The sequence below is a fragment of the Coptis chinensis genome, chromosome 7, assembly GCF_015680905.1.
Source record: "Coptis chinensis isolate HL-2020 chromosome 7, ASM1568090v1, whole genome shotgun sequence".
Taxonomy (NCBI): domain Eukaryota; kingdom Viridiplantae; phylum Streptophyta; class Magnoliopsida; order Ranunculales; family Ranunculaceae; genus Coptis; species Coptis chinensis.
The window spans coordinates 84138625-84201835 of NC_141462.1; the positions used below are offsets into that span (position 1 = coordinate 84138625).

The window sequence follows — 63211 nt, forward strand, 5'->3', positions numbered from 1 at the left end:
TCTTGAAGGGATTCATGGAGAACTGGTTGAATTTCTTACTCAGAGTTTCAATGCTGGTGGCCAGGCTTGCCAATGTAAACTTCAGTTCTTGATCTGCTTGTTCATGTGCTTGGTAACCAAATTGTTTTGGCTCCCCCTTCATGCTAGCGACATCCTCGTTGCTAGTAGTCCATTGTTGTGTTTCTTCAGCTAAATTCTCGAGAAAGTTGTAAGCTTCCTCTCCATCCATCGATGTAAACTTGCTTTTGTGCATTGACTGTATCATCTGCTTGTTCATCATCGAGAGTTCTCGATAGAAAAAATGAGCCAGTGTGCTCTTGTCGTATCCATGATGTGGACATGAGACTAGCAGATTATTGAATTTCTCCCAGCTTTGATGATATTCTTCTTCATCCACCTTCCCTTTGAAATTGTTGATGGCTTGCTGCATGGCATCCGCTTCCTCGGGGGTGGGTAGAACTTGTTCATAAACTTTGTTCTCAACTTCTCCCAGTTGTCTATTGAATTGATCGGGTGCGCGGTTAACCATTCGAGGCTTTACCTTCGAGTGAGGCGGAAAAAAGATCAACTTGATACTCTCATCTTTGATATTCTGGTTCTGGAAAGTTCTGAGGACTAATAGAAATTTGTTCATGTGAACATATGGTTGAACATTGTCTAAACCATTGAACTTTGGAAGCATAGAGATTACTGATGCTCTAAGTTCAAACTCGTTAGCTTCTATCTCTAGAAAAACAATACTGCTGGGTGGGTCTCCAATGATTGGCGAATAGAAATCGTTTAGCTTCTTCCTCTGATGTGCTTGCATGGGTGGGATAGCTTCAGGATTATTGGTGTCCATAACACCTCCATCATTGCGTGTGGCCATTGTATCAATCTTGTCTGGTATTCTTGTTATGCGAAGATGATGAAAAACTATCCTACTATGCTTGAATGCAATTAAACTAATATGCAACTATTCTAAATTATACAAATATGCAAAACTACTTTTCTTCAACTGGGTTGGGCTTTGCAGCTAGTATCTCACCCGTTGTCTAAAGATGTCTCTTCTAGGGTTATGGTGAATCACTTGGATTGCTTAAGTACCACGACCCACAGATGATAATCCGTTTGTCAAGATTCAGACAAGAAACACTAGAGTTTGATGTTTCACTGTGTTGGCTTACAACTTCAATTGTTGAAAAGGTCCTAAATACAATTATACTAGAAAACAATAAAACTAAACTACGATGCAACTATACTAAGAAAGCAATAAAACTAAACTACGATGCAACTATACTAAGAATAAAATAAAAAGAATGAAGATTCGACTAACCTTGATGGTAGATCTTGTCTTCGAGATGTCCTTCAAGCTTCTCTCTTTCTCAAAAGAATGGATGATGCGGCTAAAATTACCTCAAGATCCAAAATTCTAATCTTGAAAGAAAACGTTAAACATAAACAACTTAAAACGGCAGTGACGCCATTTGACCTTGCCTCTTTTTATGTGTAGATGAGATGTGGGATATGGATAGATGATGGTCGTTGAACAAAATAGAAGAGTACCAAAACCTAATTATCCCTCAATAAGTAAAGGATGAGTAGGGTATCGTTCCACTTTTAAGTGTATGTTTATATGAATGACAGGACTGGAAAGGGGGTTTGAGGGATTAAAAGCTATTATTATATATTTTAGATTTTAATGCTAAACTAAACTAAACTATTGAGAATTTATAAGAAAGGGAATTCAAGAGATTAGAATCCACCAATACTTTTGATTTATGACCTTCTACTTCATTGTTGTTCTTACAAATAGACTACAATTAGGCAATCGAGCGAGTGTCGATGCCCTCTTGGACGAAACATCGTTAACGAATAACTCTACTTAAGGTTGTTCCTATGTTCATGTTACTAGTATCTTCTTTCCTTTTATGTGAGTTTGGGCAACTATTCAGTGAATCACCATCTAAGGCAAACACAAGGAATACTTCCCTTACTCTAAAACACTACACAACTAGAAGAAAAGTAGAGAATAATAGTATAATATTCAATTATAATAAATAAAACCTTATTCTAGCATTATATTCAATTGCAATAAATAAAAGCATGTCACTAGCAAATATTCAATTGCAATAAATAAAACCCTAAACTAGCATGATATTCGATTGCAATAAATAAAAATCTTAATCTATACTTCTATCCCCTGGTGTGGACAATGGAACTAATAACTAAAAACATAAAGAACTAACCTGATTGAAGAACACCATGAACCAGAAGAATCATTAAACCCTAAGCACCAGCTTCATCTTCTCCCTTGAAGGAGAAGATTAGCCTTCCATAAAGAAGGAAGAACACGAAGAACGAAAAGAAGAAAAGTCGAAGAACATAAGGCTAATTTATTAAGACTAATTTATTAAGACTCAGCTAGTTAAAACCAATCTTTTATTATTAATCTCTCTCTGCCTTAAGTTATGGAGACAAGAGTACAAGTGAATTGGCAAATTACATGAGGCACTTAGGTCCTCTATTTATAGAGGTTACAATGAGCTCTAGAAGCATTTCAAACTGTCATTTGTTTCCTAATACAAATAGACTTCTTTCAGAGTCCAACTTCGTCTCCAAAACTGAGAAGAAATTGGCTACAGTGTCGATCCATGCGTCTGGATGCACTATTCATGCATCTCAGACACGATCAATGCGTCTGGACGCTCGATCCATGCGTCCCAGACGCATAAGCCTATTTTGTCTCTTTTGCTCTATCCTTCTATCCTCTTTTGCAGGCTTTGGTCTAAGCAACGAATCTTTTAGCCTTGGGATTCCAAATAGGCTTTAAAATAGGTCCAAGTTGCATCTTTAATAGCTTCGATTCCTTGGCCTTCTCCATGATTGTCCACGGACTTCCCATGTGATCTTTAATGCTCCGAATTGCTCTGTTTTACCCCTTTTTCTCTAATATTCCACAAAACTCACTTTTTCTCCTGTAGAATCATAAAACATAACTTACAAATATTATTAGTCCACTAGGATGGCTAAACAAGAGGCATAATCGAGGGTTAAATTGCACTTTTTGAGCACTTATCACATACCTTAACATAATGTATGATTAGTAAGAACACCTATTGAAGTATGAACAATCATTATTTATACATCAACATGAACTATGAACAATAATTGTTCATACATCAATATATTGTATAAGGTACGTTCACCTATTTGGGTATGAACAATCTTTGTTCATACATCAGCATAAGGTATGAACACTCATTGTTCATAGCAAAACGACAGAAAGGGTAAAATCGAAAAATATTTATTTCAAATCCGGGTTATTTGTCCTTGAGGGTTATTTTCACTCGAAAATTGGTTTTCCGAGATATTTTCACTCGAAATTTGTCCTTGTGAGTGATTATAAAAAAAAACATGTCCTCTAGAGTTATTTTGAATCGAAATTGGGCCTTGGGACCAATTTCTTGATTGTATAAAGAAGCAAGATATATATGCATTTTGGAACATATATAGGGCATTACCATTTAGGGGTGAAAATGGGCCGACTCTTGCTAGTCATATTGGGATTTACCATGTTAGGATTTTCAAAGTGATTGTACCCTAAAGGATAAAGCCACATCCATACGACCTTACCAGTCCAGCTTGTACATATAAAAGAACTAAAATGTCTTTTTTAGTTAAGGTGACATGATTTATCATTTTTTAAAAGGCTTTAAGTTGAACACTAGCTTTCGAAACCATCCTACGGGTGGGTGCCTTTATATTAAATTATTCTAAAAAAATATTAGCAACTATGCATAGTTATTTATGCATAGCTATGAGATATGAAAATTATATTAATCACTCATTCAAATTTCTTGCACCACTCTCTATAAAAAGGAAGCACCAAACCTTGATAAAATTCATCGACTTCTTTTTGTTTTTAGGTTTAATAATTGAAGTTTGATTGAAGTTTTGTGAGAATGCCAAATGTGGCGAAAATAATATTGAAACTACTTGAATAACAAGACATTCCCAATCATAATTACCCCAATATTGAAGCTACTTGAAACACTATTTAAAATACAAAACTATATTTGTCGAGATATTTATTCCCCCTACATATAATACAAACATGTTTTAGGGTTATTAGTTCAATACATTTGCATCAAGTTTCTAATTTTCCATTAATTATTCTTTAAGGTTAGTTCAATGTAGTACGTTCTATCCAGTTTCCAATTATTTCTCATTAATTATTCTTTGATGTTAGTTCAATGTAATAATTGCATCAAGTTTTTGATTTCCTGTTAATTATTATTTGATGTTAGTTCAGTGCAATTGCATCTACTTTATGATTTCCCATTTGTTATTCATTAAGGTTAATTCAGTACAGTTGCATCCAATTTTTGATGTTTCGTTAATTAGTCTTTGAGATTAGTTCATTGCATTTGCATCCATGTTCCAATCTCCTTTTTTTTTTTGAAGCATTTAGAGGTTAGGCTGACCTCGACCTGCATTAAAGAAAAAGAAACTCATGTTCTCAAATACATTTTCCCTTGTGCGTCCTCCTTTACCATTTCTGATATTTCATAGTCTAAAGGAGGTAGGAAATACAAAATAGAATTCTCATGTTCCTTGCTTAGCTTTGAGAAGTAATTAACAACTCAGTTTGATTCCCTGAACACATGTTTAAAATCCACCCATTCAAAGTGTAACTTCAAACAGGCAATAGCAGCCACTATGTTGAGGCAGTACCAAGGCGGCTCCTCTGCTCCAGTAATAGATCCTACTGCTCCCTTCGAGTCTGAGCATACACAAATCCTCCTCGCTCCTATCTGGATTGCTCCCTTCATTCCATCTTCAACTGCTAGCAACTCTTGGGTGATAACCGATCTTTTAGTCGAGTTCCCTGTAAACACTAGTTTGACAAAGACCAATTCATCTCGAATAACACCACCATACCCATTCGCGTCAGCTGAAACTGACCCATCCGTGTTGACCAGTAAATCCCCTGGTTGCGGCTTAGACCATTTGCACCACACCGGAGCGCGAACTGTGTATTGCACTTGGATACCAATCTCCTTTTAATTACTCTTTGAGGTTAGTTCAATACATCTGCATCTAGTTTTTGATTTCCCGTTAACTATTCTTCTAGGTTAGTTCGATAGTTTATAATTTCTAGTTATTTATACTTTGAGATTAGTGTGATACAGTTACATCCGGCTTCCGATTTCCAATTAACTATTCTTTGAGGTTATTTCAATGCATTTGTATCCAATTTCTGATTTCCCGTTATCTTGTTTTAGTTTAATGCAGTTGCATCCAATTTCTGATTTTCAGTTAATTATTCTTTGAGGTTAGTTCAATGTAGTTGCATCCAATTTCCGTTTTTATATTAATTGTTCTTTGAGGTTAGTTCAATGTTTTTGCATCAAGTTTCTGATTTTCCATTAATTATTTTTTGAGGTTAGTTCAATACAATCACATCAAATTTATAATTTCTCGTTAATTATTCATTTAGGTTAGTTCAATGCAGTTCATCCATTTTTCAATGTTTCGTTAGTTAGTCTTTGAGATTAGTTCATTGCATTTGCATCCAGTTTTCGATTTCTAATTTCCCGTTAATAACTCTTTAAGGTTAGTTCAATGCATCTGCATCTAGTTTCTGATTATTTATGTTTTGAGGTTAGTTTACTGCAATTACATCCGGTTTCTGATTTCCCATTAACTATTCTTTGAGGTTATTTCAATGCATTTGCATTTAGTTTCTAATTTTCCACCAATTCTTCTATGAGGTTAATTTAATGCAGTTGTATTTGGTTTTTGATTTTTTGTTAATTATTTTTTGAGTTTAGTTCAATGCATTTGCATCCAGCTTCCAGTTTCTCATTAGTTATTATTCGAGGTTTGTTTGATGTATTTGCATACTATTTCCAATTTCCCGTTAAATATTTTTCAAGGATTTGCATCCAATTTCTAATTTCCCGTTAGTTATTCTCTGACGTTAGTTTAATGCAATTGCATCCAGTTTCCGATTTTTAATTAATTACTTTTTGAGTTTAGTTTATTGCATTTGCATAAAGTTTCTAATTTCACGTTAATTACTCTTTGAGCTCAGTTATGTATTTGAATCTAGTTTCTGATTTTCTTTTAATTATCCAATGTGGTGTGCAATACCAACTTCTACTAATCCATCTGTAGTGTCTTTGCAAACATGGCATAAAAAATAAATTATGTTTGATTTACTATGTGGGATCATCAAAGATTATCCAGTTCCCGATTTCCTGTCAATTATTCTTTAAATTATATGCATGACTCACTATGTGGAATCTTCAAAGATTATCTATGAATGGGTATTGTTATATTAATTATTATGAAAAATATTTGTAAATATGCAGAACTATTATATATTAATATTATATTCATCACTCATCCAAATTTCTTATAATGTGAAAATCTCACTCTCCATTAAAGGGAAAAAAAAACTCGCCTTTGATAAAAACCTTTCAATTCAACTTCATTTTGTTGTTTAATATTAGAAGTTTGATTGAAGTTTTGTGAGATTGCCTAATAAAGCGAATTTCATATATATTGAAGCTACTTGAATAGCAAGGAGCTCTCAATCATACGGAAAAAGATAAGATAAACATCATTTTAAATGCAAAACTGTACTTATCATCGAGACATTCCCACAACATATAACCCAATTATGTTTTGAGGTTAGTTCAATGCATTTGCATCAAGTTTCTGATTTTCCATTATTTATATTTTAAGGTTAGTTTAATGCAGTTGCATCCGATTTCCGATTCCCGTTATTTATTTTTTGAAGTTAGTTCAATGCAGTTGCATCTAGTTTCCGATTTCTCGTTAATTATTCTTTGCGGTTAGTTCAATACATTTGCATCCAATTCCCAATTTCCCGTTAATTATTTCTTTGAGGTCAGTTCAATGTATTTGCATCCAGTTTCTGATTTCTCGTTAATTATTATGTGACATTAGTTTAATGCATTTGCAACCAGTTTCCGATTTCCGATTTTCAATTTCTCGTTTATTATTTGATAAGGTTGCATTATCATATAGTTTACGATTTTCCGTTAACTATTGTTTAAGGTTAGTTCAATGAATTTGCATCCAGTTTCCAATTTTCCGTTAATTATTTATTGAGATAAGTTCAATGTATTTGCATCCAGTTTATTTTTTGAGATTAGTTCAGTGCAGTTGCATCCGGTTTCCGATTTTCCGTTAATTATTCTTTAAGATTAGTTCCTCACATTTGCATCATGTTTCTAATTTACAATTAATTTTTCTTTGAGGTTAGTTCAATGGAGTTGCATCCAATTTTCGATTTCCCATTAATTAAATCTTTGAGGGTTAGTTCAATGCATTTGCATCCAATTTCCGATTTCCCGACAATTATTTTTTTATGTTAGTTTGATGTATTTGCATCCAAGTTTTGATTTTTTGTTAATTATTCTTTGAGGTTAGTTTAATGCAGTTGTATCCATATTCTGATTTTCTATTAATTACTTTTTAAGATTAGTTTAATGCTTGTATTTGCATCCAGTTTTTTATTTCCTATTAAATATTATTTAAGGTTAGTTCGATGCATTTGTATCCAGTTTTCGGTTTCCCATTAATTGTTCTTTGACTTTAGTTTCATTCAGTATTATATATATTTTAAAATATTTGTCATTATTATTTTGCTGTTATTTTTTATTTTTATTTTTTTTAATATATTTTGTGATGTTATTTTTTGTATAATTTAATTTTTCACATGTAATTTGTTTTGGTTTGATATATAATTTATTTAAGTCCAATGTCCACTTTAACTGAATCTCATTATTCCGCTGAATATATAACATTATAGAGTTGAAAATTTATATTATAGTGTTGAAAAATTATAAATTCATAAATTTAATTGGAATATGTCATAATTATTGTGGCCAAAATTGTGATTTTTGGAATCATTAACTATTAATAAATGTCTAAATCCCACGGTAGATGGCGCATCAAATCGAAATGGTTTTAGGAAAATCGTTTTCAGTAGAAACTATTGTTTTTAGCAATTTAGTTTTTTGTCTCATATTTTTTTTCGTAATTAGCTATATTGTTTAAAAAAAGTTGGAGACTCTGTGAAACTATAGATGGGCCGGGATTGTTTTTTCGTATTTAGCTATAGTGTTTAGGAAAAATTAGAGACTCTGTGAAACTCTAAATGAGATTGTTTTCTTATTTATATCATACTTTTTTTATAATTAGTAATGGAGTTTAGAAAAAATTGGAGTCTCTCCGAGTGCTCCAAAAAATAGATTGGTGAGGGTATAGCTATAATATATATGTAAAGAATTGGAATATGTCGTAATTATTGTGGTCGGAATTGTGATTTTTGGAATCTTTAACTATGAATAAATGTCTAAATCCCACAAGTGGAAACTATTGTTTTTAGCAATTTAGTTTTTTGTCTCTTATTTTTTTTCCGTAATTAGCCATATTGTTTAGGAAAAATTGGAGACTCTTTGAAACTCTAGATAGGGTTGTTTTTTCGTAATTAGCTATAGTGTTTATGAAAAGTTAGAGACTCTGTGAAACTCTAGATGGGATTGTTTTCTTATTTATATCCTACTTTTTTATAATTAGTAATAGAGTTTAGAAAAAACTGGAGTCTCTGCGAGTGCTCCAAAAAAATAGATTGGTGAGGTATAGCTATAACTAGCTTGTAGGCCCGTGCATACGCACCGGCTATTTTGAAAACATTTAGATTTTTTTAAAAAAATTGGGACTACCATTTTAGTCACTAACCCATTTTAGTTTTATAACAAATTGTTTTAAATTAAGTTTTAATTAAATTTTAGGGTTATTTAGGCTTTAGTCCTACTTTTTATGGGGTATTTAGGCTTTAGTCTTAAAATTAACGATTATTAGGTTTTAGTCTGACTTCCATCTTTGATTTTCTTAAATGACCAGAATACCCTTAGAGCATGTTTATCACGTGACTTAAAATTGCATAAAAATAGGACCAAAACCTAATTTACCCAATTACAAGAGGAGTAAATCCTAAAAATGAGATTCGGACATGCACTAAATTCTAACATTTTCTTAACTTACATTAAAAAAAATGTATTTTGGGAAAAGTCATTGCATTATTTTTTTTGTGCATTCTCTCTCTCCATAAGTCTTAGTTTTAATTTGTTTGACTACGCAACACAATGTTGTGTTTATTGAGTCCTTTGAATTGGAGTGCTACATTCATAGGATAAAAATACAAATACAAATACAAATACAAATACAAATACAAATACAAATATTGACGAGTCGCGTGTTTAATACAAATATATAGTGAAGAATTTACCGCTCGAATTGAGGTTCTTCTCTAAAGAGAGTGCCACGTAGACAGAGAGACCTTCCAGCTCAGAAAAGCCCAAGCCCATAAATGGTTTTAGTGAGCCCAGAATCTACTACACATGGTTGGTTTTACAAGTATAGCCCCGCTTTTAAAATGTTTATGATTAAAACTAAATGGACATTATTGTATTAAACTAGTGCTCCAGTAGGGCTAAAAAAAAAATCTCCGCCCACTCGTCTTCTCTCACGCACTCGTAATCTGAACGAAATGGGGAGAGTGAGAAGAATTTTCCCTCATTATCTCACCTAATTCATCAAGATGAAAACTATCAATGATCGAATGGCAGATGTAATTTATGTAGGAAACTTATTATAAAATTATATTTATTGTTGAGTAAACAAAAAAATCAAATTGATACAACAAATATGTCATGAACAAACCTTTAGTTCAACAAACTAACTTAATTTACCAATTATTAAATTTGATCCTAGTGATAATCACTATGTCCTTATTAAGACAAATTTGCTCCCTCTCGCTACTCAAGGTTGATGAACAATTGTCTCCCAAGGCAGAACGGATTTCAATCCCATGAATGTAGCACTCCAATTCAAAGGACTCAATGAACGCAATATTGTGTTGCGTAGTCGAATCTCATTTTTAGGATTTACCCCTCCTGTAATTGGGTAAATTAGGTTTTGGTCCTACTTTTATGCAATTTCAAATCACGTGATAAACATGCTCTAAGGGTATTTTGGTCATTTAAGAAAATCGAAGATCGAAGTAGATCTAAAACCTAATAATCGATAATTTTAAGACTAAAGCCTAAGTACCCCATAAAAAGTAGGACTAAAGCCTAAATAACCCTAAATTTTAAAAACATGTTTTTTTCAATTGGGAGATAGATTCAGTTTTAATAGGAGAATGATTCCCGTTTTAATTAGATACGCTAGATTTTTTCTTAATTTTCAATAAGAGAGGAATTTCCATTTTAATAGGAGAAGGATTCCTGCTTTAATTAGAAGTGCAAAAATTAGTTTTAATACGAGAAGAATTCCCGTTATAAAAAAGGATTTCCTTTTTTCAAATAAGAGAGAAATTCCCATTTTAATAGGAGATGACGTGGAATTTTAATAGAGCTCAAAAAAGAGGCTGGATCTTCTCCGCCCGGGTGTAAATCCAACCCCACTCCACCTTACAGAGAAAACATGACATGTGCATACATACTTAACGTCCCAAAAAATAGGAAATAAACAGAGTCACTAAAATACAATAAAGTACTGAATCGTTCTTGTGGTGGTAGGATAAGGGGACCCTGGAAATTAGCAGATGACGGCACCCAGGTCAGCATAAGATACATAGCCGCGGTGCACAGGATCGAGATGGGACTTCTATCGCGGTACGGAAACCCTACACGTGGAAAGAAGAAGACCGCGAGATGGATGGACAGGTGGAAAGCTAGGATTGAAGGAGGGAAAGATATAAAGGAAAAGAGGTGGAGAGAGAAAAGGAGAGGAGGATATCAAAGAAAGAAGGAGGCGACCCAAAGAGAGGGAGAGGAATAGTGTTAGGAGTTGTAATAGTGTTTGAGAAATAGTGAACTTTAGTCTTAACAGTATTTGGGGGTGTAACATTTGGCGCCGTCTGTGGGGAAGAGAGTATAGAAATGGCTCCAAAGAAGGCAATGGTTAGACCAAGGAAAGTGAGGGTTCAAGAGCAGATGCCGGAGGCAGAGATGGAGGAAGGGGAAGAGAGAGAGGAGGAACGGGCAACGGAAGAAACACGGATGATGCGAGAGGAGATTGAGAGGCTGAGGGAGGAGAACGAGGAGTTGAGAAGAGAAAGAGAAAAGGTGGAGAAAGAGATTGGGGAAGAGATAAGTGAGGAGTCGGAGAGCGAGAAAGAGGAGGGACCAGGACCAACTCTGGTGGAGAACCCAGTGACCGGGTTAACAATGGAGCAAGTCCAGGAAATGATAAACAATGACCGGGAGGCAAATCTTCAGTAGACAAAGACTCAAATGGGCGCGGCCAGTCAGGTGGTGGCGAGGCTAAATCGCAACCCGCTGGCGGATGCGATATGGACTTCGGAGGTACCAAAACATTACAATCAGCCAAGGTTCGAGAGATACGATGGAACAGGAGACCCAGTAGATCACATTCATCACTTCAGGCAACAGATGCCTCTGTGGCAAGAGGCGAGGTACGATCGGCTGCGGTGTATGATGTTCCCGGCCAGCCTGAAGGGGGGAGCTTCAGACTGGTATTATCGGTTGCCTTCGAATAGCATAACTAATTTCCAAGAGTTGGAACAGGCGTTTGTAGATCACTTTATACATCAGAAGAGGCGGGTGGTGGACATCGCGACCTTGTTCAATGTTAGACAAAGGTCCGCGGAGTCTGTCAGGGAGTATCTGTGCCGATTCAAGGCCGAGACATTAAAGGTGGAGAATTTGGATGAAAGGACGGCAGTAATAGCGTTCGAAAGAGGTCTACGACCCGGAACGGGGGTCCATCAGTCCGTTGCAAAGAATGAGATTGTGACCTTGCACAAGTTATATCTGTGGGTAGAGAAGTATATTAGATATGAGGACACCATGCAGAAGGATTCTAAGAGGGGAGCCAAGGCAGTGTCATCGGTAGAGAAAGGCGGGGACCGTAGAAAGATAGAGGCAGGGGATAAAGGTAGCGAGCGGTACCGCGGACATTCATCGCGTCCGGAAAGGAGTATAGAAGTAGTGCGAAGAGAACAAAGGGAGAGGAAGCCATATCGCGAGCTGGAACACGCACCCTTAAAAAGGTCGTTGAGTGAGATACTACCGCTGATAAAAAAAATATGCAAGGGTACGAGGGTCCGTGAACCGTCATCCCTACCGAAATGTCAAATAAGTCGTACTGTAAGTATCACCAGGTATGTAATTATGAAACCAATGATTGTTATGCATTGAAATGGTTGGTCCAGAGGTTGATAGAGAAGGGAATGATGAGGGAATTTATAGCAGAACCACCAAATGGGGAGCCGGGGCCAGCTCCAGGGAGAATATTGGGAACCATAAATGTTATTTTCAGTGGAGAAGTTCTGAATCACAATGCCCACAGAGATAAGATAACGAGAACAGCGAGTATTCAGCAGGTCAACGAGTTGCCCAGAGGACAGCGATACAGTACAGAGTCAATGAGCGGGGAAGACAAGATTACATTCTCTAGGGCAGATCTCCGAGCCGTCGATACCCCACACGAAGATGCGTTGGTCATTACAGTGGCGATGGGTAATTACATGGTCAAAAGGGTACTGATTGATTGTGGCAGCGCAGTGGACTTGCTGTTTAGGGGAGCATTGGAGGAGATGAGGATTGATCCAGGGCAACTAAGGCCGCCGCGGTCCAGTTTGTATGGGTTTAATGGGAGCGTCACGGAGCCTATGGGAGAACTTCTATTACCGGTGACGACAGGGCCCGTGATGGTGTTCTCAAGATTTATGGTGGTTGATTCCAACTCTCAATGCAACGCAATCCTGGGGAGGAGATGGATACATGAAATGAAGGCGGTGCCTTCGACCTATTATCAAGTTATTCGATTCCCCACCCCAACAGGAATGTACAAGGTCCACGGCGATCAGGTGGAATTGAAGAAACGATCCATCGTGACCGCGATAAAAGGATGGTCCGCAGACACGGGCTAACCAAATAACCCCGAAAAAGGCGGGCTTAGCAATTACGGTCGCGGGCGGAAGGAGCGGAAGAAGCTGCGGTGGGCCCAAAGACTTTGGATGAACTGGAACTAGTAAATTTGGGAGAGGGCGAAGAAAAGAAGTTTACATCAGTTGGGTCTAATCTGACGGAGGAGTGGAAAAGTAAGTTGGTGCAGTGCTTGTCGGAGAATAGAGATGTGTTTGCATGGGGGATAGAGGAGATCACCGAGTTGGACCCTGAGTTCGGATGTCACCGGCTACATATGAGGGAGGATGCGAAACTAGTGAGACAGAAGATGAGGGTAGTGAGACCTAAGTACACGGAAGGAATTCGGGAGGAGGTTGCCAGGCTGAAGGGAGCAGGGATCATAAGGGAGGTGGAGTTCACGGACTGTGTCACACCCCGAATTTCGACAGTTTTCGGAAAAACATTATTTGTTCCCGACTCTTCGATCTTCGAGGTGTGACGCACTCTCAACTCCCAAAAACCTATAAACAGTTTAAAATATGCGGATAATAAAAACCAATAAAAATTTTAACTTAAACAAAAGTCTTCTTCATGACAAAGATTCACAAATAAGATTAGGTTACAACTCTCCTTTCAATAACTCTTTAATAAAATTTACAAATGAAAATACAAAAACATTGTCTAGACTGAAATTCTATATCACCTCAAGAGAAAACAAAACAAATCCTGAGATGCAACGCTAACGCAAACCACAAGCAGCAACCACTCTTCTTCAACACTAAACCTGTCAAAACTTATCAACTATGTTCATTGAATGAACACACCCGATAAGCAAACATGCAAATCGGTCAACATTATAAACAATGCTTTGGTGTGAGTAGTCCTAAAATACAACATATAATATACATATATATACACAATCCATAACGGCAGTTAGTTCCTCCACCGGCCTTTAACTTTCAAATCGACTAATACAACATCCTTAAGTACAATAATCTAGGCGGTGGTTCCTCCAATGAGGCCTTTAACTTCCCACTAACCACACAAAACTACTATAATGCATCATAAATAAGGCATTTAGTTCCTCCACGAAGCGCTTAGGTTATAACTAAACTACTAACCAACCAAACATATACAATCATCTATCTAGAGATATATTATTTACCAACATATTACCATAATTATATTAGTTTAGACTTTCTTTGTGTGTCCCTAAAATCACGTCAGATCTATGTCTTACCTAGTTTCCCCTGGCTACCACAATCGCAACCCAACGAACATGTACATCCACATGCCTCCCTTACATAATGAGCCACTCGTCGTGCGTACCTACCACCCCGGCGGGATGCCTCACACCAGGTAAATCCTCACACGGAAGCCAAATCTATGTAAGCACTGCCACTATTCGGCATAAAATATTGCGCATCATCATTCTATTTTGCGAACGGAATAATCAAGCCACTATTCGGCTACGCCAGAGAGCCATTCAAATTAATCGAACGCCGGAAGAAGGGCAAGGCCATTCAGATTAACTGAAACGCCAGAAGGGCCAATCACATGAGTTGTGGTAGTCGTTCTAGGATTTTCGTTTCGTAATTTATTCAAGTGTCATACATTAATGACTCATAATAAATCCACTATATCAATGTCTTGGTCAATTACCTTATTGCACTAAGCCATAATATTTAGAAATATCTCAATTATATCTCATAACCACTTTCATACTTTCACGTGCCAATATATTATTGCACTACACCACACTCCCCGTGGCAAATATTCACCAATACTATGCTACCTCATAGTAGCATCTCACATATATAATAATGGAGTATTTATACATTTATGTCTCTAAAACTGTTCCATTTAATATATATATCCCAACATATATATGCTTTACACACTACTCTCACGCCAAATCTTAATTAGATAATGACAACTAGATTTATATCGGCTTCCCACAAAGATTTTCACATTTAATTTGTCCATACCATTTACAACATAAAATATAGCACAATTATACAGTCTATAATCCACAATCAAAGCCCAATATATATATGCTTTACACACTACTCACGTCAAATCATAATTATATAATGAATATAAACAAACGTGTGAAAAACTAGAAAAGTCAACATTTCCTAGTCAACGGTCAAAGTCAACGGTCAAAGTCAAAGTCAACCGTCAATGGTCAAAGGTCAACAGGTCCTGGTCAAAGTCAACAGGTCTTGGTCAAAGTCAAACTGTCCTGGTCAAAGTCAACATGTCCTAGTCAAAGTCAACGTGTCCTAGTCAAAGGTCAACACATCATGGTCAAGGTCAAACTCAACATGTCATGGTCAAAGTCAAACTGTCGTTTCCATGTTCGACAGGTTCATGGTCATAGCCATGGTTCATGGCTAAGGTCAATGTGCATGGCTCGTGGGCTCATAGTGATGGTTCGGACCTAACCGCCAAGCCCAAACCTTAAAACCCGAAAAGTCTAAACATTGGAAAAACCCAAATAGATCTATTTTAAGTCCAATGGACTGGCCCCAAGCAATATTAGAAACTGGCCCAAAAACTTTAGACTAAATTGGCCCAAAACACAACTGAGTTCGGCCCAAAACAAACTCATAGAAACTGGCCCAAGAAAACTTAACCTAAACTGGGCCCAAACTAAACCAAATAAAATCGGGCCCAACAACTAAAATAGAATCGGGCCTAAACCAAAACAAAACAAACCGGCCCAAAATAACCAGCCAAGGCCCAAGGCCCAACTAAGATGAACAGTGTCATCTTCTTCACCAATTCTCTTCCACCACCGGCCACCAAATCGCGCCGCCACCATCTCACCTTTTCATCAAGGCGGTTTCACTACTCTTTGAAAACCAAGCAACATTAATTAAAGCAAAAACCACAACTCATACAATCCAAACCTCACCAAACTAGATCTGAAATTTCTTGCCGCCATTAATGGCTGGCCTCAAGCTTCCAACAGCCCACTCAACAGCCCTCACACAAACCTCAAACACACCCCCTCACAACCAAACATCCACCCATCACCACAAAACACAACAACCAATTAAACCAACAAAACAAATTTCAACCACCGGTTCGCCAATCGCCGTTAACGAGTTTTCTGAGCTTCAAAGAAATCGATGAAACCGGCGGCGCCCATCCATCCCAACAGTCAATCACCGATTTCAAACAACCCATAGCAATCACTTAGCCCCCCCACAATATCCCAGTAACACGCATACGGACAGGGGCTGCCATTGATGCTCTGTCGAAGCTTTGATAGTTTACCCAACTCACAAAGTTTGGACAGTTTAATACAAAATCCGAATTTAACAAAGTTTAATAATACAAATGGCACGAAGTCCCATACAACAGTATAATGAACCGTATCAATACACAGAAAACCATAAGTTTGGTGAAATAGCAAAATAGCTACTCACCTGACGTAACAGCTCGACGAATCCCTCGTCGTCCGAACCATCGCACTCCAACGCTCTAGAAATCCAACTTATATCTCTGCCTCCATTTTTAATATTTTATTTTTCTATGAACCCTATTTTCCAGAACAATGTGTTTATATACTTGGGTCCGAAACCCAAGCCCAACACAGACTCGGGCCCAAAACCAGGCCCACGTATCCCGAGTCCAATCCGACGAATTTTGAAAATAAATAAATAATTAATTAATAAATAGAAAAATACGTATTTAAAAAATACGGGCGTTACAGACTGGCTGTCCAATATAGTTGCGGTCCCAAAGAAAAACGGCAAGGTGCGAATGTGTGTCGACTTTACGGACGTAAACTTGGAGTGTCCCAAGGACAGTTATCCTATGCCACGAGTAGATGAGTTGGTGGACAGGACGGCGGGGTTCAAAATGTTCTCATTTATAGATGCATCCATGGGATACAACTAGGTTGCGATGTATGGACCTGATCAGGAAAAGACATCCTTCGTAGTGGAAGGGGGTACTTATTGCTATACAAGGATGTCGTTCGGGTTAAAGAACGCAGGAGCCACTTTTCAATGGTTGGGGGAGAAAATGTTCGAAAATAAAATTCGAAAGAGCATTGAGATATACATAGACGACATGGTGGAAAAAAATATGTCAGAGGCAGAGCATCTAGAGGGGTTGAGGGAAACATTCAGGATACTTCGAGCCCACAATTTGAAACTCAACCCAGAGAAGTGCACCTTTGGAGTCACCACGGGAAAATTTCTGGGGTATATAGTGACACAGCAGGGAATAGAGGCAAACCTCGAACAGATAAGGTCATTGGTGGAGATGTCGTCGCCGTAGACGGTGAAAAAGGTGCAGCGATTGGCGGGAAGAGTCGCGGCCCTTAACAAATTCATTTCAAAATCATCCGACAAATGCAGGCCGCTGTATAGGCTACTGAGGAACTCCATATATTTCACATGGACAGCGGAATGTGAAGGAGCATTTCAGGAGTTAAAAAGGTATCTGGGGGAAGCACCTCTGTTGTCGCGGCCCGAATTAAAAGAGAAGCTATATTTGTATCTGGGGGTCACGGATTATGCAATTAGCTCGGTCCTCATTCGCGTTGTGGAAAAACCAGTGTATTTCCAAAATAAGACTTTGTTGGATGCGGAGACTAGATACAGCCAAGTGGATAAGTATGCTCTTGCCTTGATATTCTCAACCTTGAAGCTGAAGCCGTATTTCGATGCCCACGCAGTGATCGTGGTGACGAATTTACCCCTTAAACAAGCTCTGAGGGCGGAGAAGTCAGGAAGAATGCTGAAGTGGGTCGTGATGTTGAGTTCATATGAGATCCAATATCAGATTAGAACGGCAGAGAAAGCTCAGGCTGTAGCAGAGTTTTTGGCAGAGTTCCCGACGGAGGATCCTACATGGGGGGGAGGAGATGGTTTTGGAGCCTGAGCAAGAAGAGGAACTGGACCGCCTGAACCCATAGGATGAGAGGAATGGTTGGAGAATATTCACGGACGGCTCAGCAACGGATGCAGACAGCGGAATAGGCGTGGTGTTAGTTACGCCAGAAAACAATAGACTCGAACATACAATGAAGTTGGGATTCGCAGCGTCAAATAATGAGGCGGAATATGAGGCAGTGATTGCGGGCATGAGGATGGCTGAGAGCTTAGGCATGAAGAAACTTACCGTTTACTCCGACTCAAATTTAGTGGTATGCCAAGCAAATGGAGGGTTCATGGCAAGATGCCCCATAATGGCAAAATATTTAGGAATCTTGCGCAGTTAGGCGACGAAATTCACACAGATCCGATTTGTTCATTTGAATCGCTGGGAGAATTGCTACACAGATGCTCTGGCCTATATGGCCGCAGCCATACCAGGATCCGAGGAGAGGACCATCAAAGTAAGGAAACTGGACAGACCGAGTACCGAGGAGTCTTTGGAGATACTGAATACCACGGGGGAGGACAAAGGTTGGATGGAGCCCTTCAAGCAGTTCTTGTCAGGGTGTAAGGTGATGGACCCTAGAGAGAAACGAAGACTGGAACAGGCATCCCGGAGGCACACGCTGATAGGAGGGGAATTGTACAGAAAGAATTTCAACGGGCTTTTATTGAAATGTTTGGGATCGAGGCTAGAGCAAGAGGTGCTTGGGGAGCTACATGGGGGAGATTGTAGGAGCCATTCAGCGGGTAGGACAACGGTACACCGGTTGTTAACGCAAGGATACTTCTGGCCCCACATGAAAAGAGACGCTGTGGAGTTTGCCAAAAAATGTGAGAAATGTCAGAGATTTTCTCAACTGATATTTGCCCCAGCAGAGCCACTACACAATGTGTCTAGTCCATGGCCGTTCGCGATGTGGGCCCTCGATATAGTAGGACCGCTGCCCATGGCCAAAGGTAAGAGGAGATTTATGTTGGCCGCAACCGACTACTTTACAAAGTGGATTGAGGTCGTGTCGCTGCAGCAGGTGAAGGAGGTACAAGTGGTCAAATTCTTGTGGGAGAACATTATATGTCAGTTTGGGCTGCCCTATGCTATTATCGCGGACAATGGAACCCAGTTCACGGGATCGAAAGTGAAGAAGTTTTTGCAAGTCTATCATGTTAAGCAGGGGTTCTCGACCCTATACAACCCCGAGGGCAATGGACAAGCTGAGTCTTCCAACAAAACCATACTTAACAATCTCAAAAGGAAACTGGAAGACAATAAGAGGTCATGGGCTGACGAATTAAACCATGTGTTGTGGGCCTATCGGACTACACCGCGGACACTACCAAGGAGACTCCCTTTTCGTTGGCATATGGCGTAGAGGCTGTGATACCATCAGAAATGGTGGCGGCGACCACTCGAAATCGAGCTCTTGAGGATGGATCAAACTGGGGAATCCTGTCTAGGGATATGAATTTAGGTGAAGAGAGAAAAGATACCGCGCGCATTAGACTGGAAGAGCATCATCGCCGCCTTCAAAGGTAGTACAACAAGAGGGTGAGACTAAGGAGATTCAAGGTAGGAGATCAGGTGCTCTGCCGAGTGACCCCCAGCACAAAGAAAATGAGCGAGGGGAAATTGGGTCCAACTTGGGAGGGACCCTATACTGTGGTTGACGTGGGAGGGATGGGCACCTACAAGTTACAGACCTTGGAAGGGAAAATGGTGGAGAGACCGTGGAACGTAAGGTTGTTGAAAAAGTTTCATGAATGAATGTAATGGGAGAAGCTATCAGCTGCATGAGCTATTTGTATATATATAAAACCATAGAACTTTTGAAGTGGATAATGTTACATGAACTTTGCTTGTCTTTCAGAGTGAAGGAAATGGAGGGGAGGAGCCCTTCACTGACGAGAGGTCCAAGCTCAACTGGGGCAAATAAATGAGTTGCCCCATGCTGGGTATGAAGTCTCATACGAGCCGGGGGAAAATGAGTTGCCCCATGGCGGACATGAGGTCATAGGCAAGTGGAGGCGAAGGGGTTTCCACCTGCCGCGGACAAGGGGTCCGACCTGAGTAAGGAGAAGGAGTGGTACCCCAGCATAGGCAGGGGCAACCAAATCACCGAATCAAGAGAGGGAAGGCAAATCGAGTTGCTCCCAGTAGGAGAGGCAAAAATATAAACATGAGTTTCACTACTAATTGAACCCATAAGCAGATAAAGCATAGATAACACCACCATCACATTCAGTTCTCCTCAACATCAGGAGGGGAATTAAAACAAAATGTAGCATAATCAGTATGGCAAAAACAGCAACAATTGAAACCAAGAAAAGGCATAACAAAACTACGCCCAACACAAGAGACACTTAAACATTCTCACGAATCACTCATCGATCGCTCCTCAATCAACCGCATCCACAAATCCACAAATGGCCCCAAACCAAGTCGATTACCTCGGCTACCTCGGGCGGCAGGTTCCATGGGAGCCACCGCAACCACAGACACAGGGGCAGCGACAAGTTCTTCAAGAAGGAGGCGGCCTTCTTTGATAAGCCTGTCATACTCCTCCTTGACCTTCTTGGCCACTCTCTTGTCAGCTTGGGCTCAGAAGTGATCCTGGAGCTCATCCATGTCAGATTCATATTGTTTGAGGAGGGCCGTTGTATCATCCTTGTGCTTCTGGGAGAGAGATGCGACGGCTGCATTGTGCTGCAATAAGAGGGTTTCGCGCTGATGACTCAAGCGGTCATTAACTTTATCCATATAAGCAAGGTGGGAAGCCTTAGCAGTCTTGAGCTCGTCCTGGGCTCTGAGCTTGTCTAGTTCTGCGACACTATTCTGCTGTTCAAGACGGGCGACTTCTTTATCCAGCTGTTCAATTCTGGATCTTGCGCCAAAGAGGTCGTGGATCATGTAGGAGACATCCAGGCTCATCTGAGAAAGGGAACAAGAGTCAGGTTACTTGAGAAAGAAGAGGGGAGATACATAGTGCGAGGAAAAGGGTACCTTCTCCCAGCCAGTGTAGAACGAAGTTCGGTGACTATCAAAGGAGCCCCCTTCAGCATACGCCATATCTTTGGGGAGGTGAGACCCATAGAACAGGGAGGAAGCCACTGCAGGGTTGTCCAAGGCCGAATCGTTGATGTTGATGGCGCGATTTCGGACCTTGAAAGCGGGGCAGAAAGCAGGGACAGGGTCAGCAGCCCCTTTGCCCAATCGGGGAGCCACCTCCTTCCCAAGCCGCTGTTCTGGGCAAGGGGGGGCAACAGGTAGGGAAGTAGGCAAATTGGTTGGGGTCTCATCAGACACAGAAGTTCGCGGTCGCTTAGAGGCCGGGCTAGGAGACGAGTGGGCGATGGGGGGGGGCTTACGGTGACAAAGATCCTCATCCGAAGTCATCACAAAAGAGCTTGCGCTTGTTAGCACCCATATCGGAGTGGGGGGAAGTTGAAGAGGGAGAATGAGGGGATAGGTATTGATCTTCCCAAGTGGTCAAGGATTGGTAAGAGGGGCGGGATGCAGAATGAGAAGGGGAGTTGTTAGAGGAAGGTAGGGGACAGCAGATAGGTACTGGGAGGTGTGGAGATTTCTTAGGGTGGTGTCTTTTCCGGGGAGGCGGGGAGTTCCACGGCTTTCTCTCCTTGGGGGGAGGGGGACGAAAAAAAGGGGCACTATACCCTCCAATAACCTTCAATTGGGGATCTGACAATAGTGGAGTGGCTGTGGTAGGATCAATTCCGAGAACCGCAGACTGAGAGGGTCCAAGATCGCGGAGCTTCTAGAAAATTGTGGAAGAGATGTGGTCGTAGGGTCGCGACTTCGAATCCAGTCGCCAACCTGTAGAAAAGAAGTGTAAGATTAGATGAGGAACCAAGGAACATACGCATGGAAGGATAAATAAAAGGGGTACTCACCACTGGGAAGGAAAGCCAGATGAGTAAGGTTCAGTTCGGAAGGAAGATCTGCGGATAGGAAGTTTCCGGAGATGTACAATGGATAGTGGTGCCACACCTTGTCTGATGAGGTGACACGGAGGACAAAATGTTGCTTCCTAGGGCAGACACAAAAAGAATGGTAGCCCACGCTGACATCCTTTGTGCTTTTTTAGATGTAAAAGTGGGCAGTCATGTCGCGAACCGTTATCTTGGGGATTCCAGATTTGTTGTAATGGTTTGCGGCATACATAACCCTCCAGAAATTGCCAATGCCTTGGCAAGGGGGGATGTTAAAATGGTTACACACCTCGACGTCAAGACGGGTGAGGGGTAAGCGGAGGCCGGCAACAATTTGCCCTACTGTGGCCACAAGACACCCCGGTTTGTAAGGAACTAAGTGAGGAAAGTAAGTTAGGTCAGGCACATGCTCTAAAATGATGTCAGCAGATATACCATAAGCCGCCTTAATAGCTTCTAGGTTAGGTCTACGGCTGCGTGGGGGAGGCGGCGGAAGGGCAAGGGCTTGCCCAGAAGTGGATGGAGCCTCGGTTGGATCTAGGGGAGGGGGAGGGGCAACACCGCGGGAAGGGGAGGAGGAAGAGGCGTCGGATCTGGAATCCGACATTGAAGAAAGGAGTTAAAGAAGAATACACACCGTCACGACAGGTTGGAGATGGGGAAATCTTTAGTTCAAAGGAGAAATGCACAAAACAGCAAGTAAAGGGAAATAATGGGAGAAGAAGACCAACCTGAGGAAGGGGGAAGAGCAGCTGGTACAAAAGCTTGGGCAGAAGAAACTCACAAAGCACAACCGCATGCTTGATCGGAGTAGACGAAAGGAAGAGAGGGTTGAGTGGTGGTGAGAGTGAATCTAGAGGAGAGTGAGAAACTAAATGAGAAAGAAAGATAATCGAGCGGGCTTTTATAAGAGGGAAGGATAGAAGCGTAATATGGGAGGAGCTGAAATTGAGGAGACACCAAAAAGAACCAACCATGGGATGACACGTGGATACACGAGAATCGAAGGGACGCAGGAGTTGGAGAGAGAGAAGGGGAGGAGGAGATCAAAGAAAGAGGGAGGCGACCTAAAGAGAGGGAGAGGAATAGTGTTAGGAGTTGTAATAGTGTTTGAGAAATAGTGAACTTTAATCTTAACAGTATTTGGGGGTGTAACAGTCTCTCCCCCCATAATCCGACTTTCTCTCTCTCCCTAAAATCTCCTCTTCTTTTTCTAGTTTCTAATGAAATAATATATTTCAATCTTGAACAAGGCATTGTAAAAAAAACTCATTTAATGGTCGGTGACTGCAATATGCCTTGCCTCCCATTGAAGTTAAGCACAAAAATCATATAGCTAATTCACTTAATCGTAGTCCAAAAACACTACAAGTTGTCTCATTCAAGATAATTAGTCTACTACATATGATCTTGATTTGTCGCACAGGTTTGCTGAGGATTGAAGGAAGTGTTGGTGACTTGAAAGCTGACGTGGGTATGAGTTTTTTTTTTGTATTGAATATAATGTGATTGTTTAGTAATGTTTAGCATGTGAACTGTTTTTCATTTGAATTAGTAGTATTGTCAATGTGTCGTTAATGGAAACGGAGTTGTTGTTTCTTTTTGAATTGCAGTTGTGCATATTAGATGACGGTTCGGGTGTTTGGATTTGAGTTGGCATGGTTTACTTATTAGCTAACTTTGGTTCATTTAGTAATATCAACCTTGCGATGTTTTCCTTTGAACGAGTAGTTCGTGCAGTCATGTTTGTCGTTGTTGTTTCGCTTGGTAGTAGTCATCTGCTTATTGGTTTGAGTTGGTATGGTTTATCATTGGTTGTGAAAATGTAACAGTGTTATGATCTGATTTATGTTGTGTATAGTTATTCACACTTGGTGTTGCGTTTAGTTATCCAGTGAAAGTAACTTGCATTTATTTTTGCAAATCACTGATTTCATGTTTTCCGTTCAAAGTTAGGTTCTTACCTTCTTGATAATGAAATGAAAGTGTTTTATTGGCATATCAAGTACTTATATGGAAGATGAATGGGGCTGCTCCGTGGCCCAAGAAGTAGAAGACTGTGAGGAAGAAGAATTTTTTGAAGGAGAAGAGTATTCCGAGGAAGAAGAAGAAAAGGTGGTAGAAGAGTTTTCTGAGGAAGAATTAGAACAAGAAAAGGTGGTAGAAGAACATTCTGAGGAAGAAGAAGAACAAGAAAAAGTGCTCGAAGAGTTTTCTGAAGAGGAAGAAGGAGAGTTTTCTAATAAAGTAGATACTGAGCCGGTGAAAAGCAGTGCAATTATCACCAAGGAAGACACTAAGAGACCAATAAAAGAACTAAGTTCTATTGAAAGATCGCAGGTTAGCATTGAGAGTTTTTCCCTTTTTTTTTCTCCATTAAGTTCCTACTTTTGGGGCTGTTAAATATGTGTCCACATGTCATGCTTTCGTTGTGAGGTGTAGGCAGGCCCGGCCCTGAGCAGGTGCCATGTGGGCGACCGCACAGGGCCCCCAATATATAAGGCCCAAAAAAATAGTTTTAGTATAAAAGGCTTATTTCGCAAATCAAAAGCCCAAACCGATGAAAAACCCAAAAAACTGAAAATTTCACAGTAAACAGCCGATTCTCTCATATTCTCTTTCCTTATTAATTATGTTCATAAAAAAAAAGAAAATAACAATAGATATAATGGATGAGGAGATCTTCTCAATGACTATATCTCTCTCTTCCTAATTAATAACATTTTCTTTTGGAAAATCACTCCAATTAATTGCTTGAGTTGTCCTCAATTACTCAAATACAAAAAGAATTAGTAAAAAAAAAAACCACCACATTCACCTTATGACCATCTAGTATCCTCTCATTATCAATAATTTCTTTCTTCACAATTGTGGATTTGTATTAATTTTCACTTCGATCAATCTCAATTACTTTTTTACCTAAATTTTGATTATTTTTCAAGTAAGTTAGAGATTAAATCAATTTTTCCTTTTCTTAAATATTATTTCAATAACTCAATTTAATTCCAAAGTAATCTAGTTTAATATTATTCACCTAACTTGATTTCTTGAATCTACATGATTGTTTTCCTAATGCATTCATAGCTTATAGAATTTTGTTGATTTTTTCCATTACTGTCGCGTATGCAGAAAGAAGCTTTTTAAAATTAAAATTATTGAAATCATACCTTAGATCGACTATGTCACAAGAAAGTCTAAATGGGCTAGCGTTAATATCTATTGAAAATATTTCGATGATCTAAGTGTTGATGGAAGACTGGAAGAGGGCCATATTTCTCCGTTTGCACAGGGCCATTGAAAACTCAGGGACGGCCCTGGGTGTAGGGGGCGGAATTTACACCCGGGTGAAGAAGATCTGGCCTCCTCAAAAAATACCCCTTGTAAGAGCTTTAATATTAAGATATAGATATATATCTAAAGATAAAGATAAATATTTGTTTCATATTTTATCTCATACTCTCTCTTAATTAGCCATGACACGTGGACACCCTATAAACGCTTCCGAAGAGGGTATATATATATATATATATACTAGATTTTGGACCCGGGCATACACCCGGGATCTATTAAATATTTTGTGTGCTAAAAAGGCTTTACAAAATGTGTCACACAAATTTTCGAATCAGAATATATTTTTATTGAAAATAAATCGAAATACGTTAATGAGCAGCGATTATAGTGCATAAGTACTTGGGAACTAAGGGATCAAATTGAGATAGCATCTTCACTTTGTGGTTTAGGATATTAATCTATAATTTTCAAATAAAATTATCTTAAACTCGATCTAGCTTATATAATAGTTTTCTTAGATTTATTGTGATTTAGCAGCAAATTTTCGAATTAGAATATATTTTTATTAAAAATAAACCAAAATACGTTAACGAGCAGCAATTATGGTGCATAAGTACTTGGAAACTAAGGGATCAAATTGAGATAGCATCTTCACTTTGTAGTTTAGGATATTAATCCGTAATTTTCAAATAGAATTATCTTAAACTCGATCTAGCTTATATAATAGTTTTTTTTTAGATTTATGGTGATTTAGAAGCAAATTTTCGAATCAGAATATATTTTTATTGAAAATAAATTAAAATACATTAATGAGCAGCGATTATGGTGCATGAGTACTTGGAAACTAAGGGATCAAATTGAAATAGCCTCTTCACTTTGTGATTTAGGATATTAATCCGTAATTTTCAAATGGAATTATCTTAAACTCGATCTAGCTTGTATAATAATTTTATTAGATTTATGATGATTTAGCAGTAAATCATCACTGCTCAGCTTACGTACTAATGTGTACAAATCACTAAAACAGATTGATTATTTCCATATCCTCAAAAAATACACTACTCCCACTTGAAAAGATTTATCACATGAACGTGTCCTACAAACGGGTGTCGTTATATTAAATTATTCTAAAAAATATTAGCAACTATGCATAGCTATGAGATATGAAAATTATATTAATTACTCATTTAAAGTTTTTGCACCACTCTATATAAAAAGGAAGCATCAAACTTTGATAAAACTCATCGACTTCTTTTTATTGTTAGGTTTAACAATAAAAGTTTGATTGAAATTTTGTGAGAATTCCCAATATGGCGAAGATAATATTGAAGTTACTTGAATAGCAAGGCATTCCCAATCACAATAAAATAATTGTGATAATCACTACTTAAAATGCAAAATTATATTTGTCGAGACATTTATTCCCCCTACATATAATACAAATATGTTTTAGGGTTATTAGTTCAATGCATTTGTATCAAGTTTCTAATTTTTCATTAATTATTCTTTGAGGTTAGTTTAATGTAGAACGTTGCATCCAGTTTCCAAATTCTCATTAATTATTCTTTGAGGTTAGTTTAATGCAATTGCATCAAGTTTCCAATTTTCCGTTAATTATTATTTGAGGTTAGTTCAGTGCAATTCCATCCACTTTACGATTTCCCATTAGTTATTCATTAAGGTTAATTCAGTACAGTTGTATCCAATTTTCGATGTTTAGTTAATTAGTATTTGAGATTAGTTCATTGCATTTGCATCCAGGTTCCAATCTATTGTCAATTACTCTTTGAGGTTAGTTCAATACATCTGCATCCAGTTTATGATTTCCCATTAGTTATTTTTCTAGGTTAGTTCGATAGTTTATAATTTCTATACAGTTTGCATACATGCATGTAAGAGTATGTTTTTATAAACTCACTTTCGTTTTGGGTTCCTAATTACTTGTAATTACTCATGTGAGAAGGCTAAAAAAATGGACATTTATGTTTTAAGGTCAGTGCGATGCAGTTACATCAGACTTTCGATTTCCAATTAACTATTTTTTTAGATTATTTCAATGCATTATATTTGCATCCAATTTCTGATTTACCGTTAGTTAATCTCTTATTTTAGTCTAATGCAGTTGCATCCAATTTTTGGTTTTCCGTTAATTATTCTTTGAGGTTAGTTCAATACAGTTGCATCCAATTCCCGATTTTATGTTAATTGTTCTTTGAGGTTAGTTCAATGCATTTGCATCAAGTTTTCGATTTCCCATTAATTATTTTTTTAGGTTAGTTCAATGCAGTTACATCAAATTTATAATTTTCCATTAATTATTCATTTAGGTTAGTTCAGTGCAGTTTCATTCATTTTTCAATGTTTCGTTAATTAGTATTTGAGATTAGTTCATTGCATTTGGATCCAGTTTCTGATTTTCCGTTAATAACTATTTAAGGTTAGTTCAATACATCTGCATCTAGTTTCTGATTATGTATGCTTTTCGATGCAATTATATCCGGTTTCTGATTTTCTGTTAATTATTCTTTGAGATTATTTCAATGCATTTGCATTTAGTTTCCGATTTCTCACCAATTATTCTATGAGGTTAGTTTAATGCAGTTGCATTCGGGTTTTGATTTTCTGTTAATTATTTTTTAAGTTTAGTTCAATCATTTACATTCAGTTTTCGGTTTCCCATTAATTATTATCTGAGGTTTGTTTGATGTATTTGCATACCGTTTCCGATTTCCCGTTAAATATTTTTCAAGGATTTGCATCCAATTTCTAATTTCCTGTTATTTATTATCTGACATTAGTTTAATGCAATTGCACCCAGTTTCCGATTTCTAGTTAATTCTTTTTGAGTTTAGTTTATTGCATTTGCATAAAGTTTCCGATTTCCCATTAATTACTTTTTGAGCTCAGTTATGTATTTGAATCCAGTTTCTAATTTTCTTTTAATTATATTATCCAATGTGGTGTGTAATACCAACTTCTACTGATCCATCTATAGTGTCCTTGCAAACATGACATAAAAAGTAAATTATACTTGATTTACTATGTGGGATCATCGAAGATTATCCAATTCCCGATTTTCCATTAATTATTCTTTAAATTATGCATGACTCACTATGTAGAATCTTAAAAGATTATCTACGAACAGGTGTTGTTATATTAATTATTCTGAAAAATATTTGCAAATTAATATGCAAAACTATTATATATTAATATTATATTGACCACTCAACCAAATTTCTTATAACGTGAAAACCTCACTCTCTATTTAAAAAAAAAAAACTCACTATTGATAAAACCCTTCAACTTCATTTTGTTGTTTAATAATAGAAGTTTGATTGAAGTTTTGTGAGATTACCTAATAAGGTAAAGTTCATATATATTGAAGCTACTTAAATAGCAAAGAGTTCTCAATCATACGGAAAGAGATAAAATAAACACCATTTTAAATGGAAAACTATATTTATCGAGATATTCCCACAACATATAACCCAACTATGTTTTGAGGTTAGTTCAATGTATTTGCATCCAGTTTCTGATTTTTCGTTATTTATATTTTGAGATTAGTTCAATGCAGTTGGATCCAATTTCCAATTACCGTTATTTATTTTTTGAGATCAGTTCAATGCAGTTGTATCCAGTTTCTGATTTCTCGTTAATTAATATTTTCAATTAGTTCAATACATTTGCATCCAATTTCTAATTTCCTGTTAATTATTTATTTGAGGTCAGTTCAATGCATTTGCATTCAGTTTATGATTTCCCGTTAATTATTCTGTGAGATTAGTTTAATGCATTTGCATCCAGTTTCTGATTTCTCGTTTATTATTTAATAAAGTTGTATTTGCATCTAGTTTCCGATTATTTGACGTTAGTTTCATTTAGTATTATATATTTTTTTTTAAATATTTGTCATTATTACTTTGCCGTTATTTTTTTTCATTTTCTATTATATATTTTGTGATGTTATTTTTTGTATAATTGTTTTTAACTATGTTTTGGGCCGTGTTAAGGATATATTCAAAATAAGTCGATACTTTATCATAAACACTAAAATTGTATAATTTGTAATAGGGAATTAGTTTCTACAAATCACCTCTTTTTTAGCAATTTTTTTTATTTAATCAAATATATAAGAATTGGAACACTAAAAGTGTTTGATTCGTAATAAAAAATTACCTTTTACAAATCGCCTATTTTTTAGTAATTTTTTTTATTTGATCAAATATATAAGAATTAGAAATACACTCAAACTCTCCAAATATAAGAATTGGAAATACACTCAAACTCTCCAAAGAGGTTTCATATACATGAGATTGTAGGCTATTAAAAAATACTATCTTTCATATTATAGTGTCACATAGGAGAGAGAAATTCCTCCATTATAGCTCTCTGCCTTAGTATATAGTATATAGATAGTATATATATACACACGGTTAGGCTAGAGTGACACTCTTATCTCACACCCCACCTGAACCGTCCGATCTATTCTCAAGATCTGATGATCTAATTCATCAAAAATCACGATTTTTCAAAATTTCAAAGTATTTCAAAATCGAAAAAACGAAATAAGAGAAAAAAGCGAAATTGGAGAAGAAAACTCATCTCTGTCTTCTTCTTCTCTAACAAACAACCAAGCTTCGAACTCTCTCTCTCTTCAATTATCAAACAATTGTTTAATTAAGGTATGCTCATTTAGATCATCGATTCAATTATCAAGCACTTTCATTATTTAATTTGTTTAATTTGTTTGATTTTCAATTATCAGTTTTGGTTTTGTTGTCAATTTTTGGCCACCCATCAGTGCGTGGATCTTGTTATCATGAGCTCAATTTGACTTAGCACTCAACCCAAACTCTCCTGAACTAGAACAACCCATGGTAGTTGGTTACTCTTCAAAGCCACTTCCAACTAGAGTTTTTAACTGTGGTTGGTTGAATTAATTAGGATACTTAGGTTATATGCTCAACTGTGCCTGAATATTTTTGTATGCTCTAGATCATTGATTTAAGAATTAAGATGGGAAGAAATCCCCGAATCCCAGCTATGGTCATTGTGGTGGTGTTGAGGTTCTGCATTAGGTAGTCTCTGTAAATGTGAAGCCTAAGCTGCAAAGAGTTGAAACTTTTTTCAAGGTGAACAAAGAATAGTTAACACATCTTGTCACACTTTGGTGAACTCTGTCACAGTTTTGAACTCTGTCAAAGTTCGGTGAACTCTTTCAGAGTTTTAACTAGCATTTTCGGTGAACTTTGTCAGAGTTTTAACTAGCATTTTCGATGAACTATGTTAGAGTTTTGAACTAGCATATTCGGTGAACTCTGTCAGAGTTCGGTAAACTCTGTCAGAGTTTTGAACTAGCATATTCGGTGAACTTTGTCAGAGTTTTGAACTATGTCAAAGTTTTGAACTAGCATATTCGGTGAACTCTGTCAGACTTTTGAACTCTGTCAAAGTTCGGTGAATTCTGTCAAAGTTTTGAACTAGCATATTTGGTTAACTCTGTCAAAGTTCACCAAGAGTTTTGAACTAGCATTTTTTGTGAACTCTGTCAAAGTTTTGAACTCTGTCAGAATTAATTGGGATTTTCTTCTATTTAACTTTTGTTTGTTTATTTGTTTTTTAATGTTATTGTTTTAGGGTTCCATAATTATTACATATTCAGGTGATTTTACATTTTTTAATTTTTTAATTTTTTCCTTATATAGTGAAATTCGATCTATAAATGAGGTGCCCTTATTGTGGAAGTTCAGTACTTAATAGAGTCTCGAGAACCAAAATGAATCCTGGACGACCTTTCTGTGTTTGCAAAAAAAATGACAAACATTTGCCTGACGATAAGAAATGTAGGTATTTTAAGTGGGCAGATGAAGAAAATAATTGTGGAAGCTCGTCATCGTTGAATATAACTGAGAGTCAAGCTCCAACATTTTCCCCAACTGAGAGTCGAGCTCCAACATTTTTACCAACTGAGAGTCGAGCTTCTATTTGCACAAGGAAGATAATGACTGATTCGGAAATTCACTCAATCGGAATGTTAATATTTAAGTTGTTGTTGGTCTGTCTTCTCTTAGCGGTTTTGTGTATTATCAAGTGGCTGATTAAGGTGTTATTGTCTTAAGTTGCTTTGGATGTCGTGTGGCGTTGTCGATGATGAGTTATCCTAAGTTGCTTTGGATGTAGCTTCTGCTTTGAATGATGTTGCTATGGAGGTAACCATCAGTTAGACTCGGGGGTTTGGAACTGTATCTTCGGGAAATTCAGGTGTATTTGGTTAGTAGTTTGAATTTAGTATGTATAAATCTTGGAAGGATTTGGTATGTGTATTTGAACTCGATCTGTCAGAGAATTTGGCATGTGTATGTGAATTTAGTGTGTGTATTTGGTTAATAGTTTGAATTTAGTATGTGTAATCTTCGTCAAAGCTTCTTTCACAGGTTTCTGCACTCAGTTAAATCCAGTTTAGTAATTGGTTTGATTCAATGGCTGCCACAAAGAATTTTTGCTTCAGTAGAGAGGATGGCATCACTGGTTCAGCAGCTTATTGCCCATTAAATCCTGTCCATTACTTCTACAGAGTTCCAAGAATTCAAATGTAGCAGACATATTGAAGTCACTAAAAACAAGAGTAGAGTAGACAAAAGAATGGTTGTAGATCTTGAGAAGGTGGGCAACTTGTCAAATTCCAGTCAGCTTACTCTGCCAGCCAAAGGCATTTTCGCATGCTAGAAAGCAAATGACATGAGTTGTTTACTCTATCCTTTTTCAAAAAAAATGAAAATATTCTATTGCCTCGCCTTTAGGCAGAGTCTAAGATAATTCATCAGTTGATATATTTTTAATAGAACTTGAATGAAATCCAACACTCACAGAAATAGCTCAACAAGCCGAGGATTTTGTCATTCGTACCATCAGACAAATAAGATAGTGCCCAACATGCATCTGTCAGTACTTCATGTGTCAAAACTCTGACAGGCAAAATGCAAAGCATGTGTCAGAGCAAAGGCTCTTTCATGTTGGGACATTTACAAATTGTGATCTCTAGCCTAGGTAACTCAAAAAATAAAAAGTGGAAACAAGAAAAAGAAAGAAAATCCATCACTTGAGTCCGTAAAACCACAGAAGGAGGTCATCTAGATTTTCAATATAAGTAAAGAACAAAGATAAATTTCAAGTGACACTCTTATGTGTGAGTGGCAATAGCCCAGACCACAATAGCAAAGATGCTGATTACTACCAATATTACAAATATGCAAAATAGGTTTCTTGGAATCTGACTCTTGCACCAACACCAGTGGCTTGAGCATTTTCTTCCACAAGCATGACAAAAGGTGGTTCCACACCTACATCACCAACACATATGAATGAGCAAGGAAGAACCTGATCTGAAATATAAGAAACTGAAGGCAGTTGTGTATGTGGAGAATTGAGAATAGTAGTCCTAGAGAAATAGACAAGAAAATCACTAGCAAATAAAAGTTGGACATCACTAATAGAAGTGCTTGTTTCCTATCTAGAGCCTAGAAGGCAACATTAGATACTATCCAATGGACATAATGATGCAATAGAACACAACCCTCGACACAGTTCTACTTAACAACACTTGATAAAACTGTAACAAGTGTTACCAAACTAGGCTGATAAAACTGTAACAAGTGTTGCCGAACAAGCTGATAAAAATGTAACAAGTGTTACCGAACTAGGCTGATAAAACTGTAACAAGTGTTGCCGAACAAGTTGATAAAAATGTAACAAGTGTTACCGAACTAGGCCTAACATCCATAAGCATGAAAGTTACCAAGGCTGCCATATCTAAACCACTCTTAACAAGTCCAGACATCAATGAAGTCCATGACACAACATCTGGGACCAATATATAATCAAATATTCGACGCGCAGATAAAATATCATTAGAACTAGTGAACAAATGAATCAAAGAGTTTTGAATAAAGCTATACTTACATTTCACAGATTACGTATTATTTTTCTCCGGACAATTTCTCGAGTCATGGTTAGCAATCTGTTCACATATGTGACACTTTCTTCCTGAATTATTTAGGGCTATCTCTCTGGGGGATTTCCATCTATCCGCTTTCTTCTTCCCCCTCCCTTTTGTTTGAGAAATGTTGGAATTCAAAATCAATAGCTAAAATAAATACCGAATTAAAATAAATATTTATATTAAATTAAACACCGAATTAAACACTAAATTTATATCAAATTAAACATTCAAATAAAAAAAAACTTGTGATGTATTAACCGAAGGTATCGAAGGCTCTGCAATTGGAGGCTCTGCAACTGGAGGCTCTTCATCATCTGCGTCTCCTTCGTAGGAAGTTTCATTAAACTTTGAAATTCCAATAGCCATTTCACCAATCTTTTCAATAAAATATGTATAACCCTCAAAAGTATGCGACCGTATCGTAAGCCACTTGAGAAGCAACCTTGATAGAATGAGCCACTCTCAAAGGTTCATTTGAGACATTCCCGACCACAAATCCAGTATCAAACTCCACTCTATAAGTGTTAGCCTTTTGCATCCACCACGACAATCTAAAATGGCTTGGAATCTCTTCAGTCTCGTAACGCATAAAAACCTTTAACATATGACCACAAAGCAACCCCATAAACTGAAAGTACTTGCATTCGCAGTCTCCCTCTAAGGTTCCTCTATCAAAACTCACTCTCCAAACATACTTCTTCAGTGGGTCTCTCCATTTCACCATGTAGCTTCCGGTTCCATACTTGTCAATCTGTTCCCCATCAATTTTGTACTCCATCTTTGCCTTTTCTAGTTGCTCCTTAAATTTATTGAATATTGAGATCGTATAGACCTTCGCGGTATGCATAAGGAGGAAAGCATCGTTAGGCACAATCCATGAACTATGCTCGGTGCGGTAATCAGAATCTCTTTCTTTCCTAGCAAGCAAAGCCAAAGACTTCTCATTACCATGTACAAACTGCATAAGCGTAGTCGTCAAATTGGCAAACTGGTCATAATGAGCATTCATCGATTCACTTCGACCAGTCGTGTGCATACCAGCAAAAAAGGTGTCACTGAGATAACAAGGAACCCATTTCTCCCGCATTAAATATATCTCTGTCAACCAAGGATTTTCAGATAACTCATACTTATCAATGATTGTACACCATCTTCTCTCAAAATCAACAATCCTATACGAAAAAGAAATAATGTTCTTCAACTCAGTTACCAGTGTCTTAAATTTGGTAAATGACATCTTCTCTTGGAATTTCTGCATAATATGCCAAAGACAATAACGATAACGAGTATTAGGGAACACTTTGGCAATGGCTGCAGTCATCGCTCTATCCTAGTTAGTGATGATTGCAGTTGGCCCACGATCACCCATGGCTGTAAGCCAGGTGATAAAAGTAAAAATGATTAGTCTACCTACGAAATGAGTGATGACTTCACAACGTAAGTAAACTAAAACTGAACTTTTACGAGTCTATTATCAATCAAAGCTTCTACTCTCGATGCGAATTGCACTAAGTGGAGTAGGAAGTTCGTTCCACTCCTAGTTCCCTAGCATGGATTGTTTTCTAAGTCTAAGAAATCTCTCTTAAGTCAATGAGAGCTTTACGAAATGTTATGCTAACAAAACACGTTATTTTAAATAACTAGATATAATAAATAACAAGATAAAATATAACTAAGATAATCTACGAAGCTACGGAAATACGATTGTTTGACTCTAGATAAAGAAATAGAGGGGAATTAAATCCACCTCGACTCCAACTTAATAACCTAGTATAGATTGTCGTATCTCGATTCTTACGTTTAACGGCAAGAATTTTCGAGTCTAATCCCTAGTGTTCATGGCATTCCTACCGGATACTAACTAGCATGTGAGGTCGTCCACCCATTCTCATGGCGAAACACGACCTTCTAGAGTGGAATAGATTCTACTACCAAATTCTATACTAACCACTAAGTTTTCATCAAGGCTTCATCAACCCCTCTAATGGAGGTTTAGCCTTGAGTCATCAACCCAACATTTCCCATTGAATCTAAACTAAACATAATGTAAGAAATTGAGATTTACTTAGTTAACAATAATGAATCTAATTTAATGGCTGGAATGGAATAATAACAAGAATTTAATTTAGATCTAGAATGGAAATAACAAAATTTGAAATTGACAACTAACTATTTTATTAATCTAATCAATCAAGAACAATCATTCAAAGATTTAATCTAAAACAGGAATTTAAATGGAACTAAAACTTAATCTTCTTAATAAAACTAGATCTAGAATTCTATATATTAATTTAGGTCTAACTAGCTACCATTAACAAAGAGTGAAGCTTTTGTTTTTATACATCCAGATCCAAAAATCGTGCATGGGCTTGGAGCCATGTTTTGGGCCAGAGAATCAGGCCCAAAACCCAATTCTTTCAGTCCAAAAAGGCCTCTTCAGCTGCAGTTGGCTTCCACAGACTTTTCGTCCACTTCTGCTCCTCTGATTGGGTCAAGGCTTGGACCATTGCGAAGCTCTCTCCGAGCCGGTCGTTTTGACATAAGGTAGGCCCAATTCCGAGGTCTGAGTCCAAAGATATGGCATTCGGAAGTTCTGCTGACTTTTGCTCCTTTATCTCGCTAAAGTGGCACGCTTCGCATTATAATGGACTTTGAAGCCTGAAATGCATAAACACGTAATCAGTATTAACTCTTACTTATTATTCACATAATTGGTCTAACAGTATGATTATTAAGGGGTTAAAACTACAGTTTTGGGCTCTTATCACCAGGCCTTAAATAGCCATATGAATGTATCTTCTGTCTCATCAAGCAACAATGTGCAACGAAACTGAATCGACTGATAATTATGGTTGACTCCAGTAAAATGGGCAAAAGGTATGGAATATGCATTGGTACGATATGTGGTATCAAAAGACACAACATTCCCGAAATAGTCATACTGGCATCGAGACCTCCCATGAACCCAGAAAAAGTTCACCGCAGTCCCATTTTCATCTAAATCAATAGCATAGTAGAACTGGGGATCCTCAGCACTCTTCTGCATAAAATATTTCAGCACGACAGTTGCATCACCTTCTTTAGGCATCTTTCTGGTCAAACCATAATGATGGTTCCAACAATCTTTCTGTGTAAACCCAACTTCCTCTCCATGGAAAACAGATGCCACTTTCCCAACAGATAAACTGTTATCACTAAACATCTCGGTCAAGCACTTATATGTTTGTTAGTTTTCATGCAAATTCTCTTCGATGGGTCACCAGACCGTGACTATGGTCATTCTGAGCAACGCTGACCTCATATATCTCTTCATATATTCTTTTCTTAATACGAATTCTAGCTTGGCAACCACACCGGATAGTTGATGTATTTCTTGATTGGACTTCATCTCTCTTGTTAGAAACCCCTTCACGTGAGCAAACCAGTAAACAACCACTAACCAAATCCACATGATTTTGTTTCTTACTACTCGTCCGAACACGAGTCTCAAATCCCTCTTGTTGACCATACTCTTTGTAGTCTTTGCTTCGTCAACACTTGTAAAAGTCATTCCTATATAAGGAGCAGTTAATGTTTGCATGCATTGAACATGGGATTTAGTAGACGAAGACCCAACTACGTCTTCTTCAATATTGATTGATGTCTCTGTCCCCATTTCTATAAATCGAAAAAATTAAAAATATTAATAACTTAAACAGACAAAAATCCCAATGTACATAAATAGTGTAAATAACTTAAACATCAAAACTCTGACAGAGTTCACCGAAAATGCTAGTTAAAACTCTGCATAGCTCAAAACTCTGACAGAGTTCACCGAATATGCTTGTTCAAAACTCTGACAGAGTTCACCAAAGTGTGACAAGAGGTGTTAACTATTCTTTGTTCACCTTGAAAAAAGTTTCAACTCTTTGTAGCTTAGGCTTCACATTTACAGAGACTACCTAATGCAGAACCTCAACACCACCACAATGACCATAGCTGGGATTCGGGGATTTCTTCCCATCTTAATTCTTAATTCAATGATCCAGAGCATACAAAAATACTTAGGCACAGTTAAGCATATAACCTGAGTATCCTAATTAATTCAACCAACCACAGTTAAAAACTCGAGTTGGAAGTGGCTTTGAAGAGTAACCAACTACCATGGGTTGCTCTAGTTCAGGAGAGTTTGGGTTGAGTGCTAAGTCAAATTGAGCTCATGATAACAAGATCCACGCACTGATGGGTGGCCAAAAATTGACAACAAAACCAAAACTGATAATTGAAAATCAAACAAATTAAACAAATTAAATAATGAAAGTGCTTGATAATTGAATCGATGATCTAAATGAGCATACCTTAATTAAACAATTGTTTGATAATTGAAGAGAGAGAGAGAGTTCCAGAAGCTTGGTTGTTAGAGTAGAGAAGAAGAAGACAGAGATGAGTTTTCTTCTCCAATTTCGCGTTTTTCTCTTATTTCATTTTTTCGATTTTGAAATACTTTGAAATTTTGAAAAATCGTGATTTTTGATGAATTAGATCATCAGATCTTGAGAATAGATCGGACGGTTCAGGTGGGGTGTGAGATAAGAGTGTCACTCTAGCCTAACCGAGATATATATATATTAACAATACAGAGCAGTGTAGGGCCCATAGGGCCTCCATCCTACGGCTCTAACAATGTTTTCTCGGCTTGTGACATGGATAATCTAACTCATACTAGACCGTGTGGTGCTTTACATAGGAACATCCGACCCCGTTGTATTTTGTTCTCGCTCTCTCTTATCTTTCTCTCGCTCTTTACTTTCTCTCTCCCTATTCATGCCCTTTCGATTTTTAAAGTTGGGGAGAATGGGAACTTGTAAATTATTTACCACGCTGTTGCTACGGGTCTTGGTGCTGAAGATGGTGCTTTAGATCCAGTTGAGTCTGAGAGAGTTGTCAGAAGATTTTTGGACAGAAGGTTTGTTTCCTTCCTTTTTATCTCCACGTTATTGTGTTTCACTTGATCATTAAATTATATGTTTATTTGGTCGATATCATATCTTCCGCATGATATCTTCAGAAGTTATTGATCCGCTACTGTCAGAAGTAATTTTTGTGTTTTTAGTGTTTTGTCATAGATTCTAGATCGTTCTTATTCATTACATCTATTTGTAGCCCTCTTGCAGGGTAAAAAGCTACTTCATTTACTAATGTGCCATCTATACTAAGCTACTGGTAAGTTTCTCATTCACCTTTTGTATTTAGAAGAAGGAAAATGTTTGGCTTGTTCAGTACTCACTTCGCAACATTGTAGTAGTACAATGTTAGACCTTGGAAGTTGCGCACCCAAGGTGTTTCTCAGACACTTCTCTCACTATCTTTACTTTCTGCGCCTTTTAATTTATAACTTCTAATTTTTTATAGTGAGTTGTTGATGACCTCCAATCTTCAGTCAGTGAGTGTTCTATTTAGTGCTTGTTTTATTTTAGTTGATATCACCGTTTGCAATTCGCAATTCCACACTGTCTTTCACTGGAAACCGGTGATGGAAGTAGTGTGTAATCAGGACTCAGGCATCACTCCATTTGAGTGTTTGGGCGTCCATAAATGTAATGCCAGTCCAAGTTTGTTATCGTATTATAACAAACTGCGACCGTACACCGTACACTAGCATTCTATGTACGTTCAATCCGACCATAAGTGGATTTTGTTGGGACTTCACTCTTACATCCAAGTACTTGTGTACCTTAATTTGAATTATGTGATGTAAGCTGGACATATTCATGCATTTTACGTTCATGCCTTCTTCTTCACAGCCTCCCAAATGGCAGACAGGGACAAGCGCCCCATGAATCCTTGCGAGGATCATCCTTCAAACCATGAGAAGCATAATTCTGATCCAGTCCAAGATAGGTTGACCGTTCAACCACCACCTGCCTTTCGAGTACTACTTCAACTTTGTTATGAATTTTACTACTCTTTGTACTTGTGTGATGTCCGTTGCTTTTCTTGCCTTCTTCTGTATTGCTTAGTATTGACTTAATCTTTTCTGATTTCTCTTTATTAAGCAACCCACCCGACCAAATGTGGATAAGGGCAAGCGCCCAATGCACCCATCTGAGGAACCTTCAAACCAAAAAAGACGTATTTACATTCCCCCCGAAGATAGGCTGAATCTTCAGCCACCTCGTGCCTTCCAGGTCTTACTTCAGTCACCTCAGGACTTACTATCTATACATCATTGCTTTGATGCATTCCTCTTATTTTATATTTCTTTATTGTTCAGCGCCCAACGGATGACATTCCTTCCTCTCTTCAACCATCTTCTGGTGCTCAGGTCAGCTTTGTCAATGTGTTTTATTCTACCATCGTTTACGATTATTTCTCCACCAAACTGTATTATAGTGTCTATCGTGTTACTATAGAGCTCTTACTTTTTGGCTCATTTTTTTATTGATTTTATTTTTGAAATTTCTTATTGTCATCACTACTCCAACACATTTATAGCTATTATTCTTTTGCTATAGATATTAACAAAAAGAATGATGGCACAACGTGTTAGAAGGGAACGAGAAAAACAACTTAAACAAAACAATTACTTGCGTTGTTTGTTCGCACAATCTACCACACCAGTCTTACCCGGTTTCCAGCGGCTACCTGGGTCCTCACAAAATATCCTTCCTCCAAATCTACGTACTCCACCTCAAGCTGTGAGACGCCCAACTCACCATAGCCCTATTACACCTATTCCGGGATTCGAGCTACTCACTTCCTCTGAATCTCTTCAACGAGTCGTGGGACATCTTAATCCTGTAAGACTATTTACAGATGTCCTCCCATCACGTGCTCAGACTGATTCCGCGATGAGTCATCAAAATGCAAGGTATTTAAATAGGCAATTATTTGTTACCTATATGATCTTGACTTTTACAATAAACTCTTACATGTATTCCCTACAGTATGCCCCCCGAAGTCTTCAACCTCATCATTACTTCATGCGATACCACATCCAACAACATCAAATGGTGCTTCAACATTGCATCACCAAAATGCAAGGTATACAGCTGTTCTTATCGAAACATTGATCATTATTTGCACCTTCATCTAATTTGCTAACACGTCCACTATATTTGCACCTTCGTCTACTTTGCTTACACGTTCGCTATTATGTAGACAACAACAATATGATGGAAATGATGACATGACAGACGATGAAGATGATGTACTTCCTTCTAATGTTCTTAACCGTCCAATTGAACAAGGACGTCACTCTTTAGGGGAAATGAATGTTCAGTGTCCTTTCTGCCATGCACTTCATTGGAAAGCCGAACGGTTAAGTAGATCGTCGCTAGCAAATCCTCGGTTTGGGACTTGCTGTTTACAAGGGAAAATAAAAATGCCTCCATTGCAGACGTTGCCTGCTGCCCTTAAAGCTTTGTACGAGGGAGATGATCGCAAGTCAAAGTCTTTTCGAAAGTATAGAAGACAATACAATCAGGCGTTTGCAATTATAAGTCTAGGTGCTGATGAACGTGTCTTTGTTGGTCGAGGTCCACGACCTTTCACTATACATGGAGAACTACGGCACCGAACAGGAGCTCTTATTCCCGATCTAGGCAAACAGGTAACGTACTCTCAACTCTATATTTATGATCCAAGTGCAGCATTGGATATTCGACAGCTTCTGAATCCTAATCTGGATGTAGATGTTCTTAGGATCCTGCACGAAACTATGCTCCAATATAATCGTTTCTCTGACACTTTCCTCCATGCATACGAGGTTCTTAGATCGGCTTCTGTTGGGAATAATGAAAATCTCAACATCCATACTTATTTACATTACAAAGTCGACCATTTGTCGACGCATCGCTACAACTTGCCATCAGCTGATGAGATTGCTGTTATTTTACCTGGAGATGGCAGTGAGCGGAACAGTATGCGAGACATTGTGATTTATCTTAAAGGAGGAAATGAATTTGTTCATATATCGATCCGCCATCCAAATTACTTACCTTTGCACTATGTGTTAATGTTTCCTCGTGGAGAGCTTGGGTGGTCACGGATCCGAGACGCTCGGACCCCTTAACTTCAACCACCACTGCTGACCGCCTCACACAGATGGACTTCTATTCTTATTTACTGTTTCAGCGCCCCAGTGAATATTCTTCTATTCTGCGAGGGAAAAAACTGTTTCAGGAATTCTTAGTTGATGCATGGGCTGCCACTGAACAAAACAGATTACGGTACTACAGATTTAGGCAAGATGTACTTCGTGTTGAATTATATCAAAATCTCACTGATGTCCCAGCAGAAACCTTAGATCCAGATCAAGTTGGAAGGCGGGTAGTTCTACCAGCATCATACGTCGGCAGTCCAAGGCATATGTTTGAGATATTCCAGGACTCAATGGCTATAACTTCGGTTCAACAACCATCCGGATATATTCCTCACCATGACTGCGAACCCGCGTTGGGAGGAAGTTATTAAGGCCTTGCGTAAAACGAAACCGCTATCGATCGACCGGAAGTGGTAGCCCGTGTGTTTGAACTAAAGCGAAAAAGCCTTAATGAGAGATATCGAGACAAGGGTGTGCTTGGTATTGCTTTGTTGCACATGTTTACACAATCGAATTTCAGAAACGTGGTCTACCACATATGCACGCCCTTATATATCTTCGACATCAAGACAAAATTCGTGCCCGCTTTCGGGTTGACCACATTGTTTGTCTTTGAATTTCGATCCGATATCGAACCTGAATTGTTCCGCCTTGATCAAGTATCAAATGTATGGTTCATGGGCGTGTGGCTTAAAAAATCCAAGTTGTCCATGTATGGTAAATAGGCATTGCAAAAATCAGTATCCCGTGCTTTTCGAAAATGTTACGACCATGGATAAGACCGATATCCTATCTACCGTCGTCGCGACATAATCGCAAGAAATATAATGTTAGAGGGCATGAAGTTGATAATAGGGATGTTGTTCCATACAATCCTTATCTTTCTAAGATGTTCGATTGCCATATTAATGTCGGTTTGTCCGGATATCGTTGTGTCAAATACATTCACAAGTACATATTCAAAGGACATGACAGGACAACAGTGGTGTTCAATGACTTGGATGAGATATGATACAACAATATTTAGATGCACAATATATCGGGCCACCTGAAGCGGTTTGGAGGTTGTTTGGGTTTTCTCTTCACCAAGAGAAGCTGGCTATTGTGAGATTAGCACTTCATCTCCCTGGAATGCACCGAGTGGTTTACAATCCTAATGAATCAACGGATGCTATTCTCTTAAGGGCTCAGCAACAAAAGTCAACTCTAACTGCATTTTTCGAGCGGTGTGCTTCAGATCCTGATGCACGAGGGCTTACATATCAAGAATTTCCAGAACATTATGTTTGGAGTAAAATGTGGCATAGATGGACAAAAGGACTCAAGCACCGCTATTGGCGAATGTACTTTGCAAGTCCTAACTCGGTGAGCGGTTTTATTTGCGGTTACTTCTAACTGTTGTAAAAGTCCGCAATCCTTTGATGATCTAAAGAGAATTGGGAATGGTCCTCCGCTTCGTACTTTCAAAGAAGCGTGTGTTATGCGTGGACTTCTTGGAGACGACAGCGAATGGGTACAATGTTTACAAAAGGCTGCAATCATGCAAACTGGGTATCAACTTCGTCGACTTTTCTGTACTATTCTCACGGAGTGCAATCCGGTGCAACCCGAAGCCTTATGGAATGAATTTTGCGAAAGCATTTGTGATGACCTCCCATACAAGCTTCAAACCATGTTCTTCATTCCTCATCCTACAGATGCACAGGTACAAGATTATGGCTTATTTCTCCTAAATGATATTCTCTACGAGTCAGGTGGTAGAACTCTAGCTCATTTTCCTACAATGCCGCTCCCAATTAGAAATTGGAGCTTGGTTGTTGGGAACAGACTTATATGGGAGAAAAGGCAATTTCAATTTGATCCACACAATGAAGAGGCACACACCAATGCCATCCACTTAAATGTTGAGCAACACTTTGCATATAGTGAAGTGACAGATTCAGTAGCTCATAACAGCGGACGACTATTTTTCCTGAATGGAGCAGCCACACAGGAAAAACTTTTGTTTACAACACCATTGCTGCTACATGTCGTACTTAAGGACACATTGCTATTATGGTGGCTTCATCCGGAATAGCTTCTTTGCTATTGGCAGGTGGTCGGACTGCTCACTCAACCTTTTGCATCCCATTAGATATTATGGATAACTCTGTATGTGGGTTCAGTAAGCGTTCACCACAAGCTGAATTATTCAGACAAGCTAACCTAATCATATGGGATGAGGTCCTGATGCAAAACAAGTTCTGTTTGGAAGCTGTTGATCGCACACTTCGTGATATTCGAGACAATGGCAACCCATTCGAGGGGATTACTGTGGTTCTTGGTGGTGACTTCCGTCAATGCCTACCAGTTATACCCAGAGGGGCCCGAGAGCAAATTGTTCTTGCTTCCTTGCGATGCTCTTTTCTTTGGAATCACGTCAATGTTCTCACCCTGGTACAGAACATGAGATTAGAGCGTGGCACTTATGAGAATTTACTATTTGCAGAGTTCTTAACAAAGGTACGAAAATTTATGTCATAATTTATAATATTCCTATTAGAATTCTCATTATATTCTATTTCACATTTTATGTCATCAGGTTGGAAACGATCCTGAAGCGGTTATTGAGCTACCCTCAACGATCCATCATTGTGTAAATCTTCAGGACCTGATTTTTGCTACTTATCCTCATTTGGATGAAACTTCCACTGTCACCCCTGACTATTTAACTGAACGGACAATTCTTTCTGCGAGGAATGATGGTGTCAATGCCATTAATGCAGCAGCTTTACGCATGTTCCCAGGAGAAACTAGGACTTTTCCGTCACGACAAGTTGGATGAGGCAGATGCAAATAATCCAAGAAATATTAATCAGTATCCAAATGAGTACTTAAACTCACTTGATCCCACGGGTCTGCCACCATTTCGACTCAAGCTAAAAGAGGGTTGTCCAATAATATTGCTGCGCAATATTGCCCCCAGAGATGGGTTATGCAACGGGACTCGCTTGATGGTGTTGTAATGTCAACCACACGTTATCTGGGCCAGAATTCTTACAGGTGAAAAATCAGGTAACCGTGTATTTATTCTAAGGATCTCTTTGTCACCTTCCTCTTCAGATTTTCCTTTCAATATGTCAAGAAGACAATTTCCTATCCGTTTGGCTTATTCCATGACTATAAATAAATCACAAGGACAATCCATGAAGTTTGTGGGAATCGATATTCGAACTGAAGTTTTCAGCCATGGCCAGTTATATGTGGCATTATCCAGGTGCACTTCCGCAGCCCGCATAAGTATTCTTCTACCTCCAAACGCTGAAAAGCTTACTACAAATGTCGTATACCCTGAAGTCTTGCTTTAAGTATTTGTCAGGTCAGTGCATAAGTAATTTATTTTCCTTATTATTTGTTTTATTTTATTTTCATGGTTGTTTACATTTACTTATTCAACAAGTTGATCTATTTGCACTCACTTTATTATTAATTCTTTTTTCCTTCCTTCTTAGTGTCATTGTTTTTGTGGATGGATACATGCTTAGCTACTGGTTTGCTTCCTTGAACCATCATATACTTGCCTCCTTATTGACACTTCTGAAATTTTCACAGGCCAATGATTCCATTACTTCAGTCCAAAATCATTTCAAGTCTCCATCAACAAAAATAATCAAGACTACCCACAATTCAAGATAAGTGATTAATGTCCACCAGCTAGAGGTTCATGCATGGATGGCTTGGTTGGGTTGTTGAAGAGGTTACTAATTGCATTCTTCACTCTCGATTTGGGAATAGTGTGTTCTCCAGTTCCAAGTTTCAACTACTGCTGCCAATGTGCTTGAGACGGAAATTTCATGTGAATGCTACAATCTCTTTATAGCCACATTTTGAATTTCTCATGATGATGATCCCGATGTCCTGCCTGGTTTTGGTTGCTGGATGTTAGAAGTCACTTTGTATGGTGCAATTTACCCTGTCTCCGAAATTTTCAAAATGATTCTTTGTCATGATGATGAAAAGCTTCCTTAGTATTCATATTCACACATGCCTTAGTTTCCTTTGAAGAGGCACTAGAATCTTTTATTATTATTTTTTTTTTATGGTGAAAAAGGCCTAGAATGAATTTGGTTTTTGGTTTGAACTGTGAGACTTGACAGGTTCTATTTTCATTCATACCCACAATAGGTATGAACATTGATTGTTCATATCTACCCATGCTGAACATCAGCTATGAACATTGATTGTGGCTATGAAAACATGAACCTAAAACAGATATGAACAATAACTGTTCATATCCCAAATTATGAACATTAGCTATGAACAATAGGTATAAACAAAACAGATATGAACAATAAATGTTCACACCCAAAACAGATATGAACATTGATTGTTCATACCTTCTTTAGGTATGAACATTGATTGTTCATACCAGGTATGAACAATCCGTGTTCATACAAAAAAAACATGAATCCATAACAAATATGAACATTGATTGTTCATACCCAAAATATATATGAACAATAAATGTTCATACCCAAAACAAACATGAACATTGATTGTTCATACCCAAAACATATATGAACATTGATTGTTCATTTTTTGAGAATAGCCAAGAAAGATCGTGGAGCATTAGGCACGGGCATACCCTTTTGTATACAAGTCCATTTAACTTCTTTAATTACGTAACAGATATAAAAGTTAGTTTTTAGTGCAACAATAACACTTATAATGGTGATAAATTCAATAATCTTTGAATTTTTTAGAAAAACTTTAAGTACAACTCATAAATTGTGCGTATGCATGTATTAATTTCCATTTTAAATCGAACAAGAGTACATTATACTATACATACATACATACGATCTATATAAATATATATTACACACTAAATTTTAACATATACAGTGTATTAATTAATTCCGGTTCGGTTTTAATTCTGCTATTAACATTTTTAAACCCATAACCGCTATAAACAGTTCTAATTCCGATTCGGTTTTGGGTAATTAGATACTCATACACACTCTAGCTCCCAAACATATATATGATACTCACAAAGTAATATTTTCTTTGCTTGGGATTAAGAAGAGATAATCAAAAGCTCCTGCACATAACTGCAAAGTTTGGTGGACGTTTCTGCTTTGTAGCAGGTGGAATATTTTAAAACAATGGAATTGAAAATTAGGAAATGAGATATGACAAAGTTCTGGTAAACACACCTGGGCAACCAATGGATAGACAAAGATTGATATGCGTACCACATACTTAATGGTTATTAACAATAGGTATGAACAAAACAGATATGAACAATAAATGTTCACACCCAAAACAGATATGAACATTGATTGTTCATACCTTCTTTAGGTATGAACAATCCGTGTTCATACAAAAAAAAACATGAATCCAAAACAAATATGAACATTGATTGTTCATACCCAAAACATATATGAACAATAAATGTTCATACCCAAAACAGACATGAACATTGATTGTTCAACATATATGAACAATAAATGTTCATACCCAAAACATATATGAACATGATTGTTCATTTTTTGGGATAGCGCCGCAGGCGCGTCGAGGTCTCATGGTTGTGTCCGCTTATTTAACACCCAAAATAAAGGCAATTAATGAAGTTAAATATTTTTAAAAAAAATCACAACAAAAAAAGAAGATGATGTTAAAGTAAAAAAAGAATATTGAGTTGGTGTATAATCTCACCAATTGAAGATTGGAACCATATATTCGTTACTACATTATCATCACACCTGTATAATAAAATAGTTTGGTTTTTTCAAAGTGAAGCCTATATCATTTATCAGAAAGGTTATGATGAGAAAACAGTTTTGGGATATCCGACGTTCTCAAGGTTAAAGATTTAACCAGTACATAGTAGGCCGGTTTCGAAATGACATTTAAATGGGCTTCTAAATATCAATTGGGCTCGGGTCAGCCCACCAAATAAAACCCAACTTCTCCAAACATTTACGAACACACAAGATAAGGTACTTTCTCGTTTCTTCTTCACACTCGACTCTTTTTTCACTCTCGAAATGGCAATGGCAGGCGCCAATTTCTCATTCTCCTTGTTCAAATGCAAAGAAACTACGCCCTCTCATTCTTCTTCTTTGTTCACTTTCAACTTGCCCACTTGTAAAAAAACCTTCACTTCAACTCCCAACAAAACTGTTTTTTCCAAGAGAAAAGATTTCCTCAGGAGAAACTCTTCTTCCATTGGTGAAACTAAAGATGAGATAAGAAAAGAAAAAATATACAGGCCATTGTTTTTCTTTTTCTGTTTTGAGTAGTGGCCTTATTTTGTTCTGTTTTGTGAGCTAGATTGAAGCTGTTCCTCAAAAGAGATTGAAAGATGATAAGCAACAGAGTTCTGTGATAAGCAATAGGTATGAACATTGATTGTTCATACCTACCCATGCTGAACATCAGCTATGAACATTGATTGTAGCTATGAAAATATGAACCCAAAACAGATATGAACAATAACTGTTTATATCCCAAATTATGAACATTAGCTATGAACAATAGGTATGAACAAAATAGATATGAACAATAAATGTTCACACTCAAAACAGATATGAACATTGATTGTTCATACCTTCTTGAACAATCAATGTTCATACCCAAAAAAAAACATCATCCAAAACAAATATGAACATTGATTGTTCATACCCAAAACATATATGAACAATAAATGTTCATACCCAAAACAGACATAAACATTGATTGTTCATACCCAAAATATATGAACAATAAATGTTCATACCCAAAACATATATGAACATTGATTGTTCATTTTTCGGGATAGCGCCGCAGGCGCGTCGAGGTCTCGTGGGCCGTAGGCACGGGCATACCCTAGTATATAACAAGGTCAAACAGAGATTATTTATTGAGTTAAATACCCCGGATATCCTCATAGGGGCCTTGGCCGAGACCGTTGGATCGAGATCAACGGTCCGAAAATCAAAACAAACCTATATTCTCTCTCTTCCTTTTTGTTTTTGATTTTCGGACCGTTGGATTTTGGATCCAACGGTCTCGGAACACTCATCCCTATAGGGATATTCTCGTGGTAGCCCAGATCTTATTTTAATGATACAACTAAAACGTAGTATTTACATATCGTACTTCGTACTTTCGAGTATTCACGAGAAATCATGTGGGCTTTGCCCGTGCAGGTCAGAATCCACAGTGTGATTCAATTATTACGATGAACTCAAACTTCTGGAGGCATTGTAGGACTAAACTACAAGCATGCATAGTTGGAAATTATTGGAGCTTCTCAATGGAAATGTCGGAGATTTTATAGAGAATTGGGGTGAACATCACAAAGCTTCAACAGCCAAACTCATCTCAAGTTGACTCAAGAGTGTGGAAGCCATCTACCTCAGGTCAGTTCAGCGTAGCAACAACACATGAAGCAATAAGGAAAAAAGGAGCTAAAGCAAACTGGTCAGACTTCTGAGGTGGGGGTGGGGGTAATACTAGTTAACTCGCTGGAAAATCTTACAGGGAGTCATGCACACGGATGATAAACTAAGAAGGATGTTGTATGTGTCAGCAGCATGAAGAAATTCAAGAGCACATTTTGATCAGTTGTAAATTTGCGAAGGCACAATGACACTCTTTACGAAGTAAGTTCCAGTTGAGAAGATATATCAAATGGTATTCTTGATGCGTGCTAGAACAGAAGTCCACTCACTAAAGATATATGGTCAACAACAACTATAGCTTGTCTTGTAGCCGTATGGAAATTTAGAAATAAAGTAATGTACGATGGCAGTAGAGGGCATGCTGGAGAAGTTCGCGTCAAAGTCATGTTAGCCATTAAAAGAAAGAGTGTGCCAATAATTGAATGGGACTATGAATAACACCATTCAAGACTTAACAACACTACATGTCTTGAGACTGGAGAACAAGTTGAGAAAAGCCCCATGCACCCTTGAGTGCTATTGGACAGCGCCACTATAGAATGTAATCAAAGTGAACTCAGATGGTTGTGCAAGGGGAAACCCGAGGACTTCAGGTTGGGGCGTAATGCTTAGAATACACACTAGTGAGATAGTGGGATCTGGCATTGGTGGGCTTGGCATCTCCACGAGTTACATATCCGAATCACAAGCAATAGTTGAAGGCATCTCTTAAGCAATCGAGTTAGGCTGGCGCAACATATGGGTGGAATCTGATTCTACTGCACTGTCAAGGCCTTTCACTCAGACAAGGTACATTGGAAGGTGAAGTGACAATGGAACAAATTGAAGACTCGAGCAAATATAATGGTAACAAGCACCTAAAGAAAAGCGAATTTTGGAGCAGATTAGTGCGCAAAGAAAGGTGCTACACTCCCACTTGGAGAGAAACAATGGTGGACCGAAAGACTTGCATTCGTTCACAGAGTAGAAAACCAACACTCTACATATTTCCAATTTAATATGTAATTTTACATTGTATCTTCTTACTAAATGTTGGAGAGCCTACACAGGGCTCTCACAAATGTAAACTGTAATTTTTCTTTTGCTCAATACAATTAGCCTTTTAAGCAAAAAAAGTACTTGTGTGTATATGTAAGTATGTAACTATATACGGGACTACGGGAGGTCTGAAAATAGAGATTTTGCTCCAAGCTCAATGCCGCGCATAAATTTGCCCACTTGCACTTCTTTATTTGTTTTTTGAGCTGACGAGATAAAAGTTGAATAGTTTGCTAGTTTTACCCCCTCCAGAACTTAGGCCAATTAGCTTTACACACACACACACACACACACACACACACACCCCCTCTTTCATCTAGAGGTTTACCCCCCAAGATCACACCACATTCAAGTCAACTGTTATCTTTTTGGTCAATGCATATAAAAAGATTTCATTGCCCTTTGCCCTTTTAATAATTTTATAGCTTTACCAACTCCCTCCCCTCCTTTAGGCCAATTAGTTTTATCCCCCCAGTTCTTTCATCTAGAGGTTTATCCCCCATAACTTAGGCCAATTAACTTTACCCCCCTAGTTCTTTTTTATTTTTAGAGGTTTACCACCCCCCCACCACCACAACACATCCAAGTTAAGTTTGATTGTAATATTTTTTGTCAAGACAAATGAAAAAACTCTAATGCCCTTTTCTAGATATAATTACATAAATACCCTATGACTTTGGCAAATACAAAATTGGAATTCAAATCATCTATGACACATGTCACGATCTTGTGAACCATATTCGATGGCTATACACCATCACTACCATCTAGGGGTGCAAACGGATAGGTTCGGATTCGGATATGGTTGCATCCGAATCCGAATCCAAATCTGAATCCGAATCCGAAAATTTATGCCGATATCCGAACCTGTATCCGAATCCGATGAATATTAAAAAAATTATCTGAATCCAATTTCGGATATCCGAATCGGATATCGGATAATATCCGATCCGAAAATTAAAATTTTATTTGCTTTGAATAATTCATTTTACCACTATAAAAACTAATATAAATATATATATTTATCATTTATTATTATTATTTTGTTATTACAATTTTATATTATTAGTTTATAATTTTATATAATATTTTATACAATAAAAAATAAATAAATAAATTATATATTTTGTTATATACCAATCCTTATCAAATGATATCCACACCCTTAGAGTGGTGTATGACTGTCAGATAGAGTTCACAAGATCATGACATGTGTCATAGATGATTTGAATTCCAATTTTGTATTTGCCAAAGTCACAGGGTATTTATGTAATTATATCTAGAAAAAGGCATTAGAGTCTTTTCATTTGTCTTGACCAAAAACATTACGGTCAAACTCAACTTGGATGTGTTGTGGTCTTAGAGGGGTAAACCTCTAAATGAAAGAACTAGAGAGTAAAGCTAATTGGCCTAAGTTATGGAGAGTAAATCTCTAGATGAAAGAACTGGGGGGATAAAGCTAATTGGCCTAAGTTCTGGGACGGGGGGGGGGGAGGGGGGGTAAAGCTAGAAAACTATTAAAATGGCAAAGGGCAATGAAATCTTTTTATATGTATTGACCAAAAAGATAACAGTTGACTTGGATGTGGTGTGATCTTGGGGGGGGGGGGCGTAAACCTGTAGATGAAAGAACTGGGGGTAAAGCTAATTGGCCTACGTTCTGGAGGGGGGGTGGGGGGTAAAGCTAGAAAACTGAAAATTGAAAAATAAACAGAGAAAGAACCAGTGACTGAAGTACTGAACACTAGATAGATTGGGAATTTGCACCATAGCTAGTAAATTCGTGGACAGCAAAAATTTAGTACGGAAATTATTCGTAAAAAATCCGAAAAATTGGATTCTAATTCGTTTAAAATTTTGGCCCAAATAAACGAAAAAAATGTCAAACATATAATTCGTGTTTTATACGGGTATAATAAGAAAACATTCAGTCATATTTTGTTGCATTATAAGTTTAGAAGGTAATGTTTTGCTCAAATTGTAGTGTGTTTTTTTATTTAAAAATTACGGACCTTATTATTCGGCAATTATAAGCCTAGATCATAGAATTCGAGTATCAATTCTTAGATTTGAAATTATTCGTATTATACATAAAACGGGTATAAAACGGAATATTACTAGCTGTGATTTGCACTACATATTTATCACATCAAATATGTCTTATTCATTACGATAATCATCGACATCATGGATGGTCAAGCTGATTATCGGTATATATAAAGTTCTCTGCTTTGACTGCAAATTTATCACAACAAAAGCACTTAAGACGTTCCCCCAACTTCGAGATGCACCAACATCCTTTTTTGGGTCCTGTTTTACTACATTGAGTCATTGATTCAGGACACGCTGTTCAAATGATAAACCAAAAACCAATAATAATATTAGCATTATATATTATTGAACTGGAAATTTTAACAAAATCTCAAAATAAAAGGAGAACATAGCAATTCAACATTTTGGAAATCTAAAGTCAGTTTTATTTCTTGAAGAATAATAGAGTGGGTGATTCACTTCCTACATTCTATTGAAAATTTGGAGAATTTTCTATCCAGTTCACTGAGTATTATCAAATAATTTTAGTTATCTGAATTGGAGTCGAGATCTCTACAACCAGGTACAGAGATCATCTCTGTAACCGTGTTATCTCGCCGTTGATCCGAATCCGAGATGTGTGTGTACCTCGATACCTGTGTGTGTGCTCCGAGATATATGTGTGTGCGCCGAAATACGAGATGTGTGTGTGTGGTACAACTACGGTTATAGAGGAACCGGTCTGATCTGAATTATACTTGAAGAATTTATTAAGTACAAATCGGTCTAGCTACGGTTGAACATTTGAAACAAAAAGTGTTTAGCTTATGGGCCTAGTTATTGAGACAGTGTGCAATATAGCGTGTTCTATTCACAACAAAATCATAGGTTGACATCATTTTGTAAAATTACCTCCACAGTGAATTTCAAAAGCATCCACACATATTGCCGTCAAAACCATGAAGAATATCAGAATAGCAACCACCTTCATCTTGGCAGTGATGATTCTTACAAATTCAAATTATCTTAAATTAATTTTTGATGGTTTATTTTATTTGAGAGACTTCACAATGCAATATATTAGAAGCAGCAACCCCATAATAGAAGATTTTCTAAAAATTCTAATATTATCTAGCATATATGGTATATCTCACAAGATTTTGTAGTAAATGTTAGAATTAAATCTGATATAACTTTTCAAATGATTTGATCTTCAAATCTTTAAATATTCATCACAAAACTTTTGGTACATGTGGCATTACCATTTTTATTTTTTATTTTTTTGTGGTGGCATCAGAGGGGTTTGGCGAACGCCCTCGGCCGCTCCCACTTAAGGTCGCTGTCATCGGATCAGGAACGCTCCACACTCGTCCCGCACCACCTTTTTTCTTATCATAATAGGGTTTTAGATGCAAGTCATATAAAATTTACCATAATAGGATTTACCATAATATAAGATTCTTATCATAAGATTTACCAGGGTTTTAGATGCAATTCATATACTTATATCCAAATTGAATCCTAAAAGGCTAAAACCAGGTCCATTCCAATTTGTATCAAAAGAATAAACTATAAATGGGCTAATTTAATAAAATCACCGGTTTACATAATTTGCAATTTTGCATTACTTCCGATTAGAGGAGAGCTTATATGTTGAGCCTCGTACACATAATGACATAATAGCTAAGAGCATTTTTAGGTGAGACACTATTCTAACATCAAATAATAAATTTTCAATAATTTGGTGTTTTTTCATCTTCAGGAGAGTCACATGTTGATGAAAACACCAAAGCAAACACCAAATCGGCCAAAATTTGGTGTTTGCTTTGGTACTGTATCAAATCTCTCTCGCGGACGGTTTTTTGAATATGGGCTTGGGCTAGAATGTGGGCTTCAATCATGCGGTTTTACGAAAACCGCGCGAGAGATTTGTAAAGAGAAGAAAGAATAAAGTTGATGTGCTGTGTGCGACACATCGGTTTCTGAAAAACCATATGGGCTTGGGCTTCTGTGGCACGGTTTTGCAAAAACTGCATGAGCTATACGGTGCGGTTTAGGATAAACTGCGATATTTGATGTCAACTATTTGATATCGCTCCTGAAGTTGGTTAGTGCTTTTTTGATTTGGTATTTGGTTTGGTTAAAATATTTGGTGTTTTCTTGGTTTCTTTACTAAAAATGCTATAAGTAGGTATCCAACTTATCGACTACTCTAGCTCAAGGAAAACTGTGCAACTCCTAAAATCTTTTGTCAATCTAAATTACTTTTCAGGTTGAAGTACCACAACAATTCAAAGTGTCTATGGTTTATATGGAGCTACTGGTATGTACTTCTTGCTTTTATCTTTTGAATTTAGTTGTTAACTTTTAATATGGGGAGAATATATCCAAATATGCAGAAGTGTGTATCTTCTGGAGAATTAGCCGAGTGGTGCAACGAAGTGTGTTTCTGCTCCTGGCCCTTTGACCACATCACCTGTGCCATTGGTGCTGCTAATGTTGGTGAACTTGGAACCGTAATTCTTTGTCATTTGACGGCAGTGACGCCAAAGGAACACATCTGGCTGCCCCAGTCGGAATAACGTCATGGGTTATCCACAGTAATCCTGGGATGATGCACTGAGCAAGGCAAGATTTGAGTTTAGGTGGAAATAGACCACTTTCCTCACCCCAAAAACATGCCGTGGGTTTTGACTGATTTCTGCTAAAGAGGTGCAAAATATTTCTCAAAATCTCGCCATATCCTCAAAAACACAAAAACACATGTTTTTAGGAAATAAACATAAAAAAACATTACATTACACAATAATATTCTACTAAAACCTGATACAAATACTCCATGTCCTTCAGATAAAACCCCCACATACTACACCTTTTGATCTTCACTCACATGTACTTCAATTCTTGTGCAGTTGTGCTTAAACATTCAAAACATTGTTAACTCTAGGCTTCCACATCTTAGTACTCCAAAATATACAAGCAGAACGATCCCAAATAAAAGAAATATTAAGTATAACTATTGGTTATAGTGTTATGCTCATGTGTTGCTTTTTTTTCGAAAAGTAAAAGAAACAAAAGACAACAGGAGATACTGTCTTGGCCTAATAATATACAGTAATCATAAAACTCGTCCAATGATTTATAATCAAGTTCAAATAATTAAATAGAAGAATCCAATATGAAAAAAAATCAGATTTTTAAGCTGCAAATCAATCTACTTAATATTATGAGTTGAATCATATGAGTTGAATTACGAAACAAAGGAATTTAAAATAAACAACTCTAGAGAACATCATATTCAATCAACATTTCCTTATTCCTTTCTGTAACAACTGAGTGTACATACTTCCATTACTATTCTCCCAAATTAGTAACGCTCATTGGTTTCTTTCAAAATTCAAAGGAGATTCAAGACTGCAAGTAGTAACATATCTTCTCAGTTAATTAAATACTAGTTCTTTGCTCAAGCTATCTATTGTCTCATAATAGAGATTTGAGCAAGCTTGAACTCACTTGTTCTTGCTAGATTCTCCCGTGTACTGGTTGATTAACCCATTGACATCTTTCCAGAACAGACCTTCTACCAGGATCCCATCCTTGGTGAACCTAAAAAATCCAACAGAAACTTGTGTTAAAAGAATCAATGGGCACGCATTTATGGCACTCATAAGACATGCCTAAACATACCATTTTGTGACACTCTTGGTGAACTGTACTGGTTTACCAGCGGAAATGGATTTGGGTTCTGAGCTGGATATTGAAAGTGTATACATGTCAGAGAATCTAGGCAACTTAGAAGAGATGACTAGTCCAGTGCTGTTAAAGGATCCCTGCATCAATAAAGCACAACTGAAAAACAATTCATGAAAATTTGGGGAAATCTACTGAGTTTGAATGCATTGTATAATTATTAAGACCTGTCACGCAGACTAATAATACATTGAGCGAAAAAACAGGGTTCCTGCAGACAACTACATGAAAATTTATGGTTGGATTGGCATACCAGAAAATAATGTACAACGAAAATTGTTGATTGCACATTTGCAAGGTATATTTATCAGTGATGTCTTTTCGACATACACTCTTTAGAGCTGGGCTCATTGAGTACTCCCCGAGTAATTGGTGAGTAGTCGCTACTCGCTGCTTAGCCAACCCGACTAACAATTTAATCCCCGATCACGATCGGGCTCAAAAACTCCCCAAGAATTCGGCCGATTAGCCAATTAATACATGCGGATTCGCCGATTAATATGTGCTGATTAGCCGAGTAATTCTGTTAACTATTTCACTTTTAAACATCGAACTCGACATTACGCCGATTCGATCAACCCCCGATTCTTTAAAGTTTTACACTTTAATCATATTTATTTTAGTTTTTAATCATATTTATTTTAGTTGATTGAGCGTATTTATTTTAGTTGATTGAGTGTATTGATTGTTTATTGATTGATTGGGTTCTTAATTAGCTCCATTATGTTGGTATTTCAAGGTTTAAATATATTTAATAAGTATTTGTAAAGAAATATAGTGTTACGAAAAATCGTCCGATTAATCCCCGACCTATTACACCTACTCGCTACTTGCTTTTCAAACGAGTAGCGACTGAGTAGCAATTTAACTGTACAACTTTAGAGAGAAACATGGTTAAACCTCCAAAGTAATGAGCTCATTCAATGAACTTAGATTAGGAAATGTTTGCCAGCACTTTCTTCTTGGTTGCAGTTGATGGACAGTATTAATTGTGGTAATGGAGACCAAATGTAAGATCATGACTTTGGAGAGCATAGGACTACAATACATCTCTTCGTTGGGTAGTAAGGGTGACCAATTAAGTAGTATTATTGGTCTTTTGAAGGTGCTTCGAGGCCTAACTGGAGAAAACTTTGGACATAATTGATGTGATGCAAAAAGGAGAATAACGAATAGGAATGTCTAAAGTCTAAACCCTTAACCCAGCAAAAAACAGAGTCCAAACCCTAGTGGATACACTCCTGCTCTTATAAACAACAACTACGATATGTGGTCGCCCCATAGTCCCAAATTTGAAATTTCATATTTCTTTTCTAGTCCTGGTCATTTTTCTTCAGGCCAACTAATCTCAAAGTCCTCACTGATTTCTTAAGTGAATCAAACTGATGTATCTTTCATGCAGTTACCTTGACCACATCCACACAAGAATATTCTTCCCCACATTTTTCCTCGATACCTCTTAAATAGTAAATTATTGTAAGCTTAAAAGCAGTAAGAGCGATTTAATAATTCCTCAAACCAAAAAGCAATTCATTTAAAATTGTAGTGGGATTTACCATAACAAACAAAAGTGTTATGAATGTAAATGTTCAAAAAGTTCTACCAGATTATCAAACTCCATGGATATTGACTTCCAAGTGGTCGTCAAAGATCAAGGGTCATAGAGTACTCCCTTGTTATATATATCCAAATAAGTACATACGCTAATTCGTCAGAACCCAAAGTTGTGAGCTACACAACCTAGATGCAAGAGATGCATCAAGATTGTCTGTGGACACAACAAAAGATCCAATAATTCACATGGCTGAAGATACCATCATAAAACAAGTTGTGTTTTTCAATTAAGTATCCTCTATGGCCCTATAACCATTTTTTAAAGGATATGTTGAATTCACAATAGCACCAAAAAAGATCCCACTGTCACTAATGTTATTTATATTAAAAGATTGGTTTGGAGGAAAGGCAGTCACCGTGGGTGGAAGAGTAAACAAGATAGCATTCTTCTCCTTAGTGTAGATAATCAGCTGCAACAATCCGTTGAATATAACATACTTGCCATAGTCAAAGAAAACAAACTAAAAAAAAAAAAAAAATCTTTCATTACATAATAACAATAATAATAGATTAAAAATGGTAATAAGGAAGGATATAATACGATGCAAGCGATCAAAACATCTTTATTCTCCGGGAACTTCTTGGGGTAAAATTGAGCAATCAAAGCGATGATAATAATAATGAATCCAAGTAATAGTTTCACATTGCTAAGCTTCACATCTTCGGGGTACCCACGACTTTTCACAATCTGTTTTTGACAAATAAAAGTAATTTAATAAAGATTTAAATCTAGGGTTTTTCAGGAAATTGAAATTTACCTCAGAGATGGATTCATCGAGAATGTTTTTTATGGCATTTTGGTCTAATAAATTTGCCTTTTTTGGGGTCTTCTTTGGAGAGATGTTGGTACTCGCCATTTCTTCTTCTTCTTACTCTTCTCTTGTGTGGTCTAATTTTGGTGCGGTCTTCTTCTTACACTCGCCTCTCACTTCTATCTGTATCACTAATCTCTCTGCACGTGCCGTGCCAAAATCCCGTTAATATCGCTAATTTTTGTTGTCGGCCCATCACGGCATTTTGTTAGGTGCCACGTGCTAACTTCGTGCTGGAAATAGAGATTTTTTCGATGATAGCCCATTTACATTATTCATTCATGGGCACTATCATTACATAATCTCTTAATCCAACAAAAGATCAAATTATGAAATCAAAATAGAGTTTTCAGTAGGGGTGTTTCTTTTTTCCGAAAACCTAAATTTTTCGAATTCTTTTCGAATTTGGTAATGATATTTGTGTTTCGATATTTGAAATTCTGATATCCAATTTTTCCGAAAAATAATTGGATTGGAATTGGATATGTTTTCAAAATCCGATCCGATGTGATTTCTAATTAATTTCCAAATTTTTAACATATCCGGTCTACTTCATATAGTTACTAAATTAAAACTACATATAGTTTACAAACCAAATAAAAATCTTATATAAATCTATTTATATATTAATATTAAAGCTCCCACAAGGGATATTTTTCGAGCTCTATTAAAATTCTACGTCATCTCCTATTAAAATGGAAATTTCTCTCCTATTTGAAAAACATTTTTTTTATTATAATTCTAACACTTCTATTTAAAGCCGGAATCATTCTCCTATTAAAATGGGAATTCTTCCCCTATTGAAAAGAAAAAATCTAGCATATCTAATTAAAACGATAATTATTATCCTATTAAAACAGGATCTCTCTCCCAATTAAAAAAACAGGTTTTTAAAATTTAATTAAAACTTCATTTAAAACAATTTGTTAGAAAGTTAAAACGGGTTAGCGACTAAAACGGTAGTCCCAATTTTTTTTAAAAAAAATCTAATGTTTTCAAAAGAGCCGGTGCATATGCACGGGCCTACAAGCTAGTAGAACATTATCTCTCTCTCAACTTTAAGAAATCAATATTTTCATTCTAGTACATGTCTCAATTTATTCCATATTCTTATTTACTGAATTAATACATTAACATGCATGAAGAAAAAGTTTGTTGAATGAACGAGTTAAAAGGTCTAAGTTGTTTTTTTAGAATTAATACATTTTAAAATGATTTCTAAATGAATGAATTAATTAGATAAAAAATAGTTATTCTAAGAGAATACGATTATACAATTTAAATTTCCGATTTACTTTCATATTTTGCGGATTTTGAAATTTTCAAAAAAAATCCTATTTTCCAAACTTTTCGAATTCAGAAAAAAAAAAATGTAATCCGAAAAATAATTGAATCGGATTTGGAAAGGATATTACCATCCGAAAAAAATTGGAAATGTTTCCGAAAGCCCTTTATCCGATCTGATCCAATCCGAAATCACCCCCAGTTTTCAGAGACAAAATTAAATAAATAAACACTCTTAGAGCATCTCCAATGGGGGGTGTAAATCATATAGAGTGGAAAGTTTATACCCCAAGTGTCAAAAACTTTATCCAATAGGGGTGTTAAACCGCAGGTAATAGGCTATTAGTTGATAGAAGGGGTAGGAAATTTCCCATCTCGCTATCAGTTGATAAATAACTCGGGCGACACTTGAACACACATCTGAACAAAAGAAACATTCGGACGTCACTTGGAGTGTCGTTCTATCTATTTCTAAAAGTCACAATTTGAAAATTTTAAACTCGGACGACACTTGAAGTGACATCCCACTTTAATTTAAAGAGGAACGTCACTTCATGTCATCCGAGTTTAAAATTTAACGTTTTTACATTTTTTTCATTGGAAACAATAGAAAATGGATATTTATATACTATACAATAATTTGCAATTGGAGTTGTAAAATCCTAATGGCATCTAGATGAAACCTATGTGGAAGTGTAATTTTACACCTCCATTGGAAATGCCCTTAATGATTAAAAGTATTTATATTGCGGGCTCCATCCCTGTTAAGCATATGCAACAAATATTTATTGGAAATAGAGTTTTGGCCCATATGTCCTGACTCTTTTTTTGTTAAAATCTCATAAGCCGTAATCCTACCTTTTGAAAAAAAAAAAAATGAAAAGTCAGTTCGATAAGTCTTTCATTATTGCTCTTTGCCAATTTGCATGAGACCATGACTGCTCAAAATTTTCAATTTTCAGGTCAAAATGTGCAAAGCTCAGCAGTTTATAAGAGTGATGTTGTATTAATCCTCGTGTGATTGAGGACGTGTTGCGTCGTATTGTCTCAGGGAATCCACCATTATATAAGTACGCCAAAGCGCCAAGTGGCAAGTGAGGCACTTTTTAGTTCTTAACTAACTGCTCTTTTTCTTGTTTTTTTGAACTTGGCAGGCCTGCTCTGCCTTGATATTCCAGCATTTTACTGCCACAATTGGGTCCAAATTCGGTAGGACCATAGCACCTGTGGTTATGACTTATGAGCTTACACCAACAAGTGTTAAAACTTTAAGATCACGTGAGAATAATGTCATACGTTTTATAAACAACTTGCACATGGGCCAGTGACACAGCTAGTTAACTATATAGGCTACGAGCGTCAGTTAGTTACTGTTTGAAAACTATTTCTAAAACCCTTGCACTAAATATACGGGCCTGGTTTGGTTTTTGTTTTTTTTAACAGAAATAGCATTTTTTTTTTTAGTAAAGCAAGCAGTGCGCAGGAGAGAGAGTGTGCCAGTGTATTTACGCCACTCAAGGACGGAGCCAGGAATCTGACTTAGGGAGATGAGTGTATATACACAATCAAAATACAAGACGGCGGGACAGAGTCAAAAATCTAACCTAGGAGGGAGTGCTTATACTATTTCAGAAAATGAAATAGCATGAAACGTATTTACCACTTTGACCATGTAATTAACAAGGGATAACAAAACGTATTAGTAGATGAAGTAAAACATTCAAATTATGAACATACCTCATAGATCTCGAAAAAGAACAATCAATGCAGACTAGGAGAAAGCAAAGGCTTGGCCACTTTAAGCTCCTCACAGTCACTTATATAGACTGTTTTAAGAGGTCTATTCCATATATTACGTGCACTCTCAGCTCTTTCGTCTCCAAAAATCTAAGCCAAATCGTTGAATTGGCATATCCGATCGGATGGTTTGTAAGTAAGTATAACAACTATGGTCATCACCACATCAAGGCCTAAAAACAAAAATTACCACATCCCCCCAGATGAGCCAATTAGGATCCCCCCTAGGTACAAAAAAAAAAAAAAAAAATCATAATTGGCTCATCTAGAGGGAAGGGGATATGGTAATACTAGTTAACCCAAATTCACCACTTATATTTTTTTATTCTTCTACTACAAATTCATTCACGCTACACTATAGTCCAACATATAAATTAACCATAAAATGACTTATACATTGTCTATAATAATGGACAGTAAGTAAACAACACCACAATTGGAATGACAATTTTTGCATACATATATTTGTCATCAAAAAGTATGATTGCAAAATCAAAGAGGATATACAATTAATCATGATCACTTGTATCCACATACCACATTTACAAACAAAAAGAAGCTATTGGTTTGTTAGCCTATATTCTCCTATACAAAAAGATCGAACAAGGAGCTCAAGTAGCCAAGTCAGGCATTTGAAGCCGCTCTCGCCGAGTTTTCTTCAAGACATCAAAAGCATCTATGATAGAATCTTTATCAAATTGTCTAGCAATATCTTTCTCAATAAACACAATCAAATAATTTGCTAGATAATCATCTTTCATCCTATTACGTAGTCTGGTCTTTACAATCCTCATCGCTAAAAATGCACGTTCCGATGTAGCAGTTGAAATAGATAAAGTCAACACAAGACGAATCAGAATCATTCTATCTATAGGATGATAAATTGTTGACTTTCCTGTTTCTATCAAAACTTAACACAATTTGGAAATGGGTGACAAATTTTGAAACTCAGAGTGTATGAGAATGTCATTCTCATAGTTTTGCAACTGGTATCTCAAATGAAAATTTTCTTGCTCGGTGAAATCCATCGGATAATAATTATTTGCAAGCTTGCAAATATCATTAATTTTGAATGATCTATAATTGTTCCAGGGGTCTAAAGCCGAGCTAAGAACAAGCAATCTCATTACATCCTCCTTAAACATGTGATTTAATTATTGCAGCTGTGAATCAATTGTACCCATGAAAATTTCAACTCAAAAATGATGCCCGGTAAGGGAATCCTGAGTAGATTAATGATAAAACACTTGGGTTTGATATGACGCTCCTACACCTATTATAAGAAGACTATGTTGTGGCTTCACGTTTAAAAAACACAGTCAAAAATTTTGAGGGGGCGATAGTAAAATATTTAAACTTATTTTGAGGGGGGCGAACCTCTACGTATTCAAAAAAATTCATACTGATAATACATAGAACCCCCCCCCCCCTCGGCCCCTCCTGTCTCCATCTATGAGGCCACTCATCATGCAGGAGTGAGAGTTTATTGTTACAAAAAGTACTGCAATCAATGTCTCTTGACCCTACGTATAGTTGCACCCTGCGCATACTTGTTGGGGATTATACCAATACCAATCGATTCCCCCACTACACAGATAACTCGTATATGGAAACAATTCAACTCCGGACAAAATCTAAATATCAACTACAACCTATACTAACATGCCCAACTTGCTAAACAACTATCAACAACAAATAATAATGCAAAGCAGTAAAGGCAAACCACAACACAAAGATTTATCGTGGTTCGGCCAATGATGCCTACTTCCACAAGAGTCAGTTCTTTATAAAGTGGGAAGGAAGATTACAATCTCTCCTTTCAGTCTCTCACCTTACTAGATCACTCTTATCTCTTTACAGGGTTGTATCTCTGTAAAGGTTATCTCTCAATTTTGATAGCTTTCAAGATTGGTTTCTCTCTCTTTGTTTTTGTCTGGTTCTTAGTCTTCTGACTTAGGTTTTCCAAAATCTTGATTTTGTTTTTATATCAAAAAACAAATTTCGTGGTTACTGTAGCGAAGCCCATGAAAATCAGCCTTTGGTGGAATTAAGCCTATTAGAAGCGCAGTGCCCCAAAACACTGAAGTCCGAAGCGCGGGTCGCCTCCTATGGCGCGGTGGCCAAAACACTGAGAGTCCGCGAGCGGTCGCCCTCGAGGCGGTAGCTCGAGATATCCAACTTCGAATCAGCTCCGTTTCTCTCCTCATGTGAAGGATAACTCCAACAATCTCCCCCTCCCGAACAGTGAGGGGGGATACCTCCATGCAATTTCCAAATTAA

General features: G+C 37.2%; 3 protein-coding genes across 4 annotated transcripts; 2 read left to right on the forward strand and 1 right to left on the reverse strand.

Annotated features, from left to right (window-relative positions):
* The first annotated feature begins 11380 nt into the window (after window positions 1–11380).
* Window positions 11381–12982, forward strand: LOC147489470 (uncharacterized). Its single transcript, XM_086574651.1, has 2 exons — window positions 11381–11563; window positions 12263–12982. Exons 1-2 carry the CDS (start codon window positions 11381–11383, stop codon window positions 12980–12982), a joined length of 903 nt encoding a protein of 300 aa, XP_086430777.1.
* A 29676-nt stretch (window positions 12983–42658) lies between these two features.
* Window positions 42659–43255, forward strand: LOC147489471 (uncharacterized). The gene has a single exon (XM_086574652.1). The coding sequence runs from the start codon at window positions 42659–42661 to the stop codon at window positions 43253–43255; it is 597 nt and encodes a 198-aa protein (XP_086430778.1).
* An 11613-nt stretch (window positions 43256–54868) lies between these two features.
* LOC147489472 (signal peptidase complex subunit 2-like) lies at window positions 54869–57986 on the reverse strand. Of its 2 annotated transcripts, none has more exons than XM_086572591.1 (5): window positions 57797–57986; window positions 57580–57726; window positions 57395–57499; window positions 55362–55504; window positions 54869–55280 (listed from the first exon to the last, which is right to left on the reverse strand). In XM_086572591.1, the coding sequence occupies exons 1-5, from the start codon at window positions 57893–57895 to the stop codon at window positions 55184–55186; spliced, it is 591 nt and encodes a 196-aa protein (XP_086428717.1). In that variant the 5' UTR covers window positions 57896–57986; the 3' UTR covers window positions 54869–55183. The 2 variants fall into 2 exon arrangements, with proteins under 2 accessions (XP_086428717.1, XP_086428718.1); XM_086572592.1 differs by having other exon boundaries at window positions 57395–57476; window positions 57575–57726; window positions 57797–57975.
* Window positions 57987–63211: the final 5225 nt, after the last annotated feature.

Bases quoted from the DNA above. Each gene is read 5' to 3' on its own strand.
- LOC147489470 (XM_086574651.1), top strand. From the start codon at position 11,381: ATGGACTTCGGAGGTACCAAAACATTACAATCAGCCAAGGTTCGAGAG. The intron at 11,564-12,262 runs GTATTATCGGTT...TGGTTGGTCCAG, and splicing joins AAGGGGGGAGCTTCAGACTG to AGGTTGATAGAGAAGGGAAT.
- LOC147489471 (XM_086574652.1), top strand. From the start codon at position 42,659: ATGCGTGGACTTCTTGGAGACGACAGCGAATGGGTACAATGTTTACAA.
- LOC147489472 (XM_086572591.1), bottom strand. From the start codon at position 57,895: ATGGCGAGTACCAACATCTCTCCAAAGAAGACCCCAAAAAAGGCAAAT. The intron at 57,727-57,796 runs GTAAATTTCAAT...TGTCAAAAACAG, and splicing joins TCGATGAATCCATCTCTGAG to ATTGTGAAAAGTCGTGGGTA. The intron at 55,281-55,361 runs GTATGTTTAGGC...TGGATTTTTTAG, and splicing joins ACCAAGAGTGTCACAAAATG to GTTCACCAAGGATGGGATCC.